General features: G+C 56.9%; 2 protein-coding genes across 2 annotated transcripts; one reads left to right on the forward strand and one right to left on the reverse strand.

Annotated features, from left to right (window-relative positions):
- Positions 1-2,115: 2,115 nt before the first annotated feature.
- GDF7 (growth differentiation factor 7) lies at positions 2,116-14,322 on the reverse strand. Its single transcript, XM_032353207.1, has 2 exons — positions 13,867-14,322; positions 2,116-11,071 (listed from the first exon to the last, which is right to left on the reverse strand). Exons 1-2 carry the CDS (start codon positions 14,264-14,266, stop codon positions 10,098-10,100), a joined length of 1,374 nt encoding a protein of 457 aa, XP_032209098.1. The 5' UTR covers positions 14,267-14,322; the 3' UTR covers positions 2,116-10,097.
- A 13,249-nt stretch (positions 14,323-27,571) lies between these two features.
- On the forward strand, positions 27,572-56,842 carry HS1BP3 (HCLS1 binding protein 3). The gene is made up of 7 exons (XM_032353208.1): positions 27,572-27,676; positions 32,374-32,539; positions 35,947-36,154; positions 38,194-38,413; positions 49,688-49,848; positions 50,654-50,768; positions 55,273-56,842. The coding sequence occupies exons 1-7, from the start codon at positions 27,645-27,647 to the stop codon at positions 55,529-55,531; spliced, it is 1,161 nt and encodes a 386-aa protein (XP_032209099.1). The 5' UTR covers positions 27,572-27,644; the 3' UTR covers positions 55,532-56,842.
- Positions 56,843-69,429: the final 12,587 nt, after the last annotated feature.

Genomic DNA, 69,429 nt, shown 5'->3' on the forward strand with positions numbered 1-69,429 from the left:
CTTTCCGCAGCTGAGCCAGCACAGCCGGGCCAGCTAGACTCCGGGACGTTGGCTTTCTGGCACTGGGGACTACAGAAAGCAAAGTCCCCACACTTTGTGGCCGTTCCCGTCCCCTCCAAATGCAACTGTTACTTCCATTCCTCCATGGTCAGAAAGCCTCTGGAGTTTGAGTCTTAGCAACTACCAAATATGTGGTTGTTATTTGTTGAGCGCTAGCCCAGCGCAGCACCCCAAGTGGGAATTACAGCAACAATACACGAGACCGGGCCGGGGAAAGAGAGCGTTTTCATTTTGGATCGCATTCCTCAGACATTCTGGCAATGGGGCCTGTGCTGACCTCCCTACGTTGGGACAGACTTCCTTGCTGGGTTAGTCTATGGGAAAATTCCTCTTCCCTGGGAGGAGAATGTGACCCCCTGACTGGGCGTCCATTACAGCCAGGGGTGCGGGTGCACCTGCAGGGCCTGCCTCCTCACAGAGGGACTAGAATCCCATCTCCGCAAATCCACCCTGCTCCGGCTCCACACCACAGCTGGGCTTCCTCCTGCTGGCCACTGCCGTAGGGCGCGCACCTGCATGCGATTAGGACTGGCAGACGCCCATGGCCTCGCAGTCCGGGGCTGCACGCTGGTGACACGTTGCAACGGACGAGTTCCTCCCCAGATCCCTCCTCCTTCCGCACCGCACAGAGTGTGGGATTCCCAGCGTTGGAGGAGCACAACCGCCACGCGGGGGGCTGGGTGGGGGAGGGGGACGCCGCCCTCTGCAGGGCAACAGGTGGCACGCGTCCGGCTTGGCTGCTGAGCACCGAGCAGGCACTGGACACGCAGTGTGGATCGGGCACACCAGGACCCACAGGAGGGAGAGCAACCAGCAGGCGGCAACCCCGTCCCTGGAGAACCTTGACACTCGGTTCTCATCAGTGTTCGGGAACAGGGTAAAAGTCTAAATGCTACCCCCCCGACTTTCCACTCTCCCCATAACTCCCCCTTATCGGCAAACTAGGTATCCCCTCACCAGGGAATGCCGGGGTAGGCCACGTGGAGACCGAGAAATAGGAAAACGAAGAACCGACGCAGGGTCCGTATAAACGATCACGATAAGACTTCACACTTTTCAACGGCAGAGTCTCAGATCTTATACTTGAATGCACCTACCACGTGAGTTAGTTGAAAGGTGAACGTGATTTTCTCCCAAAGAAAAAGACTCCCTTGTTTAGTAGGGATGAAATTAAGAAGCAAAAGGGGAGCAGACTTTCGAGATCTACCTTTCCCCAGAGAGAGACAATCATGACCACGGGGACTGGCATTAACCCCGGGGTAGGAACAGCCCTATTCCAGTGGACGTGTGCCCTGCAGGAAGGGGGGCTCCCCCTGGCCACGTCCCTATCCCAGAAGAGGTAATTCCGGTAACAAGCCATTCCTGAAAGCAAGGCCCTGTCACCTTCCCCATATGGCTGCTCTATCACTAATCCTCTCCCAGAAGTATACAAGGAACAGATAAAATAGCTTTCTCCTTCCTGTGTTGTAGGGCAAAGTCATGAGTGACTGGTCCTCTCCTGCCCAGGTACTGAAGGATGCCGGCTGGTGCCACAGAGCACAGATCTTCCTACTCGTCTGAACAGTACTGAGAAAAAGCGGCCGGATGTGCTGTCAGAATTTGTTGGTTTCCCTAAAATACATACCTGGCCTTGCAGAGGAAGCTGCCACAGCTGGGCATTACTATGGTTGTGGTTGTGGAGGCCTCCCTGTGCAGCCTCAGAATGGGGGCGCTCGGGCTTCCTGCAGTGAGACAGATCCTGCAGGGGCCTGCTGTGTATAGAGCAAAACCTTTCCACTGGGACTGTGCCTGCCTTGTCAACGCTCACCTGCGACACATGGCGGCGCCCAACCTCCAAAGAGAAAATGCTTCCTGCGGCGTGTCTACCTCTTCACCCCCGAGCCCAAGCTTGGGTACCTTCCCATGCAGTGGCTTCACGCGGTGCGGGCCGCGCTGTGTCCCACAGAGCCACACCAGTGACAAAGAATCAAGGCACATGAGAGCCTGCTCTGTTTCAAGGGAGAACAGTGGGCACGACGTCCGACAGGCCCGGAGTTGTCCTAACGCCCGAAGTACGGAGCAGGGGAAGCAGAGCTCCCGAGAACGGCGGAATAACAAGGCAAAACACAGTTCTCTGAAGACCAACCACCAGCAGCTCCACTGATAAAATATTTAATCAACTTGTCTGTACAAAATATTAAAATGGTTAAGGAAGAGCATACAAGAGCATGTTTAAGAAATTTATATACTGCTGTATAACTGTCGAGAAAAATAGAGATTGCTGTTTTACAGTTCATTTACATTCCGATATGTACAATCTATTTAAACTTGAGAATACGTATACACAGTGGGTTTGTGCCTGACCTCGAGCTCCCTGCCAGCCGGCCTGGGCGAGGGCAGCGTTCACAACATGAGCTCCTGCTGCCGCAGCCGCCCAGAGGAGCAGGGGGAGATGGCCGGGTCTCGGAGCCTCCCAGCCTCGGAGCCCTGCTCTGGCCAAACCAGAGCAGGAAGACATTCCAGCTTGCATTCAGTGAGTTTACAATTCTCACCACTTTCCCCATCTTTCTCCTGAGGCGAGCCGAGAAATAGTGGATATCCTTGCAAAATGAAAGGGACTTCGCACCCCCCCCCCACCAATAATACATCCTGTCTTCAGCTGCGGAGGGAGTGTGCGTATTGAGCTGTGAGGGCGCTCCTGTCACTTCGAGTTTTGCCCGTTTCCTCAGAACCACAGTACTGGCGGCAGAGTCCAGGTGCTGGCTAAGAGGCAGGGCACCTGTCGTGTCAGGTGCTGCTGCCCACACAGACAGAGGCACGCTGCGAGCCAGGTGCCCGGGTTCAGCAGCAACCTCTTGATATATACATACATATATATATATATTTTAAAGTTTTCCAAACTGTTCAGAATCCTCTATTCTCACCCACTGAATGGCAAACTGAAGTCAGCATGCTAATCCTTGTTTTAAAAAAAAAAAAATGCATTAACTTTTGGGGGGCAAAATGCTTCCAGCTGAAAGACCTAAAGTGTCTCAGTTATGATTCTTTGTCACAGAAAACACAGAAGCTGTTTACACTACCGTAAACAGTGGACTACAAAAAAAAAAAAAAAAAAAAAAACAAAAACCCAAACAACCACCATGACAACAGAACAGCAGTTACCGTAAGGAAGCTTATGTTCGGACTGTGACTTATCCGAGGTGGAGACAGCCAGAGGAGCTCTCTGAAAGCTCCGCTTTCCAGAGTGTCTGTTGCCTGGCTTGGAACCCTCCAGGATTTCCCAGCCAGGAAATACATTCTTGCTTTCTCCCTGAACATGTATCATCATTTTCTAAACAGCATGCTGCATGGCTGGCTTTCCTCGGACTCTGATAGGCCCTGACCTGGAAATCTAAATTGTAGAGAAAAAGAAGCCCTCCTTGCGGGTGCACGGAGCCCTCCAGCCAGGCTGCTCATCCCAAGGCGCGCTGCTGCTGTCGGGAGCCCAGGGGGAAGCCTCAGGACTCCTCGGATGCATGTGTCATCTTCTGCCCCCGGCAGCCTCCAGCCACTCGGACAGAAACACGCAGACCGGGGAAGGCTTCCCCTGCACATTGTCAGACTTGCCTTTCAGACTCGCTCGGCTGACGAGTGCAGGCAAGGGCTGCCCACAAGTGCGGTGTGCGACAGGCCTGGCTTGTTGGGTAAGAGAGCCGCGGGTTGTGTACCCAGCCACCGGGCCACCAAGCCCCCTCCCGTGCTGCAGCCCGGGGTGGGGGGCCCTCAGGGGCCGTTTAGCCTGGGTGCCCCAGATGGGTTTGGGGTCCCCGCCAGTTCAGCAACACTCTGATGAATAAGCCTTACAGGGCCTCTGGTTTCTGTCAACCACACAGACACCCCTCAGCCCCAGAAGCTTCAGACAAGGTTCTAGATTCCTGCCGCCAAGTGTCTGAGCAGGATGTGGGCTCAGCACAGGCATCTCACCCCAGCCCTCGGCTCCCGTCACAGGAGCTGGGTGTGGTCACTGCCATGGCCGGCGGGTCAGACGGAGCAGCGCGGAGAGGATTTTTGCAAAGAAGACCAGTCCCCCTCCTGCACGGCCCAATCAGCTGCCCCCGCACCACGCTCCTGTTCACCAACAGCTCGAAAGATGGTGGAAGAGAATAGAAATGCAGAAACCAAGCAGCTGGCCACCTCCTGGAAGGGCTGTGCTACCCAGCCGCAAGGTGCCTAGGACACGACCATCAGAAGCTTGTCCTTGTTTTTCTAAACAACTTGTTTCAGCTTCCTACCACTGACTTAGAAAAAGGAGAGTGTCCGCACTAGAGCTCTGACCTCGTGGGCCCATCTGGAATGAAGAGCTTCTAACCTTGGGGGAGAAAGTGTCTTCTAGGCCAGCATTGCAAAGCGGTCCTGCCCACAGACTCACCTGACTACAGAAACACCCCTTTGCAGAAGTCTCCGTGCACACGGCAGCCCTCTCGCCAATGTCAGGACATGTGAAGCGGGAGACACCAGCCCCTTCCTCTGCACACACGCACACCCACCCCTGCCGGAGGGGCCTGAGGACTGCTCCCCGGAGACAGGCACGGGCAGGAGCAAGCAGACCATCGCCCACCAGTCGTGCCGCTCAGGGGGCGCGCTTGCACTTTTCAACAACTCTAAGCACAACTAGAAACACGGACCAGCTTTCCTTGTGACCTCACACTCTGACTCCACCCTTCCCTGGGTTGCTCGGCGGCGGAACGGGCGGTGGCCACGTGAAGTACCCCCCAACTCAGCCAAGTCCCCGGCCGGTTTCAGGCATGGCCCCCGTGCTGGCAGCTCTGGGGTAGGGGAAGAAGAAGCCCGGCTCTGGTGATGCCCTGTGCTCACGCCTCATGAGATACCCCTGAACAATAACCAGAGCCCTCTCGGCACGCATCAAGCCCTCAGTTGCCCCCACTGATTTACTAAGCCAACTTCCCGCCCTCTTCCTACAGCTGCCGCGTGGACAGGTGACTCCACATAAGGGACGTGTGGCCTTCCTGACAAGAGCAGGCTTTTTCTCACCTTCAGCCCCATTGGGATGTAACTATTTAACAGACGAAAAATCCAGAAATGACACAAAAAGAAGAAGAAGCTTGCTCCAGCCTAAACGGCCAGAGGGCTCTACGCGTAAAGGACAGAGCTGCCTGAAAATTAGAAATAACCTCTTTTCGATGCCTCCTGTTCCTTAATGTTAAACTCTACCACCATTTTTCACAAAATGGTGAGAAGCAGCAGCTCTTATGGTGGCCAGCCCTGGGTCGCTCCTCCAGCAAGAAGGACCAGACATGGGTTTAGCAGGAAGGGGGTTTGGGGAACCGTGGCCACCTGCTGGGGCCTGTCCCCCCTTACACAGCCCTGCTTGCCTGGTGTGGGGACTCTGGGACAGTCCCAGATCTCTGCCAGGCTCCCAATAGGACCAGGGCTTGCTTGCTCCCGCTGCTCCTACAGAGGCACCAGCAGCAGGTGGCAGCCATCCCAGGATTTGGTCCAGAACATTCTACCCCACCCCCACCCCCACCATGTGAGCCTGGGGGAGCTCCAGCCAGGTTGGTGGAGCTCCTCACTTGGAACACAGGAAAGATCATGGCTTTGGTGAGCTGAGCCCTACCCCTGAGATCTTGGCTTCCCCTGCACCTGCCGTGACCCAGGTTGAAATCAAAGGCACATCTATGAGGCACCAAAAGAGACCAGGAATGTAATCGACACACACCCGTACACTAGGCAGGAGCTGTGATACTTGTGAGAAGTGCCTCTAGGGTGGGGAAGGGACACTTTCCAGGAACAGCCACATCTGCTCTGCCTTTAAACTATGTCAGTGCGCTTTTGGACCAACTAGAACCCTAGAACTATGGGACTGGAGAGCTTCTCGTTTTACAGGAACAAAAATGGAAGCCCTGGGTACAGAGGTGGCCGCCCACCACTGTCCCAGACCTCTCAGGAGGCGGAGCTCTAGCCCCCAAGTGACCCCGCAGCAGGCGGGCAGCAGGCCACAGCGTGGAGTGGTCCCCTCCGGGGTACGCAGAATCCCCAGACACACCAGTGCTGCTCAGACCCGCCTCAGAGGGAGCTAGTTCCCTCCCTTCTCACTCCCAACATCTTGCAACTGCCGGGCTCGCTTGTCAGCTGTCTCTCTTCCCTTCCCAATCCAGACACTGGAGGGGACCACTCAGGTCTTTCCCTGCCAATGACAGAAGGCTGCTTTCCAGACCCTCGGTCCTCCCAGCCCACTGGGCACCTGCTTGGGGCTTCCTGGCTCAGGACCACTGAGAGCCCTGCTTTCTGAGCCTGGGGAGGCTTCTCCAACCCCACCGACATGCTCTCAGGGGATCGGCGAGGCCCCCCATGATGTCTGTGTCCCACAGATGGCTGTAGCTCTGCTTCTTCCTCTCACCCCATTTGCTGGACACTAGATTCGAGCAAAGCGAGAGTCTGCCTTTTTCTGTGCACAAGCTCCTCCTGGAAAGAATTCAATTTTCCTCCCCGCTTTAAGAAGAGAATCGGTCTACAGTCCCAGGTTATTTTCTGCTACGAGTTTCAATAAAATTACAAACAGGATAAATGACTTGTAGGATTTGAGTTACGCTCTGATTACAGCCACAGGGTGGTCCGTACTCCCTTTAGCACTGACAGTGAGGTCCCCACTCCCGCTGACACTTCCAGGAGACTGTCAGGGAGCAGTCACTGCTCTGGGCTTGGCGGATTTGACTGGACATCACACAATCCACAGCTCCTCTCTTCCCCCACGCCACGGTGGTACCAAAATGGTGGAAAACTAGGCTGAAGGGGAGTCTGTGCATGAGGAATGGGCAGAGCTCCAGCTGAGACAACAGAGCCTGCCACCCTCTCGGGAGAACCCGACCCTGCTGCTTGGAAAGCCAGAATTCAAGGCGAGCCTTTGGGCATCAGTGGCTGCAGGTGTCCGCCACTGGAAATGTCTCCCCCGATACAGAAGCCTGGTTCCAGCCGCAGTGACCGGACTGTCTTTGTGTTTAGCAGACCCAGCGCCAACCCACGTGGGCTCCAGCTGGCCTGCCCTGTGCTCCCCAAGCAGGGACGCCCACCCTATTCTCTATCAGGAAGGAGCGGTTCATATGGTCTCAACTAGAAGCGCGCGTCTCCCCCAACAGAATGGAAAATTCGCGGGTCTTGAGGAAGAATTCTGTGGTGGCCCCAGACCCAGGGGAACCTGAGTTGGGAAGGGGGCACTGCTTTCGCCCACAGTGCTGACACATTGAATCCCTGCTTGCGAGCAGACAGCTCTCCCATGGGTGGGGACTGGGGCTTCTAGCTGAGGGACTCAGCCCCGCACCCCCTTGCCTAGAAGATACAGCCAGTGGAGGGCCGACCGTGCCAGCAGAATCCTTCTCCAAATCATGGCAAAGCAGCTCAGACCACATCATAGCAGCAAAAACACGTCTGCCTCTACATGTGGTGGCCCTTCTGTCATTTCTGCAAAGTGTTACACATCTTCTCCATTCACCTACTTTTAACTTTGAGATGCCAGAAGCCGGAGCAGAGTGGTGGCAGGCACAGGTGGTCCCTGGAGGGTGACAGGCAGCTCCAGAGCAGTTCCTGGAGACATCACTTCTAGTCAGTCACCAAGGACACACTGAGGGAATCCGAGATCATCAGAGGAACTGTCACTGCCCAAGGACATCCCCCCCCAACATGCAGGCAGGACTCCAGATGCAGGAAGACCCCTACTTCCTACACCACTTACAACACATCTTGGTAGAAAGAGGTCATCAGGGGAAGAAGGAAAAGAAAAAAAAAAAAACAGTGAAAATGGACATATTTTTCCTGCCACAAAAAGCTCAGGCTAAATCAAAACAGGTCCTCTCAAAAACCTTGTTTTTCCCAGTCGCTAAAAAAGAATCAGAATGTTTCCTTTTGTCCAAGATATTAAATAACCTAGAATTTCTTCAAAGTATAGCTAGTTTTTTCATTAACTCCCTTTCTAAAACTTCAAATACTACAACCTTTAATATTTTAGTGTCATTCTTTTTTGTTCTTTGCAATGACAGAGCAATCGCCATGCAATTATTACAGTTTAGGAATGTGAAGCTTCTCTGGCAAAATCCATAAATGTAAATGGACCACCGGTCACTGAAACTGGGAGGAAGCGTACCATAGCTGCCACCTCAGAAATTTTGTTTGCGTGTTTTGACCTAAAGAGACTTTCCTTTCTCATTATTTATAGCGACTCAGATAACCACAGCATATAAATTCACATTGTAAATGTATTTTCTTTTCCTCTGGGGGAATTTTATAGGATAGCACGGACTCAGGTGGGGCCCTTAAATAAATTAGCTATATCTAAATGTTTAGTATTCCTCTCTCTTGAATGTTTGATCACTGAGAATTAAAATTCGTATGACTCATCTGGACAGTAGCATCCAAGACAAGGGTAAAACGGACCCCAAAGGCAACAGACCACACAACCTTCAAGAGGAGGACGGGGTGGGGACATGCAGGGGTTTTCATAGAAGTCCTCAGAGTCCCAGACAGGTGGAATCCAAATTGTTTCTTCTCCCTGTGTCAACCACTCACACAAGGCCACAAAGGACTCCCAAGTAGAGATGAACCAAATAAAACAATGTAGCCTGTCGTGTTCTAGCTTCCCTGTGCAAGGACAGGTAGTTGTACCATCAATGAGACAAAGACAGGACTGGGGGAGACGCTTCCACCTCTGTCCTCCCCCACTGCGCAAAGGCCCCGCCCTTCTCAAGGGGCCACAGCCAAGCCCTAATGCCCCTCTACTGCTGCAGAAGTTGGGGGGCGGGGGGTTTCCTCCTGCTCTGAACCACTGGGTTGTGCGGAGCTGAAATCTCACAAAAGCACTTTTGTGTAGCTTCACTTCCCGTTACTATCACACTGCCAAAACCTACAGCAACAACACAGCGAAAGCGTGTAAAAGCCAACACAGACTTGATAGCTAAACGCAAGCACATGTTGGCCCATTCTGAGTACACCATTTGGAGAGGGTTGCGCCTACCTGGCAGAAAAGCCTGAGTCTTCCGCGGAAGCCTGCCCCAGGACGCCTCCCCCGCCTCTTTCCAAGCCCTAAGAGCCTCTTTCCCAGCTCCTTAGCAAAACCTCCTGGCGGGTCTCTAGGAAAAGCACGGCTGCCTGCCTTTCCCCATTCACAGCCACTGCACTAAGCCTCCTCCTCAGCACCCCCCAAGGCACCCCTACACACTGAGCTGCCCAGCCTAGGAGCTTCAGAACCTGGCACATACCATCCCACCCCTAAGTTTGTATCGGTTCAGACTGGCAGTTTATAACCTCCCCTCCACTTCACTTTCCCCTAAAAGACAAACATTTCTTTCCACATTCTAGATCATTCCCAATTGGAACTGATTTTTTTTTAAAAGGGTAGTGCTGACCTTTGCAAGGATCTGGGTAGTTCCACCATGAATTCTTTTGGACAAATGTTCCCTTTCAAAACCCAAGGCGCCTGTTAGAGTTTTTCAATTAAAGAAAAAACATGCCTTTTGCACCGGTTCCTTCCCAGAGTAAATGACCTCCCTGCAACACAAAACCTTCAGAAAGGGCATGACAACCGTTCTGACTGTCCTAGGTGCAACACCAAGCACCCAGCCACCCAGTCCAAAGTTCCCCCACACTCAGCCACAAACAAAAAGGGGTGAGATTAAACCTACTCCCGTACTCCCATTAATTCACCCATTCTAGAACCCCCAATTCCCTAACTCATTTCTACCCACATTTAGGGCCTGTTACTGTAACATTAACACAAACACCATCCTCCCTCCGAAAGGGGATAGCGGATGCGATGGTGCCTTTGCTGAGTACGCATTCGGCTTGGCAGGGTCAGGTCGTCTCTTCCCAGGGCTTTGGTGCTGCCCAAGATAAATGTGTGCATGAGTGAACGAGTGTGTGGGTGTGAGTGTGAACGCGCGCTCCCCCTCCATTGTGCGGGCGCGGGGCCAGAGTCTGATGCGCACCCACGCTTGGCGACGGACCCCGACCGCAGCAGGGGGTCCTCGGTGGCGCGGCTGCCCCCTCCCTGGCCGGGCCTGGCCCGCAGGCTACCTGCAGCCGCACGCCTCCACCACCATGTCCTCGTACTGCTTGTAGACCACGTTGTTGGCCGCGTCGATGTAGAGGATGCTGATAGGGCTGAGGCGCGCGGGCACGCAGCAGGAGGCCGGCGCCGCGTCGGGAGCCATGGAGTTGAGCAGCGTCTGAATGATGGCGTGGTTGGTGGGCTCAAGGTGTGAGCGCAGCGGGAAGTCGCAAACGCCCTCGCAGTGGTACGCCTCGTAGTCCAGCGGCGCGATGATCCAGTCGTCCCAGCCCAGCTCCTTGAAGTCCACGTGCAGCGGCCTGCGGCTACAGCGGCTCCGACCCCTTCGCCCGTGGCCCCGACCCGCACCCCCGCCGCTGCCCTGCGCCGCTCGCGCCCCGGCCAGCGCCGTCCGTCGCCGCCTGCGACCGCCGATGACCGCCGTGGGCGACCCAGTGCCGGGTCCCGGGTCAAGAGGCTGCTCCGCTGGCTCCGCTGCCAGCGCGGCCCCGAGCGCGCGGGCCTGGGCGCGGATCTCCCGGAATAGGCTCCCCTTCCTCTGCGTGCGGGAGGAGACGACAAGCAGAGCGCGCTCTTCCGCCGCTGCGCGGCCCCTGTCCCGTGAACCGAAGCCCAGCAGCCGCAGTGCCAGCGGGCCCTGCGAGGGACCGGCCACTGAGCGCAGCAAGAGACAGAACGCACGGGTGGCACGCGGCTCCTGGCGGTGGCGCCGCACGGCGTCTGCCACGTCGAACACCTCCCAGCGCGCTACGGCCAAGGGCTCGGCGGCCCGCGAGTGCAGCAGGCGGGGCGCTCGGGCGGCCCCGGGGCAGGTAGACAGCAGCAACAGCAGCGGCGGGGGAGTGGCGCCGCCAGGGCCCAGCTCCGGGGACTCGTGGCGCAGGACGCGCAGCTCGGCTCCCACCACCTCGTCGGTGTCGGGAAGGCTGGATACGTCGAACAGGAAGCTTTGGCCGGTCTCGGCTGGCGATTCGTCTGCAGGAGTCGGGCAGAGACAGAAAGAGAGCGCGGTGAGAGTCGAGAGCGAAGCCCGCACTCCGGGCCTCCGAAGTGCACCATAGCCCACTGCCCGGGATGCGGGAGCGAGCCCGCCGGAGACGGCGCCGGCCGCCCAGTCTCGGCCCAGTCAGAAAGCTGCCAGCCTGGCCCAGAATAAAGGGAGCCTTCGCCCTGACTATCGATTATCGGGACCGGGGCTTCGGTTCATCGAGCCAAAGTTCTGGCACCGCGACAACCCAGGAGCCTTCACTTACCGCTTATCGCCAAGCCCGGGGAGGGAACCACACCCCTACACCCGATGCAACTACAGGTCCGCTGCCTGACCCAGAGCCTCAGGTTTACCGGGCCTAGATCGGAAGCCAGACTTTTCGGGCGGGTGGCCGAAAGAAGGCCGAGTGGGCGCATCAGAAGCCCTGCGCCCCTTCCAAGGCCCGGAGGCCGGGCCGAGGCCCCGCGCTGTTCTGGGACTGCTCTTTATTGCCCCGCTGATGCCCCAGGACAGCCCGGAAGTCCCGGCTGTGCGAAAACGGAAAATTCGGGTCCCCTGACAGCTCTGCTCCTTGCGCTACCTCGCTTCCCCAGCCCAGCCTGGACACTCCTGCCGGCCACGATCGCCCGTGCGGGCTGGGCCTTGCATGGAAGTCGTCCGGAGGGGAAGGACACAGCGGAGCTGCGGACTGTCTAGCGCATCCAGCTTCCTGGCTATGCTGAAGGGGAACTAAGGCCCACATAGGGAGCGGCGGGCTCGGCCCAAGGGCTCCCACCAGGGAGCGCGGCTGCTCGAGATGGGAGCAGCCCTGGCTTAGCTTCTCCCGGCTTTCCACGACCTCCGATGGAGGAGGCAAGGTGGCAAAGGAGTCTAGGATCCCTCTCCCAAGGGTCTGGGGCATCCCAGGACTGCCTTCCTCGCTGCAGTGAGGGCAGCTGCTCCAGGAGGTCTTGCCTCCAGGACCCACCGATGCCTTCGCAAACATATTCTTTCCCTCCGTTATGACTTATCTCTGAGTTTGGGGGTTTTATTTCGGTCTTGGGCACTTTTTTTCTTTTTTGGGCTCAGGAAAAAAAAAAAGTTGAAATTCCACGGAGCAGCAGATAAGGAGCTCCCTTTGAAGAAGGTCATATGGTTTCATTTTGCCCCAAACTCGGAGAGACTGTGCAGACTGCCCCCACCACTGGAGATCTGCTCACCGACCACTGCTGCGGGGCCCTCGCCTCCGGAGCTCTGAAGTCTGGGCTCTGCCGGTGGCTTCTGGGGACCTCAAGTAGCCCTGCTCCAAGTTGAACCTCAGAGTGGAGAGGGAGGGAGGCACAAAGTCCTGGGCAAGTGCATCGGCTTCACTGCCACTGCTTTCCCCCAAGGCTCCCTGGAACACTTTTCCTGAGCCTCCCCTGCAGCATCTCCCCTCCCCCCTTTACAAGGTGCAGCTGCTGCATCCCCTCCTTCCAGAAGGAGGAAAGAGGGATGCCCTCAGAGCCTTGCCAGTCAAGAAAAGACTGAGCTCAGGCTGAGGCTAAGGGTCGGCCTAACTGTATCTAAGAAAGCAACTAGTGCCTCTGCCCACTCAGTGTCCTGCACACCCATTTGTCCTGTATCCCTGGGGGCTCATAAGGCAGCCTCAGGGCTGGGGCCTTCTGTGGCCCTGTATACCAGGGCTCCAGCTTTGTAGGGGTACTGCGGCATCCAGTCCTGGGGGCACACCAGGCCTTCAGAGAATGCCTGAGAGTTCGCACTGCACTGTAGAGCCATCTGGGCCCAAGATATCCGGCACCCAAAATAAAGCCGTCTCTGTGTGTAGACGCCTGTGTGTGTGTGTTGGAGGAGATGTGTGATCGGTTACTGCACCACCTCCACCTGCCTTCCCAGGTTAGGGTGTGCAGTGTGGGCCTGTCTGCTACTTCCTTTCCAGCCCTAGTCCCCTTTTTTCCCCTCCTGCCTTCTATGCTGGGTCTCTGGCTGGATAGAATTAAGGCCAACATTACTTGCATTTCCGCCTGAAATTAGTTAAATTTTCCCTATCTGTCTGCTTTAATGACTTCAATAGAGATTAATAAAATCCAGATGATGCACAGCAACCACCACAGTCATACCCATGTCCTACCTTTGAAGGACCCAGGGCAGAGTAAGGTGGGGTGCTTGCTCCCGGCCAGGCCTGGCTTCCGGCTGGGGCTCCGTCCTCTCCACCTCACAGGGCTGGTGGCGTCCTCCACCTCTGGCTGTCCCAGCGGCCCAGCACAGGGCACAGGCCACCATAGCCATGCACCTCCCCCTTGACAGATCCTGCCCAGAGATGACCTCTGTGTACCTGGTGATGCCACCAGCCTCTCCGGGGTCATGTACTTAGCCTTCCTCCTTCCCTTATTCCCCTGAGTTCCCCCCCAATTTGTGCGGCCCCAGGAGACTAGAAGCTGCAGAGTTGGCTGCACTGAAAGCCGCTGCCGCCGCCACCACCATCACGGCGCCGTCCCTCTCGGCCCAGGCCCCTTCTTGCTTCGGATCCTGCCTCCTCGAGGGGACCCGCCGGCCGGCAGGGCCAGGACAATCCGGCGGAGGGACTAGCTCAGCCCTCTGGGGCCCAAGCCCTGAGAGCTTGCCGTGCCTCTCGCCACAGTCCAGCGGGTTCGGGTGCGTGGGCCTCGGCGGAGTTTCCACCACCTGAGGCTAGGACGTGAGGGGGCCGCGCCCCGAAGGGTCTGGAGCTGGGGCTCGGCTCCGGCGGTGGCCTCCGCCTAGGAGCTGGCAGGACGGACGGGCGCAGTAGAGGCGTCAGTACCTTGGTTCGCCTGGTCTGCGAAGCCGGTGATGGTGTCCGCGCGGCCGTGGCGGCCAGAGCCCGAGGTGGAGGCGGCGGCCGCCCCGGCCGGAGCCCTCCCGGCCAGGTTCCGGTAAAGCGACATCATGAACTGGTGCGGCACCACCGAGCCGTTCCTGAAGCCGGAGCCGGCGGCCCGGCGCCCAGCGCGGGCTCCGGGAGCTGCGGCGGCCGGGGCAGCGGAGACACCCGCAGCCGGGGCGAGGGTCCGTCCGCCGCCGCCGCCGCCGCCGCCGCCCCCCGGACTCCCGACCGGCCCTGCCCCCGCCGCTCGCAGCACGGCGGCCGCTTCGAGCCCGTCGCGGGGGCGGCAGGCGCTCAGCAGCCAGAGGCACAGCGCGGCGGCTGCGCTCAGGTCCATGGGCTCCGTGGGCCAGGCGGGCCGGCGGCGCGGGCTCCGTGGCTCCGGGAAGTCCCCCGGCGCCTTTTGAACATAGTGTTTAATAATGGGGGAAGTGTGCGCAGCAAGTCGCGGCCCCCCCTCTTCTCCCACCCCACCCCCGCCCAACGCCCGGAGCAGCGCCCCCTGCTGAACACTGGAGTGGCAGCGCCGCGCCCCCGGCTCCGGCCTAACGCAGAGTCCGGGACAGGAGCCTCCTCCCCGCGCCACGGCGCTTCGCCCCACTCTCGTCTAGCAAGTGCTACCCGCCCGAGGCTCCCGCCACGACCCGAGGCCCCGCCTCACCTCCCCGCGGCGGTGCGACTCCCGCCGCCCGCGCCCCAGCCAAACGCGCTCTCCCGAGTTAGGGGCTCCGAGGCATCGCGCGCACCCGCCCAGCTTCGTGCCCACTCCCCTGCGAAGCAGCTGCACCCGCCCCCTGCCCGCTCCGGTTCTCTGAGTGCCCGAGACGCCAGAGGTGGGGTCGTGGAAGGGCGCGGCCCCGCCGGTCACTGCCGGGACCTCCGGGCCAGGACGCACAGCGAGGCCATAGGGCGTAAAGAGGCCACAGGGGCGCTCAGGGCTGCCACAAAGGCGCGTTTTTCGTCTCCGGTTGGAAGGTTGCCCAGCCTGCCACAGCCTCCGAATACGGGAGCGCGCGATCGGAGCAGGGGAGGGGACCCGGAGGGAAAAGAGGGCTAGTGGCTGGAAGGGCAGGCCGGAAAGACAGATGGACGTGGACCGACAGTCGGAAAGCCAGGGTTTGGACGGAGAACTTGTGCTTAAGCTGGAGCAAGATCTCAAAGGAGCGCGGGAATACGGAGGCAGAGCCGGGATGAGGAGACGACCCCTGCGCGGGAGCAGCGCCCCGAGTTCATTCGTGCGTCGAAAGTGATGACCTTCCGCCCGCATTCTGGGGGGGGGGCGGCCAACGGAAACGGGCTACCTGGTATGTTGGGGCGCGCGGCCAGAAGCCTGGAAGGCGGGCGGCCGGGATCCCCAGGGTGGTACCGCAGGACGAGGTTCTGGGTGATGGGTGGAGGGCACGCCCAGCGGCCACGGCGGCGGCCCCCCGGAGCGCACTCGGATCGCTTAGGGAGGTGGCTGCCCGGTACTGCTCGTTTCAGCTCCACCGCAGCCCGGCACACGTCAGTGCGGGAACGTGCGGCGGATGCATGAGGTAGATGGAGGGCCCGAGCCACGCGGACCCTCGAAGCTGCGCAGGTGCGTTCTTTATCCTTTAAATTTTTTATTTGCTACCGAACTTGAAATCTAGACGGGGTCAGTGCGTCATGGCCACTTGGAGTGACGAGCGTCAACACGATGCCACAGGACCCAAAGTCGAGGGAGTCCCGAGTCTCTTCGCGTTGCGCCACACTGGCCCTGGGAAGAAGCTCCGCGCAGGGAGCTCCCGGCCGACTCCAGTCCAGGCTCGGAGCTCCCCTGCAGGGAGGTCCCGAACCAGTCATCGCCGTGCGGGCCACCGCACATACGCGGTGGCTGCTCATCCGGGCACTTTGGTCCACTCACCACCACCGGGGACAGGGACGTGTGGGGGCAGGTAGAAAGGTCTGGCGGGGGGGCTACTCTCCCAGGACCGCAGTTCCCTCGGGTGAGCAGAGAAGAAAGAGCGGAGTTTATTCTCTCTGGGGAGTTGTGGTTGGGAAGGGCGGGGGGGTGGGGGGCTGGAAAGACAAGGGCTGCATTAACCCACCCTGCTTTGGGGACTGAGGATGGGGTGCCAGCCACAAGGCCTTGGCCCCAGGTCTCCCTCTCTGGGTGGTGCTGGTACAAAGGGCCCCACAGAAATCTAAGCAGGCTGTCTCCAGAGGGTGCCCCCAGAGACACTGGCCCTTTGACCTCTTAACAGCAAGGACAGAATGGAAAGGTGCCTGCGTAGATAAGGCACAGCCTGTGCCTATGATTCCCCTGCCCTGCGGCTGTCTTTGGGCTTAGGAATTAGTTTTGGGGTGAAACCCCTGCATTCTTGCTGCCCCAGCGGGAGCAGGCCACTTAACTCCTTGGAGACCAAATTTCCTCATCTGTAAAATGGGCCAATTCTCACGTCAGGGCGTTGGTGTGTGGCCAGGATAACAGGCTGGCACAGATGAGGCTCAGTAGCGTTTCCCCCCTTCCGCCCCCCCCCTCCCCCGCAGCGGGTCTGTTCTGGGGCCCAAGGGTGATGATGGCCCAGAGAGGAGCTGCTCGTAGGCACCAGAAAGGCTCTGTAAAAGACTGCCCACCAGCTGTTTTTGCTTGAGCCGGGACTTAACCACTCCCACCTGTGTTTCTTGTCTGTAAAGTGACGTCATCATTCATTCCTTGGTCATTTATCCATCCCCCAATTCATTCTTCTTTCCAGTAAATACTTACTGCCAGTAGCTTTCTGTGTGATGCTGGTCCAGTAATGCCCAGGACAGATGCACAGGAAACCAGGGCTGGGGGGAGGGGGGGTCGACCAGCAGGACACCCTAAAGCTGAGGCCAGAGGGGATGGGGGCACAGGGATGCCTGGATCCTGTCCTTCCCCTGAAATCCTGACAGTAATGCTTTGCTCTTGGACTGCTGGGCACCGTGTCAGCTGCTCAACCTACCTCATGTCATTCCCACCACTGCTATGTCCTGTGAAGGAGGGATGGTTTGTCCCATCTCCTAGACAAAACTTTGTCTATTCAACACCTTGGGCAGGTGGCAGAGCCTGGAGTCTCTGTTTTTGCCCGATCCTTGGCTGCTCTCAGGAGGCATGCATGTGAAGGTCTTGGTCTCTAATACCCTCCCCAACCCTGCGGGCCAGGCAGAGTGCCCTGCCTTGCCTCTCTAGCTCTCTGGGAAATTCTCAGCAGAGAATGAACTCTCTGGTCTGGTCCAGGTGAAGACCACGGCAGTATCACCCTGGGGACTCCTTTCTGCCCCTTCTGCCAGCTAGGATCTCACAACATCTGCCGTGGAACACAGCCTGTCATCCCTGACTTCAGGGCCTGCCCACGGTCCCAGAAGCCACAGAGCTCAGAACAGAACACGGGTTCCCAGGAGCGTCTGCTTCAGCTGCTAGGTTCACAAGATGTGACCTGGTGGCCTCGTGGGTTAGGCCCACACACCTGGTGCCTGACGAGATCTTTGTCTCTGGATGCACTGGGACCCAGGACTGCCCTCCCACAGGAGAGAGAAATGTGGGGCCAGTCCTCCAGCCCTCCTAATCCTCCAGCCCTGACTCTCCGTCTCTGTGAGGATGAGGCCTCTGGGGGAACAGGCAGCCCTGGGTGGGCAGGCTGGCCCAGGCTGTGCTTGGCGTCTCCTCCTAGGGGATGCGGGGGGCCTTTGGGAGGTGGGCTGGGCAGAGGGAGCTCGCACTCCCTGCCTGGAGACCAGAAGTCGTGTTCTTCCTGAAGGGAAACTTCCGGAAGGGAGTTTCCTCCATCCTTTTTGTTGCCCCAAAAGTCACTGGGAAGCCAGGGATGAGGCCCTGAGGCCAGTGCGGAAGTTGCAAGAAGGCTGCCGAAAACTGGGGACACTTCTCACTTCCCCTCTTCACCAGTCTACTGAGAGACTGGCTGCAAAGGGGGAAGAGGGGTAAAAGCAGCCCGGTGCGGGGGGTGGGTGTCACTGACTGGGGTGGGCAGGAAGGGTCCCCACCTTCTCACTTCCAGGCCCTTCCCGTGGAGAGCAGAGCTGTCTGCTTTCCCAGAGCACTGGGGCTCAGTGCAGGTCACAGAATCCCAGAACCCAAAGGAGCATTTTGAATTATTTGGGCCAAAGTTCCATACCATACCTGAATCATAACAGTTTGCCCCCAGGCTGAGCTTGTGTACCTGCAGAGATGGAAAGTCCGCCAGGGCGCGCAGCCTTCTGAGAGCTCTTGAGTGTGAGCCAGTGCTCCACACTGCACCTGGGACGGCCACAGCCTCTCAAAAAGGCACCTTTACTGACGGGAGGTCACATGACATCTGCAGCACCAGGCCGGGCGTGCTGTGTTGACGCCCCGGAGGAAGTTACATTTGACCCTCGAACGAGGCAAGGGTTGGCACCCCTCACTGCCCCCCGAACCCTGTACAGTCAAAAATCTGAATATAGCTTCTGACTCCCTCACAACTGAACTACTAATAGCATACGACCGACCAGGAGCCTAGCTCATAACATGAACGGGTCCATTTTTGTTAGCATACCTTTGGTATATTACACGTCTCATGTACTGTGTTCTCAGAGTAAGCTAGAAAAAAGCAAATGTTACTGAGAAAATCTTAAGGGAGAGAAAACACATTTACAGTACTGTCCTGTGTTTATAGAGATAAATCCATGTCAAAGTGGACCCATTCAGTTCAAACCCTTGTGGCTCAAGGGTCCACGGCTGTCCTGGATTCTGCCAGCTAGAGCCACCTCGGGGCGACCATCAAGTGCCAGGAATTGCCCGGGCCCCAGTGTCAGCCCTCTCAGCCTCAAACAAGTGTCTCCTGCCACACCAGACACCAGGCCTCCCTGTCTGATGACAGGAGCACGGGAGGTCCCCCAAAGACGGCCTGCTCCATGGCTTCCGCTGTCCACAAAGAGGCCCAGTCTCTGGGAAGGGAAGCCTTCGGTGCTCGGTTCTGTGTCCTTGAACCATCCCTGATGGCGGGTCCCTTCTGTGATCCTGTGCCTTTGCTGTTTGTGCAGCTCAGCTGGTGTGCCTCAGGCACCCTGTAGATGAGGCTGATGAGTGCTCAGCCTCCACCCTGCCCACAGCAGCCAAGCAGTGTTCTGGAAGGGTTCTGGGTCCCTCCAGCCAAGCCTATTCTGCAAGATGAAACAGAGGCCCCCTGGCCATGACTGGTTGATGTTCCAAACCCAGAGCCTAACCTCCGGCTGCCTGCTCCTCAGCTCCTCCTGGCAAATGCACAGTGAGGGTGACGATCAAATGGCCACTGTGGATCCAGCTGCAAGAGGTAGAGAGCGTGTGAGGGTGTGGCGCCGTGCCAGGGACCCAGCCAGGAGTCTGGACCCTCCATGGCCTCTGGCCTTTGCAGCTCAGAGCTGGAGAGAGGGTTCGTGGTGAAGAGGCAGGGCCCGGGGTGAGCCTGGGTTTCCGCCCCTGAGGACAGTCTCCCTGGGAGGGTGTGAAGGGAAGATGGTGTCCACGGCCCACGGAGGGAGCCACCTACCATTGCATCCGGGCTTCTGGTCTCCGCAGCAGTCCTCTCCTCCAGGAAGACCCGGGCTGGGGCTGCCTGAGCTGCAGGTGTGGGAAGACTCCAGCAGGGCCCTGGCTCCGCCCACTGCCTGATGCCCCCGCCTGGGCTTCCTCAGGCTCCCAGGAATTTCCCATGCTCAACCCAGGGCTGCCTCTCCCCAGGTTACCGGGCAACAGCTCTGGCATCCACACCAGGTCGGCTGCAGCCTGGCCCTGGGACCACCTGCTCGACCTGCCCCCTGGGCCCCAAGCTACTGAGTGGGGGAGGGGAGGCGACAGAAAAGAAAAGGGCGGGTGGCTTCTTTCCTGGAAGTTCCTACCGAGCCCTCTCAGAGCCCTTCCTTCCCCTTGGGACAAATAGTGAAGGGCTGGTGGACACTGCCATCTGCTGGTCACTGGTTATAACAGCATCACTGTGTGGCTGAACACCCTCCCTCTCACACTTAAAAAGACCAGGACCAACCGGACAGTCTGGGGAAAGATTTGGGAGCCCTGGCACCGGGTTTAACCAGGTGAGTGTTTCTGCACCTGCAGTTAAACCAGGTTACCTGGAGCTGTAAGGTGTCCTGGGAGATGAGGGGACAAGCACTGTGGGCCTCCACTGAGGTCAGAAAAGAAAGTACGTATGGGGTCATGAGAAAGACCTGGCTTCCAAACCACCTTTGCAAAGCACTAGCTTTATGACCTTGGTTAAGTTACTGAGCCTGTAGTCCTCCATGTCCTCACCTTTAAACAGAGATGGGGTTCCCTCTTGTCAGGGTGTGCCAAAGTGTGCAGGGCATAAATTTAGTAGGTAAAGTCACTGTCTTTGAGACATTTCCCTTCTGTCGGCTTGTTGTCTTGTGAGTATCAGTAGTCTGAATGTTCTGGAGATTATCTTGAGGACCTTTGTAGACACATAAGATTAAAAAATAATAAAACTCCTTTTGGAATAAAAAACAGGTACTTTTAGAATATTCAATGATTTAGAATGCCCAATCCTTTAATCTTGGTCAAACAGGAGCCTGGAGTTTCTGTTCCAGACATACAATGAATTACGGACGATACTGTTTTCGTCTGGGAAGATGGGGGCTGGCATGGGTCAGGAGCAGAGGTGGAGGAGCCAGGTGTGTCCCCCAATCTGGGATGTGAGACCTTGCCACTGCCCCCGAGGATGAGGACATTGGGGCTAAAAAGTGTCCTGATTCCCACAGCAGAGTGTCCAGGGAGGTTGACCTGGGGACCCAGTGTCATCAGGTTGGGTGGCCTCTCTCAGGTCTTCTGGCCCCACATGGCAAAGGCATCTGTGATATCTGTCTGCAAGAGACAGTCTCGGAGGCTGCCGTGAAGTGGAGGAAGCTGGCTACAAAATTGGGAACTTGGCCTGAGGCCATGGCCACCCCCATGTGCTCCCCACTTTCCTAGACAGCTGCTCCACCTCAAAGTAATACCTTAATTTAAGGCAACACCCCAGCTGGGTTCTGTCCCAGACTTCCTTCCTGGGTTAGATAAAGAGTTGGAGGACTCTAATTAAATTGCTTATCCTGACTGCTGGGGACACAAATCTGAGAGTTAGGAAAACACTGGGTGTCAGAATCAAAATCCCAAAAGCCACCAGCAAATCATGGCAAATTAAAACAGGGAGATGCCATTTCTTCTTTACTTCTCTGGTTTTACTAATAAAACCCGCTATTGGTAAGAAGTGGACAAGTGGACATTCTGCAGATCCTTGGCAGGAATGGAAAGTCATAGATTTTTCCAAGAGCAATGTGGCAGCATCAACATTTGAAAGAAGGAAATGCTTTGACTCAGCACTCTTGTAGGAATTTAAGTTATTATGGGTTATGTTATGGGTTAAGTTATGTTATGGGTTAAGTTATCTTTACTTGTGTTATAAGTAAAGATAAATATACAAGCATCTTTAAAATCGAGGAAATCGTGAAAACTGGAAATTACCAAAATGGCTTTTAATAGGGTCATAATAAAATAAATTATGACACACCCTCACATGGACTGCTCTTCTGTTACAAGACCGAGGTAGATGTTGGTGTGTAGCATGGAAAGGTGCCTGCAGTATATCATACTGAAATGCCCAGTGGACAGAGTAGAGGAAGAGGAAGGAGCCTCTATCCACACAAAGTTCAGGCTGTGTGGATCAGTGTGTGTCTGCCCAGCTGTCATGTGTCAGTCACTGTCCCATCCACTCTCTGTACCCCAGCCCTCTCCCGTCCTCGGGGCTCTATCTCACTTCTTTTTGCTCCATCTAAAAACAGGTGCACATTGTTTACATCATAAAACAATAAATCTGCCTTGGAAAGCTTCATTATTACATGTCAGTATAAAGGGATTCCTGCATAGAACTTGAAGATTAATTGACAGATCAAGACAACAGAATAGGAAGTCCAGATCACAATGTTTGTGAATAATAGTGTTTGTGAGTATTTAGGGTAGAACATAGTCACAATTCCGGTGGAAGAAAAGACAAACTGTTCCAAAAAACTTGCCAAAGAATCATACTGGTGACTTGACTGAGTATTTAGGGGGAAAAATGACCTTTTTCTTCAGACATAAACCAAAATGAATTCTCATTGAATCAAAGAATTGGTTGTGGAAAATATATTTGGAGAAAATTTGTGACTATTCATATAGTGTGGGGTAGGGAATGCTTCTTTAAGTATCATTCCATGGTAAAAACCACCAACAGGAATGTCCAGGGTTGGAACTACATAAAAATCTTAAATCTGCAAGTAAAAATATTCAAAACAACAGAACTGACCCTTGGAAAACGATTCAACTCAACATCACCCGTCACGGGAGACAGTGGCATCACGAGCCCTCTGGCTGATCACCTGTGTTGAACCATGAGAAATCACTAGGAAAATCCCAGTCGAGGAGCAGCCTGCAGGATTGGTGCGGACCCCATAAAGACGTCAGCCTCACAGAAGACAGAAAAGCCTGGGAACTGTAGAATGAAGGAGACGAAATGCACATGACAGTTCAATATGATGCATGACCGTCGGCTCGAGTCTTGATTGGGAGGAGAGGGGAGCTGTTGTGAAGAAAAACCATTACTGGGACAAGTGGGCAGGCTGGAATATGAGCAAAAGTTAGGTAAGAGTAATGTGTCCATGTCCCATTTCCCGAGTACGAGCACTGCATCGTGGTTAGTCAGGACAAGGCTCCACACTGTGCATCTAAGAAAGCACTTGCTAAAGGGTTTAGTGCGAAATGTCATGGCATCTGCGAGGAAAACAACAGAGAAAGGAGAAGGCACACGGTCACGGTCGTGCGAACAACTGTGCATCTCCTCAGCAGGGGCACCCTCACTCCCCGCTCCTTCTCCGGGACTGAAGGACTCGGCCACCCTCTGAGCAGAGGCTCAGTCCTCCCTGGGACTTGTGGTGACTGAAGAGAGCTAGCTGCCTCACCACTAGACCCCGCCTGGGGTGGCCCACAATGGACAGCTGGTCTGGTCAGTGTGGGGGTATCAACTCCTGCCTCCTCCTCTCAAATCAGGAGGGTCTGGGAGGGTCACTGGAGCTCCCTCGCCCCGGGCTGGTCTCTGCTGTGACCGTGGCACTCAGTGCCCTCCGTCCAGCCCGGCATCCTCCCCTGGCCATCTGCGGGTTCCCTCTCCAAAACCCAGTGTGAGCCCAGGTGAAGTGCGTATGCGGGATATGAACCTGGCCACTTCTCTGTGAGTTTGAAACTTTCTCAAAATAAAAACTTAGGGGAAAAATAAGTTAAAGACAAATGGGATAATACGTATCAGAAAAGGGTAGGATCTTTCATTTATAAAGCATTCTTACAAATCAGTAAGAAAAAGACAAACAGCCCAACTTTCAACATGCTCAAAGGAAATAAACAGGATCGCTAGAAAGAAAATTCTGAGACCAACAAACTGGTGGAAACATGCTTAAGCTCACTAGGAGTCAAATACTTGTCCTTCAAATCAGGAACTATCACTTTGCGCTTACCATATTTGAGAGGATTTAAGGAAATGAACCCAGGGCTGGCACAGGTTTGGGGAGGAGCTCTATGCCAAGCCTCCTGGGGGAATGCTTGGTGGCGGTTCTCACTGAAAGTTCTGTGTCCCTGTGCCTGTGCTCAAGTTCTCCGGAAGTTTCCGCAGTCCCATTCCTTTAGCATCCAAACAGGAAGCCTGGCTTTGCCGGCCCCCACGGAGTCGGGGGATGTCCTGGAGGAGCATCACAGAGAAGAACAGAATCAAGGCAGCCACCGAACACTACCATCCCGGCGGGGTTCCTCCTCTACAGATGGGGGCCCACCTGTCTCTCCCAAGCTCGCAAGTTGCCCACAGGCAACTCCTCAGAAATATCTATTACTTTTTAATGCAAAAGGATTAAGCTCTTGGTCTTCCTGCCTTTCTCCCCATCTCCTGAGATCCTCCTTCACTCAACAAAGGACACGGACACACACCAAAGTGTTTTCTGACACTCAACAAAGTGTTTTACCCCTTTTCTCCCAAGCAGCCTCCCGGTGGATCTGGCTCAAACAGCTCGCTAGCATCAAACGGTCACCCATCCATATCCCACCACGCACCCCACCTTTCCATCAAATGTCCGTAGCTTACGGACTGGAAAAGTTAAGTTTCATACATCAGCACAAAGCATCCTAGGTAAAGATTTAAGACGATGTTTTGGGAGGTAACAGTGAAAAATGCTTACAGGGTGATAAATGAAAAAGCAAGTTATAAAACAGTACATCCCCAAAGATTTTGTATTGTTTAAAGATGTGTGTGTGTGTGTGTGTGCGTGTGTGTGTGTGTGTGTGTGTGGAACAAACTGCCAAGAGAGCAGGAACAACAAGATGTTCACAGTTCTTATGTCTGGTATGGAATGAGCGGTGAATTTTAGGTCATTTTTGCACTATCCGTATTTTCTGTATTTGTTCTGTAATGAGGATGAATTAGAGCTATATGACAGTTCTAGAAGCAGAGGATCTTCTAGAATCACGCTTCTGGAGAAGGATGCCTCACTCACCACCCTACAGTCATGTCCATCCTGAGGCCCACCCTGACTTGGGCCTCAGCTTCCTACAAGAATATTGTCCCTCACACCCCAGACCCCGTCCTGAAGTACTCTTACCCTTTGTTCTTTCTGTGAGTCCACTCGCTTCTTCTTCAGGATAAATGTCAACTCTTGGACTCGCACTCAAGGACCCCCAAGGGCAGGTCCCCTGTGGTGCATGCAGCCTCCTGATCCCACCCCCCACCCCTCCGCACCCCTGCACGCTCCCCCCCACCACCCAGCCGCAGGACACTGCGCTCTCTGGAAGCATGCTGGCTTTGCAATGCTGGCCATGACATACTCATCATCTCTCCCTCCTCCTCCTCTTCCTCCTCCTCCTTAAGCACCTCTAAGCTGTACTGAACAGTTTTTAGTTCCAGCCTTCTGTAAGTGCTTTACAGCTGTACCAACTAGGAAGCCGTTGCCGAAAACCCCACTTAGAGTGGTCTAAGCACTTGTGTGAGAAGTCTTGACACCTCTCAGGAAAGAATCTAGGGCTTGTACGATAGTTCATGAGCCATCGGATCCCCGGCCTCTTCCATCCCTAATGGGTAGGCCTCAAATTCTTGCTTGTGCTTCACAGCCCCAAGATGGCTGCTGCCTCTCCAACATCTCATCTCCTTTCCAAGCAGAAGACCGGGAAAAAATAAAGAGTTTTCTCCTCGCAAGGTAAATCAACTTCAGGAACTTCAGGATATGGGGCCAGAAATTGTCACATGCGCCCTCCTAACTGCAAAGGAGGCTGGGAGTATGAGTGTTTCACCCTCCCTGCCTCCAGGGCGTGAAAGTTAACAAGGAAGGGGATTGTGAATGGCTTTAGGGTAGCTAATCCACAGTGCTTACCAGACATTTCCTCTCATCCCTGTCATACTGAATCTCCAGCAGTGTGTGAATTAAAGGTTGCCATTACATTCACCTCACCAATAAGAAAACCCAAAGCTCAGAGACGACATTCATGTTTTTCATGACCCAGGTCTGGCCCCACCTCTTCCCAGAAGAATTCCTTGAATGCCCCAGACGCAGACAGAGTTAGCTGGATGCCCTTCCCTGTGCATCTGGGGTCTGCATCCCTGTTGACATCTCCAACCACTCCTGAGCAATGTGTGAGCCCCACCAAGGAAATCTGTGTCTTCTGCATCCTCCAAGCCTGGCCGGGTGGCAGGCCCAGAACCGTGGCTGGGAGCGTTTGCTGAGTAACCGGGGAGGTGGTGGCCCTGCTCCACATGGAATGCCTACACAGCTAGAGTCCTAGAGCATCACTTTGGAGGACAGAGACAAACCAGCAGATCCCCAGGAGAACCGTCCCAGCAGAAACAAGGGCAACATTAGTGCACCGTGTGGCCAGAGCTCAGATCAGACTCCCTGCGGGCCGTGGACGGCACTGCCCCTGGGGCCCAGCGACTTCCCTGGGGTGGAGGGAAGCCGATGCCTGGAGCATTCCTCCAGGGCGGTGCAAAGGGAAACTGTAAGATCCTCGGCAATGTGGTTTGCATTACTGCGGCTTCAGCCATGGAAGGGGCTCCCTGAGTCAGGCAGGAAGCAGAAAATATCAGATTTAGATCCCACATTCCGTGCATTGTATACAATTATCCACTGGAGCCACATAGGGGCAAGCAGGACCCACGGAGACAGAAAGTGGGATTGCTCTCAGGGACCAGGTCGCTCTATCATGGGGAGCCGGTCGTGTTCTTGGCAGGGCCCAGGAGCCCCAAAGTCCCCAGCGCTGTGCACTCGGGAGCCCCCGGGGCCAGGGGTGAGTTTCATTTGCCTGCAAGGCCTGGGTGACAGGCAAGCTACCAGCTGCGGCAACAGTGGGGAGTCCCCTTCTCCGCAGCCCTGCACCTGTGCTTGGTGTCTAAGTGCTTCCCTAGATCCTCCCCGGCGGTCTCCACAGGCTCAATGAGGGCTCAGCCCCAAGTGACTTCAGCAGCTTCTGACCCAGGACCCTGACATCTGGGGCTCGGGGTGTGTGCGTGTGTGTGTCATTAGGAAGGAAGGGCACCTGGAGAGACGGGTCTGCACATGGAGAAGGAGGGCGAGTGTTAGCAGTTCTGGGAGAGGGAGAAGATTGTCTCCTTAACCAAACTTTAGGCTCCTCTGATCCCTCATCCGCAGTCAGCCTTGACCTTGATTCCACTCTCCCCCTGCAATCTGCATGGATGGCCCAGTCTTAGCAAGAATCCTCTTAAGCAAGCTGAGAGATGATTGTCCACCCCACACCCACCCCCAGGGGAATCTGATCCCCCTCCACATCTGATCAAGGTCTCCATCCCCACCTTTGATGTCTAAGCCCTAGCCTGCCTTCAGCAAGAATCCTGCTAGGTTGGTTGAGCAAGAACCACCGCCCCTTGCTGTCTGTCTCCTCCAGACCCCTGGCCACCTGTCACCACGTGCCCTGGCTGGACCGAGCTAGGCCTGACCCCACTGCTGTGACAGTCCAGAGCCCATTGCAGTGGTCTCCGGAAATCTTCCGTGGGGCTTTAACAAGAGTCTGAACGATATACGGTATCTCTTTATCAGGGGAGAGGAAAGAAACTTTGGGAAGCTTTTGTTGAGAAGACCCTGTCGGTCTCTTTCAGAAGGGCTGTTGGGAGGCCTCCGGAATCGTCAGCTGCTGCTTCTTCGGACAGCGCCCCGCAAACCGGTCTAACGGATCTTGTTTGCTGGGGTATAGGTTATCTCCTTCGACCCTCCTCTGAGCATCTCCAGGGCCATGACCACTGGCTGCGCTGCTTCCCAACACTCTCCCCAAGGCAGGGAAGCCAAGTAATCTGCCGTCTTACTCTGGACACTCTGCTAGGAGAGAACCAGGCGCTGTCGCTGCCAGGACAACTGGCGCAGACCAGGCCTTGCGGTTCCCAGCAAGCCTCGGTTTATCTTTCGGTGCCTCCTGGCCACGGGGTTGGCCCAGGACCCTGGTCCGGAGATGGGGGCGTCGTGGGGGGCAGGGGGCGTGGCCAGGCTGGACCCAGGCCTCCGACAGCGCCCACCCTGCGCAGCGCAGTAGGTCCCAAGCATCAGGAAGGCCGCAAATTCACGGCGGCCGCTGGCCGAGCCCGGTGGCCACCAGGGGGCGGGCGGGGGCCGGGGCCGGAGCCGGGGCGGGCCGAGCGCGCGGGGCGGGGACGCGGCGTCGCCGTCGCCCGCGGGTCCCGTGACCGTGCGCCCCGCCCGGAGCCGCCGCGGTCATGCAGTCCCCGGCAGTGCTCGTCACCTCCAGGTGAGCCAGACCCCCGGTGCCCGGCGCCGCGTCGACTCCGGGTGCGCGCGAACGAGCCGGATGCGCCCCAGTCCGCGGAGCAGGCGGAGGCGTTCCGGCCGGTGGGCCCGCGGCCCGGCCTCGCCAGCGCCCCGGCAGGTCGTCTGGAGTCGGCCCCCCAGCCGCCCGGCAGGAGAAGTGGGCGCATTGAGTGTCCCCGTTTTACAGATGGGGAAAACTGAGGCCCTTAAGAGGGTAACGAACTCGCTCCGGACCCAGTGGAAAGCCGGGATTGGCTGGTCCCGTAGGCGGGCGGAGAGGGGGTTTTCTCTCCCCTTTGCCGACGTGCGTTCACCTCTTTTTAGCCCGAAAATATAGTTTATGCCTCCTGTCAGCGCTCACTGTGTGCCAGGCCCCGTGCACGGCACTGGGGATCGGCCCGGCCCCTTAGGGGACACGGAATGAACCCAGGCCTGCGGGGGCCAGAAGCTAAGGGGGAGGGGGCAGTAGGTTCAGGTTGCCATGGGAGCGCAGCACAAGGGCGGAACCCAGGCTTTCAGGAGGGGGCGAAGGAGGCCAAGTCCCAAGGAAGAGTAGGAGTTAACCGGGTGAGGGGGAAAGAAGCGGTGGCAGCTGCTGCAGGAGGTGAGAAAATTGCAAGTTACAGCAGATGCCTGGGAGGCAGAAGGTGCCGTGGGGGCCCCGCCTGAGCCAGACCTGGAGGACCTGTGCAAGGTGGATCCTGGGAAGGAGACATGTGCTTTGACTCTGTTATAGAGTGACTCACTTAAGGTATTTCCGCAGATGCCACTGTCCTTCCCCCTACCCAGGATCTTGGTCTAAGATGCCAGTTTCTTGCAGAAATGGATGTATTTGTTTCCCAGTCCAATGGTTCTTTTTCCCGCTGTCATCTGAACTCCCCTGTGACTTTAGGTCTAGAAAAATGTGATTCTGTAAGTGAACCCTGATGCCAGAACCTGCTTGGTGTCCCTTGCATGACCCAGTGAGGTCACAGGCTGTGTCTTCATTGGCACAAGTGTACCTGGGGTTCCCTAAGTCACCTCTCCCTGAGCCTGTTTCATTCTCTACAAAAAGAAGTTTTGAGATTGGCAGGTATGAATCGTGCCGGCGGCAGACTCCCCTCTTGGCCCATGCAGATGGGGTGCGACTTCCCCGCCCAGTGCTTCGGAAGGGGATGGGTGGCTTCCCTCCCTGCACCCCGCCTGCAGGGCCTGTCACAGTCACGGGTGCCCAGCAGGTGGCGCTCACTCCTTCCCGCTGGCAGGCACCGACAGACCCAAACCGCTGCCCAAGCCTCTGCCGGAAAGGGGGTCCAGATGCTTGAAACCAGCCACCAAGCAGGTTTCCAGCGCAGCCCCCCACTGCTCTTCGCCGCTGGCATTCACACCTGCGTTTGTCCAGCAGCTCCTGGCCCGGTGCCTGCTCTGTGCCAAGGCCTGGTTCAGGTCTAGGGTACAGCAGTGAACCTAATGAAGCCCATCTTGTGGAGCTTTAGTGGGGACAGCTGGACAGTAGGTAAATAGATGGTGTGTCAGGGACAATAAATGGTATGAAGGAAAATTAAACAGGAGGGGAAAAGAGACAGGAGTGAGTGCTGTTTCGTCCAGGAGTGTCGTTCTGACAGAGTGGCAGTTGGGCAGATCCAGACAGGCTCCCCGAGGCAGGGAGCCATGAGGATGTCTTGTACAAGACTGTACCGAGCAGAGAGGACAGCAGAGTCAATGTCCTGGGGCAGGGCACCAGCAAGGAGACCAGCGTGGCGTGGGCCTGGGGGAGTGTTGGGTGAGGCAGTGAAGAGCTGTGGGTTTGGGAGTAGGTGGGTGGGGGGGGTAGTGCAGGGGTGGAGGGAGAGAGAAGGGACAGGGAAGACTTGCAGAAGTGTGCCTTGAAAGGCGATGGCCTCAAGTAGGAGCCAACCAGTGTGTCCCCAGAGGTGGGGGAGGTGGGTGCAGGCCGGTTGTGAGGCAGAAGCTTGGGGATCTCTCTGATCGCTGCCGTTCTCAGTGAAATAAGAAGTAGGGCTGTCAGGGGAGAACAGCATCGGGGGTCCATCGGGGGTTAGAGGAGCGACGCGGCTTAGACCCCACACCTTGCTGCCCAGTGGATGGTCCCAGGGGCAGCAGAGTAACGTCAGCATCACCGGGGAGCTGGCTGGAAAGCGGATTCTCAGGTCACATCCCCGAACTGCTGAGTCCAGACCTGTGCATTGACGGCTTCCGCGGGTGCACCTGAGGTTCCAGAAGCTTGGTCTAGGGCTCAGCCGACTGAACTACACCCATGAGGCAAATCACACCCACCTCTTGCTTTTGTACATAAAGTTGGTGTATCGTCCTGGCTGCTGCCATGGCACATGGCCGAGTTGAGTGGTTATGACAGAGGTCATAGAACCACAAAGCCTGAAATGTTTATTGTCTGGTCTTTTATGGCAAAAGTTTGCCTGGGGTCCAGAGGTGTGCGAGAGTGAGTGAGCCAGGCTCAGGTGCATCGGTTACCTGCAGGAGTTGTCAACGTGAGCTGGGGGGTCCCCCTCCCCGGGGCTTCTGATGCAGTGGCCTGAACTTCCCAGGTGGCACCAATGTGGCGGGGACCACGGTTGGAGAAGCCCAATCTAGACCAAGGGAGGGGTGCCAGGCCCAGGCTGCGGCTTGTAGGTTGTGGCTGTGAACTCCAGGTGGGACCAGGTGGCATGTCTGAGCGTTTGTCCCCGTCCCGGGCAGCTGCTGGGCACTGGTACAAAGGAGGCAGAGAACTGGAGAATTCGGGACTGCGGTGGGGGGCGGGGGGCGGGGGTAGGCAGGAGAGCTGGGGCCTGCAGCAGTGATTCCTACCCTGGGGCCTCCCAGCCCAGGAGGCGTGGCAGGAGCAGGAGGTACAGTGGCAGCAGTGGGATCGTGGGCTGAAGGTCGTGGTGTGGTCCAGTGCAGGGGACCGAGAGGGAGAGTGTGAACCCGGCGTTAGGAGGTGCCTGCCGGTGGGCTTCTGCACACCTGCTTTTCTCGGCCGAGAGGCCCCCTCCTCTGCACTTCCGCCCACCTGTGCTTCGTTGCCTTAATGATCCTCGTCCTGCCTCCCTCCAGCCTGGAAGAGGCAGCTCGTGGGCTCTGGGGCAGCGGCCTGGGTGTGAACGCTGGCTCCGGCTCTGACCAGCGGAGACCCAAGCAGGTGACACCCTTGTGCCTTGTTCCCGCTCTGTATAAATGGGTCCCAGCAGTTGTGTCCCCTGTAAGGCTGCGAGAGCAGGAATGACCTCGGTGAGGTCCTGAGAGCCCACAGCAGTGCCGGCTGCTCCCAGGCTCACTTGTCATGGGCTCTGCGCTCCCTTGCGTGTCCCAGGAACACGCGTGCACACCGTGTGCTAAGCCGGGAGCAGCACCGGCTCGCTCCGCGGAAGGCCGAGAATGCTCATTCGGTCCCTGGCCCAAGGAAAGGAGGGCTGATGCGTGAGGTGTGTTTTTCCATCTCACAGACGTACGTTTGGTGTCACCTGGGCGTCCCTCAGTCGTCAGTGCTTGTAACAGCCAGCCCTGTGTCCCACGAAAATGCTCATGTGTGTGCGGAGGTCTGCAGGCTCCCTAAGTGTGTGTGCACTTCACACGCAGGCGGGTGGCACTTGTCCTCCTTGGGGGGGCAGATGGCATCCCTGTGGTGACCATGTCGCATGCCTGTGTAGTGGTGGGAGAAATCCACACCGAAGGAGTCCTGGGGGACAGAGTGTTTTTTGTTTTTTTAAAAGATTTTATTTATTTATTTGACAGACAGAGATCACAAGCAGGCAGAGAGGCAGATAGAGAGAGAGGGGGAGGCAGGCTTCCCGCTGAGCAGAGAGTCTGATGCGGGGCTCGATCCCAGGACTCCAGAATCATGACCTGGGCCGAAGGCAGAGGCTTTAACCCACTGAGCCACCCAGGCGCCCCGGACAGAGTGTTTTTGAAGTCCTGCTCAGCCCATTGTAGGTCTGCACCTCGAGAATAAGGGGTCCTGCCTGGGTGTGTGTGACGTGTGTTTGTACGCGTGGGTCCGCATTGCCCTCTTTCAGACAGCGAGCGTGCAGTTGCCGTAACGTCTCATGACCTGTTTGCCCCCCGTACACATCTGTGTCGCGGTGACCGGTTCTCCAGCAGCTACGCTGTTTTGCTGGGCACCCTCTCAAAGCCTCACGCCGCAGCCTTCTCAGGGCCTCGCGGGGCCCCATGGCTCCTGAGAACCCTGCATCCAGGGCCCTTTCCATCCTCCCTGCCCTGGGCAGATTCCTTTGTAGCCCTCCTGCCCTCAGGTTTGCTGAAGAAACAGGTCTCTGCCCTGGTTCCCGGCGGAGTGTCCATCTTTCCCTGAGCACCGAGAGCCCCAGATGCCATCCCGCCAAATCCTGCAGGTGCCTGAGTGTGCGGAGCTCACCTCCCCGCTGGTGATTTTCCACTAGCCCTGTCTCTTCTGCTCCCGCTTGTTTTCCTGCTGGGGACGGCCCTTGATCTGCACGCAGCCCGAAGGCAGCGCCCACACGTGGGGCTTGGGAAGCCAGGCCTTATGGGGGCCGGTGTGTGGCGGGGCAGGTGGCCCGAAGCAGTGACCATGGAGGACCGCTTGTGGAGTGGCCTCCTGCCAGGCCAGCAAGAGGACCCTGAGGCCCCGTCCGCGTGTCGCTCCAGAAGCCTGCCGACTTAAACCTGAGCTTCCTCTGCCTTCTCTCCTTCCGGCAGGCGAGTTCAGAATGTGCACACGGGCCTCGACCTGACCGTGCCTCAGCACCAGGAGGTGCGGGGCAAAATGCTGTCCGGCCACGTGGAGTACCAGATCCTGGTGGTCACCCGGCTGGCCGCGTTCAAGTCAGCCAAGCACAGGCCTGAGGATGTCGTCCAGTTTTTGGTGAGCGGGGGGTTGGGGAGGGGGTTTCCAGGGGGGCCAGGGGCCCGGTGATACGCCTGCCACCACCTCATGAGCAGCAGCATCGAGCGGGCGCATCTCTAGCCAGCACTTGCTTGGGCCAGAGAGTGCCAGAAGGTGCCAGGCGGGGAGGGTGTGAGGGTCTCCCAGGCAGAGGGCCCATGCTAAGCGGAGACTAGCCACAGGGCGGGGGGCGGGGGGGTTGCGTGCAGTGGAGTATCAGCCTGGGGACGCAGAGACAGCAGACAGGGTCCCAGTCACAGTCACAGGGGGCGTACGGGGAGCCTGGCTTGTCCTACAGCCAGGGAGGAGTTGTAAGTAGGGGAGTGACTCACTGGCCCCTCCGGTGGGGAAGGCTGATGGATTGGGAGGAACCGGGCAGGGGCAGGGCCCAGTGATGAGGCCAGTGGTGCTCCAGGGAGGGCTGGAGGCAGGCCAGCAGTGAGGGGGCGGCGGCGATGTGTGAAATACCTCCAAGGTAATGTGCATATCATCTGCACCAGCAGAAGTTAAGGAGCAGAGGGGCGGGTCTCAGGGGGTTGTGTGGAGTGTCGGGTCGGTCAGAAGGACACAAGAGGACCAATCCATGGGCCGGAGCCAGGGACCGGTCAGGCCCAGGAGGCAGGTTTGGGAAGGGTCAGCTTAGAAGTGATGTTGAAAGTCTGGGAGTGGACGAGGTTGCCCAGAGAATGGACATGGAGGACGGAGGGAAGGGGCTTAGGAGGGAACCCCGAGACCCAGCAGCCCCGGGATGGTCACGGAGAGGGAGGAGGCTCTGGGGCCGAGGGAGAAGGGGGCATCCTGGAGTCACAGGAGCTAAGGGAAGAGAGAGCCTTGAAATAAAGGCAAAATGAACGAGAGCCCTGTGGTGTAGACAGGATCAGTAGCTACAGGTTTGCTCATGGTTCGTTCTGAACGTCCTGGCAGCCGAGACAGAAAGGGAAACAGTGAGTGACCTGGCTGTGGTGCTCTAGTAGCAGAGACGTCACCTTCTCAGAGTTAAAAATGCATGGCCCAGTCTGTCTTTGCGGGAGATGGAACACATGGAAGCATCCAGAGGACGGTATCTTTCATGTGCTACTTGGACTTCCGGTGAGAGGCAAGGTCTAAGGTTAGGTGGTGCTTCTGGTTCTGCTTGGCTCTGAGTGGTGGGGGTTTGCTGCTCCTGATGTCTGGTCTGACCCCCTCCCCATGGAGCTCAACACACACCCCAGCACCCCGCCCCCCGGCCCTGTTATCCGGGGTGGGAGCTGAAGAGCAAATCTGAGGTCCAGTCTCTGGGCGTAACAGAGAGGCAGCGTGTGGGGAGCAGGGAGCAGTGTCCTCTGCTGTGCCGTGGGCCAGTCTCATGTGGGACGCTGTGCGCGAGGACAGCTTGACCCCTTCGTGCATCACACCAGCGCCGCTTTCCTCTGGCCAGTAACTCCCACACCCTGTGTAGGGGGCATGTGCAGGCCTGGGTGGTCATTCCGGCGGGTGCCTCTCAGGCAGTCTGAACTCCTGTGAGGGCAGAGGAGAGGGAGAGTGCTTTACCCACCTCCGCCGCCATGAATTCTGGGGTTGCAACCCAAAGCCTGAAAATCTCTGAAGTTCCATGATTTAGCTGCAAAAAGAAAAAACGCATTTGCCTTCTATTTCTGAAAAGGATACCCATGCTTTAATGTAAAAATGAGTTTAATTGCTAATCAGGAAGTAAACCAATCCCCAGAGAGGGGCACTGGGTATGCTTGCCGCTGAGCGGATGCCCCGTGTGCTGGTGGCACAGGCCCACAGGCTTCCCTCGGGGACTCTGGGGAGCAGCGCTGTCTACCCTGCGCGTGGGCGCACCAGGCAGAGAATCCTCTGCACTCCCTGCGTCTCTCCGAGCCTCCTCATGCTGCTGTCCGGGTAGCTACTTGAAAAGCCCTGGCTTTGGAACACTGATGCATGTGGGTCCTGGATGGGGTGACACCCCTGACTTAGAACTTCTGGCCCCCCGCAGGCTTAGTGCTCTGGAGACTAGCAACTTCCAGGACAAGGGTCCCTGTGAGTCCGTGGGCTCTGCCCGCATGGAGCTGTCCAGCCAGCAGAGGGCGCTCAACCCTTAGGGTTAGAGCTTCCTGGCCGGGGCTCCGTCCCTGCCAGCTGCAGTCACCAGTTCTCAGGACCCTGGGGCTGGCTTGGAGCCTGCATCCCTTAGGTGAAAAGGATCCTCTTACCTTTCCTTGAGGGCTGTTCTTAGGAAAGCTCCAGAGCCAGGCTCTTGTGTTGACAGCCGCAGGCTGCAGTCCCCTGTCCCACTCCCCAGTGTGTGGGGGTTGGGGGTGCTGGGGATCTAGATTCTGCCCCTGCCACCTGCCGGCATCTGAATCCCTGATAGGCTGGGGCATCTGGGGAGAGTTCAAGGTGTCCAGGGCTGCATGGTGTGACACTGCTGTGCCCCGGGGTTCCCAGGTCTTGTCCATCAGCCACACCAGCATTTCCAGCCTTGGCTTAGGAGTAGAAGTGGGACTGTCCCCATTTGTACACTCCGTGCTCCCTCAGAGGAGCTGGGGGGACAGGTCTCGCATACAGGGAGAGCACAGAGTCCAAGCCGAGTGAGGACACTGGGCGGCTGGTGGGGTGTGTGCCTGGGTGCCGGGGGCCGGGAGAGCCCACAGTGGGTGACATGGTCTACAGCAATTCCTACCTCCCACCGTGCTTCAGCCGCTCACGCCACAAGAGGCCCGGGCCACGTGGGGCAGAGACCATGCTGGGGTGGCCTCACACAGAGCAAACTCAGCCGGGGACGGGGTGCTGTCTCAGGGTGATTCCGGGGCATGGGACCTCTTCCGGCCTGCTTCCCTGAGGTTCCATGATGCTGGGGGTCCTAGCCAACAGCAGCCCCGAGAAACAGCCTTGCTGTATCTGGTTCTCCCCATGAACACTGAGGACCGTCCCCACTAGGAGGCTGCTGTTCCTGCGCAGGAGAATGACCAAGAAATTATGCTTAAAAGAGGCAGATCATGTTGTTGTAGGAAGACGACCTCACTGCCACCCAGACCATGAGGTCACCCCACTAACATGCTGCGGGCTCGGAATGGAGGCAGGCAGCCCCCGCGGTCACCTGTGGGCCAGGCCGGGGTCCCTGTGTCACATGTCTCTACCTGGACCTGTGACAGCACGTGGGATCCCCCTTGACAGCATCTCCCCTCTGGCTACGAAGACTTTCATAATTTAGCCTCGCATGGATTAGGGGGTGTTGGGAGCGGAGCCTAAGGCACGGCGTGGGGGGAGGGTCAGAGGGAGCGAGGCATGCCCCAGGCACCTGCCTGTCCCCTGGAAGCTGTCCCCCAGGGCCGGGCCCCCAGGCTGTCTGGGTGGGATTGGGGGGAGAACATTGAGGAAGCACATGGCTCCTCTCATTCCAGGTCTCCAAAAAGTACAGTGAGATCGAGGAGTTCTACCAGAAACTGAGCAACCGCTATCCCACGGCCAGCCTTCCCCCGCTCCCCAGGAAGGTCCTGTTCGTTGGGGAGTCCGACATCCGGGAAAGAAGAGCCGTGTTCAATGAGATTCTGCGCTGTGTCTCGAAGGATGCCGACTTGGCTGGAAGCCCAGAGCTGCTAGAATTCTTAGGTACCTGGGGCTCTGTCCCAAACCTCTGAGGTCTCCGTTGGCCCAGAATTAGGCCTCACTCCCCTGGCTGGGCCAGAGCAGGGCCACCGCTGCTGGTAGGAGAAGACTGCTGCCCAGGGCTCCCACGGGAGCCGCCAGACGGGGCCCCCACGGGGCCTTCTCTGTAGTCTGACCCCACCGGTGCCCATCCTGGCCGTCCCCAGAGCCTCCCAGCCCATACGTACACATGCCCCACTTTGCCTCCTGCCAGCCAGGCCTGCAGACCTGGCACCCGGGGACACCTCCCTGGGCTGGTGCCCGCCGGTGATCTTGCTAGGTATGGCAGCAGGCCAAGGCTCGGCCGGTACTGGGCCAGTCCTGGGGACCTCAGACCCTCACAGGCTCCACCCCCCTTTCGGTTTCCTCAGCTGTCACATAGGAGGGTGCCAGGTGACATAGAATTCCACGAGCTCCCGCCTGGGAAGCGCATTCGACGAGCTTGCTCTCTAGGACGGCTGACGTGTACCCCCACTCAGCACACCCCCGCATCCAGGCCTGCACAGAGGCCCCAAGGTGGAAATGAGCACTTGTGTGCCCCTGGGTGGGGAGGGGTCCCCCTCCAGAGGTGCTGGCTCTCCCCCCAACCCCGACTTTCTCCCCTCTTTGGACCATTCCGTTTAACTTTTCTTCCCAATGACTGTGGTCTCCAAGCTTCGCAAGGCAGATGGGAGTTTTTCAGCAGACAACAGCAAATAAGCCAAAAAATTTTTAAAGGGGTGAAGAATAAAAAAAGCAAAGCTGGTGAATGCACAGAGGCTGGGGATGGGCGAGGCTGCAGAGCCCGGGCTTCTTCCCTCCTTTTCCAGCCCCCACACGCACCTGTGGGCCCCGAGTGGTTCACTGCGAGATCACAGCCTGCTTGCCTCCCAGTGGGCTGTGTTGCCTGTGATACGGGCACCCCAGCTGATCCCGTCATTGGAAGAAACTCCGGATCTCCTGGCCCCTCTGTTACAGAGACTGGGCGGGGTACAGTGGTCTGACTCTCCCAGCCCTTCTGTGCCTCCATTTCCTTATCTATAGAGCGGAGGTGTGAACAGGATCTCTCCTGCGGATTTTTACAATAGTTCAATGAGTCCATACCTACAAAAATGCTTTTTACGTGATGCCTATCACACGGAATTGAAATTTTGAGTGATAGTTCCACATTTGTTCTAATAACAAGCATAACATCGGGCAGCCTATCGTTAGTATTTAGATCTACATAACGCAGTCGCACATACTGCTTTGGTGTATCCCAGGCATGCTATAGGTTCTCTACCTAAGGGTGGTATTTTTTTTTTTAAGGAACTGCTTTCAACGGTCTGTTACTCAGTAACTATCTGGATAGAGGTGAACAAGTAAAGTAAACCCATGTTTCTCAACCTGTCCTTGGGGAAGGGCTAGATTTGTATTCCCGATCTGTCACGGACAGATACTTTCACAAATACAGAGTCACATGTCTGGGTGTCGTGACAATGTCAAGCTGCTGTGGAAGCTTCCAGATGCTTGCTCTCCCTTTCTGTGCTTACCACATCATGGATTTCCATCTGCGGACCATGCTTTGAGAAGTGCTGATGTAAGCCAGTTTGTAATGAAACTGTTACAGTTTGTTCTGGAATCTTCCATGAGCTCACTGTGCGCCCCATTGGGTTCATAGTCCAAGTGCCCAGACCCTTGGAGCAGGTCTTCATTTATGGTTGGATTGCCAGAGCTCCCTGATAAGCCCCAGAAATGCATACGGGCTGGCTTTCTCTGCCCTTAGCCCGTGGACATAGGCTTGGCTATTGCCGTGTTGTCAACTTGTCAAGGCTCGTGCCTATAGCTACTCCACTGCAGGCTTCGCTGCAGGCTCTAGGCTTGGAGCCCCAGCTGCCCGCTGTCTACCCAGACCCAGCAGCCTGTCCCAGCATGCTGTAGGAAGCCCCCAGCTCAGGTCCTGGCACAAGGACTTGGGTGTGGGGCAAGACCGCCTCGTCCCCTGGCACTGGGTGTCAGGTGCCTTCCTCCCACTCCTTCCACAGGCACCAGATCCCCAGGGGCTGCAGACCTTACCAGCAGGGATGTCTCTGTCCTGGATACACACAGCCAGGCCCAGGAAGACGGTGAGGCTTTCGACTTCTTCGAGCAGCAGGACCGAGCAGAGCCTGAGGCTCTGCCCATCCCAGGCCAGAAGGGCGAGGAAGCGGGAAAATCCTCCGAGGAAGAAGAGGAGGAGGCACTGGATCCCCTGGGCATCATGCGGTAGGTGTCCGCATCCGGGGTAGGGCCTCCTTCTGGCCTGCCCCCAGCTCTCTGGGGAGGGCTTCTCTCTCTCCATCCTTGGAGTCTGAGAACGCCTGTCTCCCTGGTCATCACTCCCTGTGGCCTGGTGTGCTCGGGCTGGGCTCAGAGGGCAGAGCCTCCCTGGCCAGAGGGCAGGCCCTGGGTCCCAGCCCTGTACTGGGTCCCCGCAGGGCTGCCCCCCCCCCCCACCCCCGTACAGCTCAGCAGCCCAGGAGCCCTGGGCTCTCCACCTGGCTCATCAATGACAGCCTGGCGCTTGTGGCGGGTGATTGGATCCCCCGGGCCCTGTTGCACTGTCCTTAAAGCGGGGGTGTTGACCTGGGCCCTGACTCCCCACAAGGCAGTTGTAAGGCCCGTGAATCACATGGATGGAGGGGACGGATAGCCTCTAAGGAGCCAGCTGTGGGTGATGGAGAAGGTGGCGCGAGCCCCGCCCCCCGCCAGTCAGCTGAGTTCCTTTACGTGCGCGGACACGCACACAGGGGCGCACACACAGGTGCCCTGGCTGGGGAGGAAGGGGTGAGCCAGGTATGGTCTCAGTGGTCCCTCGGCTGTCATCCGCTGCCGCCTTCTTTCCTGAGCCCCTGATGCCTTTGCGAATCAGGACGCTGCTCCCGAGCCCCCGCTGCGTGGCCGCCCTGTGCTGGGGGCAGGGGTCCGGGTGGGAGAGACGTCTGTTCCTGAGGCCCGTCCAGTGGGCACAGGCCGCGGTGTCTGAGCGGGACCTCCCAAACAAGACAGGCTCGGCCGCCCCAGGCCCTCACCCCCTCTCAGCCCGAACAAGAAACCGGGTGGGAAGCTATGTTTCTGAGCATCTCCCACACGCCGAGCGTGCTGCCCGCGCTCCATGGCCTGTGTCCCACGGACACCCTGCCTGCGAGGAGGTGATGTTCTCCCACGTCACAGGTGAAAGGAAAGCCTGCAGAGGCCGAGTGCCCGGCCCGAGGTCAGTCAGCTGGTAAATAATCGTACTGGGATTCCGGTCTAGGTCAGGGTTCTGGACGCTGCTTGGCCTTGATCCTGGCTCAGCTGTTTCCCAGCAGTGTGGCCCTTCAGTTTCTGTGGTGCATCGGGTCATGGTAGCCCCTCTCCACAGGGCCCGGGTGGAGGCCGAGTTCACGCGAGTGCCAGCACTGGCTCCTCTCACGGCTGCAGCTTGCCGCCCCACGCCCTCCCCCGAATCAGACTGTAGACCCAGAGTGACCGTCCCTCTGTCCTGATGAGAGATCAAAGTTCAGTCACTCTACCAGGGACGCCCGCCTCGCAGGTCCTATTCCAGGAATCAGGGAGGGGCAAGTTCAGCGTAAAGGACAGGAAAGTCGCAGTCCAGAAGGCTCTGCCCACCGCCCACCAGCCTTCCTGGCCCGGGGGAGTCGGCGGGTGTGAGGGAACAGGCAGGTGGAGGTGTGGCTGCACGGTCCCCTGTAACCAGCCTAGGGGAGATGAGGAGTCCCGCTCTGGAGACCCGGGCCCAGAGCCAGAAGTGCAGGCTTGGGGTCTGGTCCCCCTAGCCCTCCACGGCCACCCTGACCCAGACGGGGTGTCAGCGGCCCTGGGGGAGAGGCAGCGAGGTTATGTGGGGAGCAGTCTGTAGGAGCCACTTCTTAGTAGCCTCACACAACCTGCAGGGCCTTCTTGGGCTTATTTTGGTCAGGATGAGGCTTTGTTTGAACTCAGGCTCCCTGTTGTTCAGAGGAACCACACGTAAAGCCAGACCAGGATTTCAGTGGTTTGTGCCAGCTTTTGGCTGAGGGTCATGCTTAGCAAAGCGGCTCCTTTTTTGGGTAGGAAAATGCTGTTTGGGGTTGGCAAGGGCCGCCTTGAATTTCCTACTTATTCCAGTAGCAGATAGTCAAGGGACATGTCTGGGACCACCCACCCCCGGCACTGTCACCAGCTCTGGGGGCCTCATTCTCGAATGCCGCGAGAACGTAGCACCTGCCCAGGGCCCCAGAGGCTTAAGACCTTCTGCTGGTTTTTCCTGTAATGACGGAACACTCTCTGTGTTAATGACGGGTGTGACAGTGGTCAGTTCTGTCACTCTCGTCAGGGAGAATAACCCCTAAGGTCTTTTGAGAGCTTATGAAATGCCAGAAAGTGATTTCCAATCCTGTGACTGGACATTTCTCTTCTATTTCTGCTTTTGTTTTTTTTTAGAGGTCATGACACACCACATTGCTCTCAGAACCTGTGTGAGTTGGTGTGCTCCAGGAAGTGTGTGTGTGTGTGTGTGTGTGTGTGTGTGTGGAAGCTGAAGTCTTGAAGTGTGGAGACAAACTTCACAAAGTAGCTCCTCCAAATTCACGCAGCCCCATTTGGCAGGCCGTGACTCAGTGGCGCCCCCTTGACTGTCCCTTGATTCCAGTCATTCTGCAAAGTGGGAGGAGGGCAGGGTCCTGGGATTACCCTCTTTCACAGACGGGAAAGTCCAGGACAGTTGAGTAGGGACTTGGCTGAGCCTTGGGTGTGGCCCCCCTGCCGCCGCCCCCCTCCCCCCGCACCGCGGCCACACTCCCAGATGTGTCCCCCTACCCCCACCCCAGCACTCCTGTGGGCCTGGCTTTCCTGAGCTGCCTCATTTCCAGGCGACAGGCATCTGTCCTTCCTACCGTGGGCCTGGTGGGGCGCTGTTGCTCCATGGCAGGGCTGCTGGGGGGGCGGTGGGGGCGGGGGTGCGGGTTGCCAGCACAAAGCCCCGTGCCCAGAAGGCCTGGCTTTTCTTTGTCTCTTAAACCTGGTTTTGATTAGGGGGAAAGAGTTGCTGCACCAACACCGAGTGCTCCAAGACAGAAAGCGCTCTCCGTGGGCCCGTCCTGGCCATGCTGCTCCCCTGCTCGCGGGGGGTTTGAGCGTCCTGGTCTAGGCGTGACCCACAGATCTGTACGCCGAGCACACAAGCCTTGCACGCTGTGCTCTTCTCTCCGTGTCCTGTCACGGTCCCCTCTCCATCCCACAGAGTTGTCGGGTCTCACTCTCGGTGTTAGAGACTTTGCACCTCTGAGAAAGATGGAGTTCTGCCGTCTAGTTCTGCCTTCTGCTGGAAATACCTCATTGGGAACGTCTTTAATCGGAACTCCGATGATACACGACTGGTACAGACAATTGAAAACACAGCGAAAGCCTTTTGCCCTGAAGGTCTGTGCTTCTGGATGTCCGTTTCTCAAACCCAAAATGGGATTGCGTTGTGTGCACCATTCCACGGTTTGCTTGTTCTCAGCTTGTATTGGGTCTTCTTTCCAGATCAGTACATCGACTTCTACATTCGTAACTGGGCTGGTCCGCCGGGTCGATGGCCTGTAAGTGGCATTGCCAGGCCTGCCTGGGGGCACTGTGGTGTTTTCCGAAAGTTTTTGCTATTACAGGCGGTGAGGAACTTGACCCTGTGGGGAGCTTTTCCCCCCGGATAACTGCCCTAGAGCCAGGTCCTGGGCTCTTCTGCCCAGGGGCCTTGGTTGTGCCCCTCCAGGGAAGCATTCTTTAGGGACCCAGTCCCTCTCTTTTGGGAAGGTCTCTCTGCCTACTCGCGAGGCTCCTGCCTCCCACCTCTTCCCCCAGTGCTCAGGGAGTCCCCTCTTTAGCCCCCAGTCCCAGAGGACCCTTAGGGACATCGGCACCTTTAGGGACAGGCTGGTTCCTGCGTGGACATGCCTTCCCTCAAGGCTGGGTTCCTGCTCTCTGCTCACAGGAGTGGGGCCAGTGCCCAGTGGCCTGTGCACGGCCTCCAGCAGGGAAGCTGGACCTTTTTTTGGAGCATGAATCATGCGTTTTGTCACAATTGTTTATACAAATGTTGCGTTATCTTCACAAAAGAATCCTACGCATCTTAGTATAAAAATGTCTTACCCGACGTTTGGGTAACATCACTGATCTGGGATGACCCTGGGGTTTTGGAAACCCCGCAGCACACTGCCAGAGGTACCCCTAGACTTGCTCCCATTGGGAGACTGATTTATTTCTGCCCCAGCTTTATTGAGAACTGGTCGGCATACGGCATTGTGTGAGTCTGAGGTGTTCTGTGTGATTTAATGCACATACATACGGTGAAGTAGTGACCGTGGTGAGGTTAGCGGCCGCCGCCATCGATGCCACACAAAAGTACAGTTTCTGAGATTCAGAAGCACCGTGTCCCCCAGGTAGGCCATGGCGGGGTGTGCGGGGAGTTGCGCAGGGCGGCTCCTCGCCCACCCCACTCACGTGGGTAGCAGGCCCGCTGGGAGCCCTGAACACCCTGCAGCTCGCGAGAAGCCCCTCGGACTGGGGCTTTAAGGAATTCTCTAGGTGATCCACGGGGAAAGTCCCGCTTGAGGAGCCCCAGAAGCCAAAGTTGATGAGGGCCTTGGGTATGGCAGAGGGAACTGAGACAGGAGCAGCAGGTCCACTGGCCACGGGGCTTCCACAGGGCTTCCAGGAGGGTGGTCCCAGGCAGCCTTGGGGGGGCCCCCTCCGGCTCTCTGGCTTCGCTCCCCTGCCACCTGCCACCTACTAGGGGGCGGTTCTCCCAGTCACAGTGGGGCCGTGCAGTCAGCCCTGGCCTGGCCTGGGACCAAAATCAATGAGGACTACAGGGGGCACGGTGACAGCTGTCCTACCAGTCACAGTCACATCCCCCATTAGGGCAGCCACGCGTGCTCTACTGACCAGATCTCCTCATCCATGTTAGCGCAGAAAGTCTGGCCTGAATGAATGGTGTGACACTGCTGTATACTTTTTTTTTCTTTTTTAAGGTGACATTTTGAAGATTTATTTATCTGTCAGAGAGAGAGTGCGCGTGTGCACAAGCAGAGAGGGAAAGCAGGCTCCTCCCTGAGCAAGGAGCCGGATGTGGGACTCAATCCGGGAGTCCGGGATCATGGCCCGAGCCGCAGGCAGACGCTCACCTGACTGGGCCACCCAGGCATCTGCTTTCCACTCTTTTAATTTAGTAGCAAGAACTTCAGTTCAGGAGAAATCTCATACAGAGCCCCAGTGTGTATCAAACAGCCCGAGGGAGAATTGACCTGGTTGGGACAGGAGTAGGGACTGGACATCTGCCTCCTAGGCCTCAGCTCACCTCTCCCGTGGCCCTGCGTGGCTCTGTGGAAGGCCAGGCCCCTTAGAGCATGGTTTAAAGCCACTGGGATAGCTGGGTGTGTGGTCAGCCCGGAGCAGAATGACAGGCCAGCAGGCCCAGGTTGAGATCCCCAAGGGCATGGGGCAGGTCATTGAACCTCTTCATGCCTCAGTTTCTCTCTTTATAAACGAAAGACAAAGTGCAGTCCCGGTGGTTGATAAAGTGAGACGTAGTATAGGAAATGTCCTTTGTGTAATGTTATCCCTATGTGAGGTCAGCTCTGCTCTGAAGAAGCCGTGGGCTGTTTGAACTAGAGACAGCCTGCCCACTTCCTGCAGCTCCCAGCACCCAGTGCAACCTGCCGGACTTGCCGCAGCCTGGGTGGGACTGAATGGTCACTTGACTCCCTGGGGAAGGACTCTTGGAGGTCATGCCTGCCATTCCCCTGCCTCAAGCTGCCCCCAAGGGACAGCATTAGAATGACAGACTTTCACCTGAGGGACTGGAGGCAAAGCCAGTGTCTTTGTGGTTATTACTCGGAAACCTGCCCGAGACCACCCAGTTCTGCACCATGGACCTCTGGGATGGACTTTGCCTGTTCCCCCCACCAGGCTGAGAGCCCCCTATGCCAGGATGCCAGCTTCCTGGCCCTCGCCCATGCGTTCTCCAGCTTGGGCGATGGGGGTGATGGGTTTTCACAATCGCAGGGACTGCCAGGCCCCATGGGTCATGTGAGCATTTGGACTATCGTCGGGGATGTGGGAATAAAACCAAAATGGCCCAAGTGAGAACAGGCTAAGGCCTTGATTTGGAGCCGGCCGTGGTGAGGGAGGGGTCAGACCTGCATTTAGCAGAGACTCCAAGGCAGGCTGGGAGTAGGAACGGTTCCTAGTGGGAAAGAGGAGGCTCGGCTGTGCCCGACTGGAGGCTGTTGGCGAGGGAGGCTGCTGCCTGTGTGGCGTCCCGCACGCTCTGCGGTCGGTTCGGGGAGCGTAGTGGAGCATAGCTGGCTTTCTTTGGCTGCTGGATGAGGAGGGAAGCCGGAGTAAAGATTAGGGTAGCTGACAGTTTGTGTTGTGGTTTGATGCCCTGGGCTGGTGGCTGCAGGGTGTGAGACACGGATCTGTCTGACGTCTGCTCTGCCCATTGCCCGTTTGTATATTCAGTCCCTCAGGGGTGCGGCCAGAGCTGGGGCCTTGCTTCCCAGCAGTTGGTGGTTGGCGGCGACAGGGCCCCTGCAGCCAGACGGGCCTGGTTCGGTGGTGGTGCGGGGCACCATGCTGGGTGAGAGGCCGGGGAAAAAACGTCCGCTCGCACGAGGTGCAAAGGCAGGGGCGTCCTGGGGGGGCTGCTGATCTGTGAGCCCTCGAGTGGGGTTCAATGGCCTGGGGAGTCCAGCTCTGGCTGTTGAGAAAGATCCTTGAATGTGACCCTGGGCTTCAAAAAATGATGGGTCTTTACCTGGCAGGCCTTGTGTATTTGTCAGAGCACAGAATACAGTCGTGGGGCCGGAGCTTGATGTGAACCTAGTTGGTATCAGGCTCCTGCTGTGCCCTGCGCCGCCCTGCATGCAGGCTCCCGCTTCCAGAGCATTCCTTACTCCCATGTAACGGCTAAGGGAACAGGCCCCGAGAAGTGAACCGACTGACCCGAGGTCACACGTGGATTCCCTGCATCCCCTCCAGGGCTGCTCCCCAGGAATAGGGAGGCCAGACTCTCCCCCAGGCCTTGTGGGCTCTGGCCCCAACTTCCCCTCAGACTCCCCTCCCCCGTGTGCCTGCTGCCCAGCTCGAGGCCACTGCGCCTACACCGCGCACCTCCTTCCTTGGCATTTGCACAAGCCTCTCTGCCCGGAGCGCTGCTTTCCCGGCTCTGCTCAGCCCCCGTCCAGCGCTTCCCCGAAGCTCCCATCCGGGCAGGCAGGCACGGCTCGGGGGTGACTGCCTGTCCCCCGTGACCCACGCCCCGGTGAGGACTGGGTCATCGTGGAGGCCCCGAGGCCTGGCGCTGGTACAGACGACATTGTCCCGGAACACAGGTCACGGAATTTCATTCACGGTCACTCTGCGAGTTTCCCTCAAAGAAAGAGAAGCTGAATTTAAAATCTAAAAATGAAAAATGCTTTATTGGAAAACAGGAACATAGTACGCTTAGAAAGGAGATTGATCTCTGTCTTTGGTTACGCACCACCCTGGCTTGGAGGGTGCGTCGTGCTGTCTGTGAGTCTGGGCATCAGAAGGACCCACTGCCTTCCCTTGGGTCCAGGAGGTGCTCCCACAACTCAGTGATGCAGGTCCTGGGCAGCCGGTGGCTCTCGGTGGTCGGCCAGGGGCACAGGTGCACCTGGAAACATGGGCACAGGCCCCCTGGGTGGCCAGAGGGGAGGCTGCTGTCATGTGTCTGTCACTGCCTGAGCAGTGCCCGAGCCCCATGAGTGGGGCTGTGACTCCGACTGTCAGTGCTGTCAGCCTGGGCGCCTGCTGCCTCCCCGTGTTCGCTCCTCCCCTGCCTGTGCCACATGGCCCATTCGGGACATCTGTCTGCCAGCAGACGCACGAGGCAGGAGAGCTGGTGTCTGTCCATGCACAAACCTGCCTGCTACAGAGACTTGCTTCCACAGACTTGCACCCGTCCAGGGAGGCCCTCCCTGCACGGCCCCACCTCGTGCCCCCTGTGCCAGAGCCCGCCCAAGTTCAGGTGACCTGCCTTCTCTCCAGGAGGTCTGTCCTTTGCACACTTCTCCGTTCCGCGTCCCGCTGCCCCAGCCCTGGTGACAAGAGTCTAGTCCTATTGGCCTCCCTTCGGTGAAGAAAGGAGAGGCACCCTATATTGCGGTGGCACAGAGGGTGGGTGGCAGACGGGCATGGCGGGTGGCAGACGGGCACAGCAGAGTCGGGTGATGCATGACGCAGAGAGCTGGGTGGATGCTGTGGGGGCAGCAGCAGAGCAGGGACCGGGGCGGGTGGGGGTCGGGGCAGGGCCATAGCCTGTGTATGCAGCCCGAGTCCGTGCTCACACAGTGTGGACGAGGGGAAGACGGGCTTAGAGACTCACCTCACACAGGCCGTGCGCGACCTCGCCCTGAGGCCTGAAGTCTGGCATCATTCTAGACTCACCGCTTCTGCTCACTGATCACCTCACCGTCCACGTGTTCTAGGAGCTCTTTGCCTTCTGATGTCCCCGACCCCGTTTCCTCATCATACTGCAGTGCTTCCCCAGGCCTGGCCCTGATCTTTTCTCCATGGACCACAAGCCGTGCTGCCCTGGGGACCTGGTTCCTGATCGTGCCTGAGCCATGCCTCTGGCAGACCCCACGGATGAGGGGCTCCCTTCCTCTGCCTGAGTCCGTGTCTGTTTCACTTTGCCTCGTCCAGGAAGCCCCTAAGGCTGGGTTGGATCCTCCGCACATTCCAGAACCCTTGCCCTGTGCGGTCATGACGGGTTTATGGGCCTCTGAGTCAGCTGTGAGCTTCTGGGGCAGTGGCAGGTCTCACAGCTCAGCCCAGGAGGTGCGCGTGGGTGAGTGTGGGTCCCAGAGGGCATCCGGGGTGATCGCCAGCTGCTTACAGAGTGGCTGAGGGCGGATGAGGAGACCAGCTGACGTGACCGCCAGCTTGGGAGGAGTGAAGCCTTCCAGGCACCGTCTCTGTCTGGGACTGGTGCTGGGAACCCCGTCCGCACCCCCTCTCCGCTCTTCCTGGGGAGCAGGCAGAAATGAGTCTGGATGAGAGACGTGCTGTCCCGCGTCCATCTCCCTGTTCACGCGTCTGTGCTTCCCTCTCCCTCTTTCCTTCCTTCCTTCCCTCTGTCCTTCCATCCATCGGTCCCTCTCTTTGACCCAGTATCTGTGGAGCGTCTTCTCTGAACCAGGCACACGGGTGTGTCCCAGAGACTCGAGTTCAGGGGCCAACCGGAGCAGGACCCTGGGGCTTGGAGCGGTCAGTGCTCCCTGTTTCCGGCCTGTTCTCTGCCTCCCCTGGGGACGCTCAGGGAGGGCTGGGGAGACGGAGGGTAGCCCGGTCGGGGGTGGGGGGTGGAGTACGGACGGTGCCTGCCTGACGGGACGCCCCCGCGTGCCACAGATTGGCTTTATGTCATTTCAAGACCATGAAAGATCAGAAATGTCTCTGAGGAGAAAAACGAGATCATTCATCCCGTTTGGGAGGAAAATTGACACAGCAGGAAAGTCGGGCCGAACTTGTGTTCTCAGAACCAGAAGTAGGTGTGAGACAGGAAGTCCCAGATCTCCCCGTAGACAGACTTCATCATGCTGTCCTCTCCCGTCCTTTGTTCGCAAGACCGCTCCCATCTTTCCGCCGCTCTTCTGATTTCTGGTCTGTGGGAAGCCTCCGGCCCTCACGCTCCAGGGCTCCAGGTGAGGGCTGTCTGTTGGGTGATGGAGGCCAGCAGTGGGGCCGAGCCCACAGGCCTCAGGCTGGGCCAGTAGCTGCAGAGATTCCTCGGAGACTCCAGTGCGGCTTCCTGGGCCGGCCCTGGGGTTCTGACTCAGTAGCTCTCGGCTGGAGCCGTCTCTGTCTGGCCTGCCTCTGGCACCCACGTCCCAGGGGTCAGGAAGGCGGACCGGCTCACCCTGATCCGAGAAACAAAGAGCAGGTGTCCCTGTCAGAGCAGTCCTCCTTGGCCCTTCAGGGTGTGTGAGGTGGCATGGCGGAAGGTTCTGGAAAGCACTTGCTATGCGGACGGAGAAGGCCCAGCACAAGCAGGGCTTGGGGGTGGCACCAAAGCAGAGTCATGTGCCTAGGAGGTCTGTGACCTGAGCCTGTCTGGATTGTGCCCAGGATGGAGGAAGCAGGGTCGGGGCGCGTGGGACCTCCTGGCACACCCCTGCCCTTAGTCTCTGCTCTCCGTTTCATCCTCAGAATGTGCAGGCCTGAGCCTATTGTCCTCACCCCACCCTGGATCTCCCTGCTGCGGGGACACCACAAGGGGACAAGAGCGCAGGACTGCGAGTAGGCCTCGGCCCTGAGTGCATAGGTGTGCTCCGTCCTGGAGGTGTGACCCCGCGGCAGGGGCCTTTGCAGCTCCCACAGCTTCTTCCATCTCAGCTGAGCCTCCGATTCGACCACAGGTCGCAGCCGGACCGTGGGAATGGGCTCCTCTGAGCAGCTTGCCCTCCAGCCCCTGGGGCCGCTGGCACTCTGTCCATCTGCCGCTGGTTGGTCTGTGCCATCGAGGAAGGGCCGGCTTCTGCCGCAGGTTTCCCACACAGTGTTGCCAGCAGGAGCTCAGACGGTGACCTCCGTCTAGTGGAACTGCCCGCCAGGCAGACAGGCACCCCAGAAATTCTGTTTCCAGTAAACAGCGTCTTTTCACTATTTGCAGGAACCTTATAGTGGCTAATTTTGGTATCCACAGCAGGGACTGGATCGCCGTGTTAAAATAAATCTAAGTTTGTTTGTTTATTTATCTGCAATGTGGCTTACGTATGCAGAGCTGCAGGGTCCAAGTCGGTAAAGGCTTCTGTGCGCTCTGCATCACCACCCCCCAGGGCAGGAAACGAAGCAGGCCCATGGCCCAGAACTCTCCCTCGTGCCCTCTCCCAGTTTGCCAAAGCAGCATCTGGTCCAAGGGAGGACCTTGGCCACTGGGTGACTGAGACATCAAGGGACCTTGATGAGGGAGACAGAGCCAGTGGGGGATGCTCTGAGTAGCCGAGAAGTTTCCTGAAGGAGATGGGGCTCGCTCAATGGGACTGAAGTATTTGTTGGAGTGATGGAGGTTTCCCTTCTCAAGGCTGCTTTCTGCTTGTCCCTGGGTACCACCTGATCCCAGCCTCAGGCTGCATCCACCCCCCTTTCCAAGTGGCTCTGAAGAGCCTGGCCCTGGGAACCCTGGGGGCACTCGGCCCCTGCAGCCTCCAGAAGGAGAGCAGCTGCTCTGCCCCGTTCCCCGGGCAGGCAGGCCTGAGTCCTGGCTGGCCCGTCAGGGCGGAGAGCTGTCCGGCAGTCATCTTGTTCGGGCTGACACTGCCCTGCTCCTCCCATACATCCTGGGGCACAGGGCCCAGCAGCTTCCCATAGTAGGGTCTTACACCTCAGGGTACTGGAAAGTTCCTTCCTCACCCAAGTTCAAGCTCACCTCGCCTGCATGGCTCTGACCAGGCCATCTGCGCCCGCTGGCCGGGCTCTCGTGAAAACTGAGCTGTGTCTGTGATTCTGTAGCTCTAAGAAGTCCAAGAAACGCCCTGAAGCGGCTGTGAAGCCCAAACCCTCACCGCGACTCACCATTTTTGATGAGGAGGTGGACCCTGATGAGGGGCTCTTCAGCTCAAGCTCGAAGCTCTCCCCACAGCGCCCCACAGAGGACGTGCCCCTCCAGGACCGTAAGTAGAGCCTCCAGGCCTTCCCTCTACTCTGGGTGTCTGCTCCATGACCCAGCCAGACTCTTACAAGTGGCTTGGACCCACCACACGTGAGCACAGTGGAGATCTTCCGTTGTCCTGTTTCGACGTGGTTCATGCTCAGCTTACGGAGATTTTCTGCTGGAGAGATAGTCATGTGCTTTGTGTCCCCATAGCCTGGAACCTTCCAGGACTATATGTTTGTTCTAATCACCCTGGGGAAGTGGGGTTGGCATCTTTATCATTCCAGTGGGCACTGATGTGGGCACTGTCTGGGAGGGGGATGCAACTACCCAGGTGTGCCGTGGCTCTATGATAGATTCTCTGTGACCTGAGTAGACCCCACTGGAGGGTCCTGGGCAGAGTCGGAAAGAGGAGAGCTGAGTGGCCTTGGGACTCCTCTACTTGTCCCGAGATCTGACCTTTCGTCACCTGGGTCCTCGTTCAGGATGGACAAACGCTGTCCCCCATTAACCCAGCACTTGGTGACCACCCACGGAGGCCCAGGCTCTGTGCCGAGCCCGAGAACACATTGATGAGAAAGTCCCAGCCTCACGGCTCTGAGGACATGTCTTGGCAGTTTCAGCATCGCCTTTGAGTGCTGTCCCTTGCCCTCTTGCTGTCCCCTTCCGGGCCTCTTCCTCCAGTTCTCTGCTCTGCCTTGTCCCTTGCTCACTGTCTCCTAGCTAGGCCAGGAGGCTGGACGAGGCTGTTCCCACCTGTGCCCCCAGCTGCTGAGGACAGGCCAGGACATCCTTTGACCACTCTGCCCCTGCCTTCTCCACAGCCCTGAAGTTGTTTGAAGACCCTGACCTCGGCGGTGCCGTCCCTCTAGGTGACCCCTTGCTACTGCCTGCTGCCCGTGAGAGCGGAGTGCCTGTGTCCCACGCAGAGCTGTTCAGGTACCACCTGTCCCTCGGGCGCTCCTCCGCCAGCCCTCAGAGCAGCCTGGGCAGAGCCAGGGACCCGTCCCTGTGTGGGAGCATCTCACCGGCTTCGTCCACCAAGGGAGGGCGTCTTGGCCCATCAGAGGCAGGAGCCTGTGGGTGGGCGCTGACCAGGAGGCAGCGGCGGGGATTGGGGCAGGGGTGGGGATGGGCCACAGGCCGGGTTGCTCTGCGAGTTCCAGAAAGAACTTCGTGAATACGACTCTTTGCCTTCCCCCACTCACGCTTTCATAATTTATGTGGAGAATAATTAGATTATATAATCACAAGAGCAAGTATAACTGGCATAAATACATTTAGGAACAACCATTAAAATGGGTTCTTGGTAGCACACAGCCCTCCCCGGGGAGAAAACCGCAGGTGTGCTGGACCGCGGCCGGTCCCAGGAGGGTCCCAGGGGCAGGCTTTCTAGGGGAGGGCGAGGCATGGTCTGTTGCGCAGAGGTGGGTGGACGGCACGTGTGCACGGGGGCTCCGGCTTCAGGGTGCTGGCTGTGGTCTGTGTGCCACACCCTACACACGGCCTGATTTCATCTTCACAGCGGCCCCCACCTAGATGCGAGCTCCCCCAGGACAGAGCCGGGTTTGGAACCCAGTCCCCCGGTCTGTGTCCAGTCCTTCCTGCACCTTCCAGGACCCTCGAAGCACGTAGAGGAGGAGAGGCTTGGAGATCTGCCTCCTGCCCTGGGCCAGCTGCTTCCGCGTGTGCTGGCTGCGCTCTTGCATGCTTGGTACTGTGTGTGTCCGCTGCGTCACCCACATCCCCAGAACGCGGCTGTGCTCAGTGGTTTACAGGAGGCTGAGCTGTGTCTTCCCAGGAACATAGTGCTAAGACGCTGTCCTCTGCGCCGTTAGCAGCCTCGGGCTATTAGCCCTGTCAGTGCCCGAGTCACAGCGAATGCATCTTGTCTTCACATCTCCCCATGGCCCCGACATCTGTTCGCTGTCATCTGTGTCCTCGCCCCTGACCGCCCCAGCAGGCTGGGAGAAGCTGGGGTGGCAAAACCTTGAGAGGAGAAACTGAGGCACGAGGAAGCAGACTAGTAGAGTCAGTCCCAGGGAGGGCGTCAGGGCCCTGCCGAGTGTGCCCTACTTGGGGAGACTGCCATCTCCAGGACTCGGTGTGTCCCAGGAAGGCCATTCTGTGGGGCCTTTCTTGGCACAGTCTTTCCTGAGTCTGTGATGCCAGCACTTCCCAACCCACGTTCTTCAGGGCTCCGGTGTCCCTTCAAGGAGTTCTGTGGCCAGACGGCTGGGGCAGTACCAGTGTTCAGCACGGCTCTGGGCGTGACTAGGAAATAGCATGTAGCATTGCAGGTTTCCGCTGGTCTCTGGGGCCCTTTTCCTTTGTCACGCCTGTTGGCATCCCCCAGAGCCCTCTGAGAATTACTGGGGAATGGGTGTCCGTGGCCCGGCCTTCACTCTGCCACACGGCTGGTGAGAATGAACTCACGTTCTGAGAGCAGGAGCCGAGTCGTACTCTTTGTGCCAGCTCCACGACTATCCAGGCAGCGATCGGGGTTCCTGACGATAAAAAGCTTCCTAATCCTCATCCATTCGCTGATGCTGTCACCCGCCTGTTGATGGTATTGTGGTCATCAACGAGCCTGAAGCCCCCCAGAGCACTCTGCCCCACAGGTGTGGGGGTCTCCCAAGCTCAGTAACCCCCTGCTGTGCAGCCAGGCCAGTAGTCGGCCTGTCCCCTGTGAGGACCTGGGGAGGTCGAGTGGGACTGGGGTCTTCAGAGCTCCGCGCTGCCTCTCTTTGGGAGCTGGGCCTTGCGTTCGTGAGACCCAGTTCCAGCCATGACTCAGGGAGCCTGGGTAGAAATAGAGTTCATGGAAAGGGGTGCCCCTGGACCCCAAGCGTGATGGTCCCACCTGCCACGACAGCAGCTGCTGATGAGTTCCCAACAGGGTTTGCCCCAGCTGCATAAATCCGGGCTGCTCACACGGGCTCTTAGCTGCTGCTGCTTCCTAAAGGCCACTGCTCGAGGATAATTCAGTCCCCCTGAGCTGTCCCGGGGCTCCAGCCCAGGTGGAGGCTGCAGGAGGAGCCCGCACCTGCCCCAGGGCCTCGGGGAGCCGGGCCACAGCTGAGCTGAGGTGGCCAGGAGCAGCCGGTCTTGTCGCACTTTGGGGATTGCCTCAAACCCAAGACAGCTACCTCTCCGAAGGCCTGGCTTGGGCTGGGCCCTCTCGGGCTGGGCTGGAGGGACAGCTCTGCCATCCTCAGAGGCTCTGACTCCTCCCTTTGGGGTCTCTGCCCCACCGCAGGGGGTGACCCCAGAGCTCCTCTGGCAGCTGGTACTTGGCAGGCCGCCCCTCCAGGGGCGTGGGCACGCCACGCTCCAGCAGACTGCTTCCTAGCCCGGTTGATGTCTGAGCTGGACCCCATTGACATGGGGAGACTGAGGACCAGGGAAGGAACATGACGAAGTGGACCGAGGCCACTGGTGAAGGCACAGCGGGAGGGAAATGGAGCCATGTCCCAGGAGCCATGTCCTGTGCTTCCAGGCCCACAGCGGCTCTGCAGGCCTTGCTGGGTGATGCCGGCGTTTTCATCTCGCAGTTGGGGACTCCGGGGTCTTCTGCCTCTAGCACCTGAGCCCTCTCTCCCCTGTCCCCAGCATGGCAGATGCGGCCTGCTGAGATACCCTTAGACCCTTGGCCCAAGTATGGGCAGCACTGGTCCAGATGTCTCTGCTGGTCGCTGGTTTAAGAAGCATATAAAGGGCCAGGCATCCTCTTTTAGGAATTCAAAAATTGGCCCTTGGATTTCAAAGGGAGCTTTCCGTGTGACTCTGTGAAAGCCCCCAGGATAGTGTTACCAGACTCCCCACTGTTCCCCAACCCTGGGTCTCCTGCTGTCTCCCGGTTCCAGACTAGACTGGCCGGCATGCAGCTTCTCCCAGAGGGCAGGACGGAGGCTGCTGCACGCCTGAGAGTGTGAAGCCAGGAACGCATGTGTCCGCCTTGTGCCTGAGAGCATGAAAGCCCTGATCGGGCCATTTTCCTTAGCATCTTCTGGAAGCTAGAGCATCCCTGAAATGACCTCATCCAGCTCCTCCCTGATGTGGATACTGAGGCCCAGGGAGGGGAAGGACCCTGCCAGGGGTCACTTATTTTGCAGTTCTTTCAATTACTGTGTCCAGATGGGACTGCTGTCTGTCAAAGGACAGAAGATTGGACAGGAGGTGTCCTGAAGCCTGACCCAGAGAGAATTTCCTGAGGATGCAGGTGTGTGGAGTTTTTCACAGAATCCCAAGAGAAGCTCCTCCCTCAGGGGAGGAGTCTGAATCAGGGGGTCTGGATTAGGTCCTCAGAGGCAACATGTCCAGTAGGTGTCACCTGAAGGGCCTCAGGGGGCCTGTGGCCTCAGCAGAAAGACCCTCAATCCTGGAGAAATTCCAGTCTGAAAGGGCTTCGTTGCATTGGTGCCCCAGGAAGGCACACACACCTGAGAGACCCAGGCACCCCCAGGCCAAGTCCTGTTCCTTTACAAGCTGGCCGTGAGCTCCAGACAAGGCCCTTTATCTCTTTGTACCTCAGTTTTCATATTTCCTGTCTGTGAAATGAGATTACGACCTGCTCCCAGACAGCGTCTAGTTACCATTCAGTGAATTAATGAACGTGGAAATGCCCGGCCTCAGTAGGCATTCAGCACGGTGTGCCTCGGGTGGCTGGGTGCTGGGATGGATTGAAAGGGTCTTGCATTGTGCATCTGGTTTCCACGAATTGAGTTCCTCCGCCAGCAATGGGCAGCAGATGCTCGCTTAGGCAAAGAGGGCAGAGGCAGGTTGTGGCCTCTGGGATACCTGGTACCTGGGGCAGGTCCTGTGTGACCGTCTCACTGCCACAGGCTGGAGTCCCACCCAGCGATGGGCTGTTGGGTCCAGGACCGAGGCCCCGGCCCTCAGTGGGCCCACAGTGGGCACTGTGGATGGGTGGCACCACCCACCATGGTCAGATCCCCTCATCAAGTCTTTCTTGGGCTGAACTTGGTGCAGACGAGGGCTCGGCTCCTGAAGTCAGACGCCCTGGTCCAGACCCAGGCAACGTCACACGTGGTCGTCTCACAGGTAGCTTGGCCTCCTGAGGCTACAGTGTCCCACCTGTGGGGTGGAGCTCCGCCGTACCCCCAAGGGGTTTGGGGTAGATCAAGGTACTGTGTATGTCCGCAGTGCTTGTTACAGAGCAGGAACTCGGCGTCTGGCAGCTGTTATTCTTCTTGGGAGGTTGAAGGACAAGTCCCCTAAAGGACCATCATCTAGCAGGGGACCCCCTGAAAAGCAGAGGCCACTAAGGGGCTGCAAGGAAGGCAGAGGCTGTCCCCCAGCTCCTGTGGAAAGGCTGGGTGGGGCAGGGTCCATTGCCCTGCCCAGAGCAGGGTGCCCTTGCCTCAGGCACTTGCTCCCTCTGCAGGAGGTCACATTCAGAGCTTCCCCTCTGGTTCCCTAGAGTTGAAGAGGACTTGGACCAGATTCTGAACCTGGGGGCTGAACCCACAGCCAAGCCCCAGCCCAAGCCCAAGCCACCAGTGGCCGCTAAGCCAGCACTTCCCCGAAAGCCAGCCGTGCCCCACCCAGCGGGCCCGCCAGAGGCGGTAGCGGCGCCACGGAAGCCGCAGCAGCAGATTCAAGCCATGGACGAAATGGACATCCTCCAGTACATCCGGGACCACGATGCGCCGAGCCAGGCCACCCCCAGCCTCTTCTGACCCTCGCACCCCTGGACTGGCCCTGGGCTGGCAGAGCCTCTCGCCAAAGGGATGTGCACCGAGGGAGGCACCGTGCCCCGCGGGACCAGGACCTCTGCTGCCAGGGGAGGGGGTAGACGCCCAGGTCATAGGACCCTGTACTACCTTGGTATTTTGTTTTGTTTTATTTGCCTGTGGGGTCAGAGAACCCTGCAGGGCACAGAAAGAGGGATTCCCCACAGCAACTGGGGTCAGATGGTCTCAGCCACGTGGGTGTGGAGGGGGAGCGTGTGGGGTGCCTTGCTAGCCAGGAGCTCGACCCCTTGGATGAAGCTGAGGCCGCGGAGCCCCAGGGTGCCTTACTCAGGGCGGGGAAACTTGGTGTCCATCGATGTCTGCTGCAGGGTAGGGAGGGTCTGCAAGCCTGGGAGAAGGAGTGGAGTCCCTGGGCAGTGTGGCTCCTGGGGACCTGCAGACTCCAACAGGGTCCCCGGGGGACAGATGCAGAGTGGGTGCCCGGGAGAGCCTGGTTGGGTGGCGTGTTCCTGTGCAGCCTCTGGTCCCCAGGGGCTAAGCGGAGTGCTTTCCCATGTGTCCAACTCGAGGGAGACATGAGGCCCAGTGCCTGTCTCTTTTGGGTGTGGACGGCCTGACAAGCCCCTGGTCTTCCTCCCTCCTTTCCCAGGGAATGCCATGGCCAGTGTCCACCCTTGCAGCTCTGAGCAGAGGGGTCATGGCACCCTCCAGAACACTGCCTGGCCTGAGGCTGGGGCATCCCTCCTACTCGCGGTGGGCCTAGGCAGCATACTCTTAGCTGCTGCTTCAAGTACTTTGTCCAGCGGTGGGTGCTGCCAGGCCTCCCCTGTCCCCCAGATCTGGACATGCTCACCAGCCTCTAGGCAGCGGGGACCGCCTCTCCGGGGAGAAGGAGCCCTGTGCCAGAGCAGGGCCAGTGCCTTAGACTTGCCCCCCGCCCCCACACCCCTGCACACGGGGCGGGCATGGTGCAGTGCTCAGGAAATTCAGTGAACGGTGTTGAATAGAGCAAAGAGTATCTTTTTTTAAAATATATTCTTCATGTTCCGAACTAGTTTTTATTGAGACGGTTTTTAATGAAATGCAACCCCTGTTGTCCCTTGGCTTCTCCCGCTTAATGGAGACCCCAGAAGGGGGTTTGGAGGTGGGACCCCAGAAGCTTTCTTGATCGGGACCACCGGCCAGCCCTGAGGGAGGCTCCAGACCAGGCCGATTGTTGCCCACCGTCCGTCTCTAGTGCCCTGCTCCTGCCCCGTGTCCAGACCTGTGACCCTGCGGGGCACTCCCTCTGCTCTGTCCTGTGTCTGTTGCACCCCGGCACCTGCGGCAGCTATCAGGTCTGAGGAGGCTGCCCTCCCCCAGCCTGGGCCAGAGGGACAGGAGGGAAGTAGGCATTCATGAGGTCTGAGGGCTGCATACCTTCTCCTCTGCCTTCCCGGGGCTTCCAGGTCTTCGTCCCCGGGGCAGCGGCTGCCGGCTGCCGGCTGCGGGGCTCCTCGTGCCTGCCATCCACTTCCCTTTCACTGCCAGGCCTCGCGCCCCCACCCTGCAAGGCCTCCGAAGGAGAGAGTGCTGAGGGGAGGGCTGTCTCTCCGCTTTCCCTCCTGTGCCAGCTCCCCACCCGCTGCCCCTACTCAGCAGCTATGACACGGGCGGAGGGCACAGCCGGCAGGTGCCCAGAAGGGGTGGCAGAGGGAACCTACCGTTCTGGGGTGGGGTCACCCACTGCAGGCCGGCCTCCTCCCTGGAGGCCTGGTGCTGCCTAGACACCAGAGTGAAGACCGGCATATCCCCCAATAATGGCACTCGACTGCGGCTGGTTCTCCTCCGTGGATCTGTGATCTGCTGGTGAATTGATGACGCCCGGTGATCCAATAAAGGTCACATCAGTGACTCACTCCAGCATTTGTTGATGGTGGTTTCTCTGCACCCAGTCTGGCAGGGAACGCTGGGGAGGGCAGGGGAGCATCTTGTTGGCCACGGGCTTGGCAGGGGCTGCTGCCCTGGAAGGACCCTGGGGTCCGCCACGGCTCTGCCCAGGCTCCCAGGCTGCTGCTCACAGGGCGATTTGAGGCCAGAGGGAGGATTCCACTGTGTATGCAAACTGGGGCCGAGGGGCCAGAGGCCCAGGCTCCGCAGGGATCACTGCATCAGTAACTGGCCAGCCAGGACCCTTGGAAATAGTCTGGAAAGAGGACCCTTAGCATCTCTTCACAGTGGGGACTGGCCTAGGCTTGGACTGGTTTTCGGCTCTTTAAGCTCCAACGTGAAGTACATCCTTACACACTCCCGTCCTGGCCTGCTTCCCCGCCGCTGGAGCTCAGATTCTGAGACACTGCTCTGTGCCTGGGCCCCAGAGGTCCTGGCCAGGTGTTTGTGCAGACTGACAGCCACTGGGGAACTAGAAATGAGTCCCCAGGAGCCAGTGAAGCCCCAAGCTGGGGTGGGCTGTGGGCCAGCATCGGCCTCCTCCCCCTGCTTGGCTTTGGCTCTCGTCTCCAGGCTTCACTTGGGGTCTTGGCTCCCAAGGACAGACAGTTGGACTCTTCTGAGAAGGGCCCTGCAGCCAGAAGCCTGCCGCCGAGTGCTTACCACACGAAGAAAACTGAGAGGTGGAATTCAGGGGCAATAGCCTTTGTTTTGAGGCCTCCATGAGCTCTGTGGACGGGACGTACCCTCCGTGGCGGGGGTCCCCCTCCCCCCTCAGCATGGTTCTCCCCGGAAGGCAGGAACTCCAGTTCTGCTGGGAAGTCCCCATCCTAGCACCCATCGGGCTAGTCTGTGCAGTGGGGTTCGCTGGGGAGCGCCTGCTCTTCCGAGCTCTGGCATAACCGTGTTCACGTCCGTGCAATGGGCAGGAACATCCCCGCTCCTCCACGAGCTCGAGTCCTCACACTGCATGCAGACAAGACAGCAGACATCCAGCCACTTTCCAGGGCGCTCTGGCCTCGGTGCCCGCTTCCCCTCCCCGCCGTCCGGGCATGGCGTTGGCGCTCTGTGCAGAGATCAAACACCCAGCATCAGGCTTTAGTTTGCCTCCACCCCTGGAATCTCCGGGGAGGCCTGGTGTGGGCAGTTAGGCCCAGTCACCCAGATCCCTGACCGTCCGGCTGAGCATATCCTGGGGAGAAAAGCTGTGCGGCTGCCATCCCTGGATGCTGGTGCTGCTGGGCTCTGATGGCTGCCCAGAGCAGGCCTGGTCAACCCCCAGAGCCTTTTTGAGTGGCTGCCCTTTCAGTGTCAAGTGTCAAGTTTCGGAGGGAACAATTCAGTATAAATCCTGATCACTCCAGACCGTTCCCTGGCAGCACCCTGAGGCCTCACAGCAGGGATCGCTGACTGAAGGAGCCTTGGAGAAACCGGCCATTGGGCTCTGGGCATGGAAGGTTCGGGTCCAGCTGGGCTGTGTGACATCCCTTCCCCTACAGCCCACAGTGCCAAGTGAAGAGACTTCCCTGGGCTCTCGTGAAGGGGCCAGCAGGACTGTGACGTCCTGTTCGTGCTGGAGGAATTTCCGTGGGGTGGTCACCCCGGCCCAGATGAGCTGAACCCTGATGGGAAGCGGCCGGCTGTCGGTGGGTGGTCAGAAGGCGCCGGCGGGCTCAGCTCGGCCTGGCGTCCAGCCTGGGCACTGAGCCCTGATTGCCAGGTGCTGAGCTATGTCCACCGTGGAGAATGGAGCGACTTGGGGAGCATAACCTGGAGGGCTGGTACTGACCCCTCTCCCGGCTGACCTCGGCTCCAGTCCTCCGTGGCTCCGGCCACGGGTGAGAGCTGAGGGATTTCATTCCCTGAGTCACACTTAGGATAAAAGCACAGTTCTGGAGCGGGGACTGGGGGCTGAGCGCGGCCTGGGTAAGCGGGAATCCCTGCGGACGACTCTCAGAGGCACCGATGCTTCTCTGCCAACGCAGCAGGTAGCAGCAGCCTCTAACCGGGCTTTTTAGTGCAGCTGAGTTAGCTCCCCGCAGCCCGGCAGCCCTGCTGGCCGGTCATTCCCTGGATCCGGGGCGAGACAGAGGGAGGCCAGGACCAGAGGGAGGCACAACCCTGGGGCTAGGGGCACACAGGGAGCGAGAGGTGCCGTGAATATTTCCTGAGTGCCTTTCCCAAGCATGGCAGAGGTCGCAGCAATAGAGAAACCCCGGCCGTCAAAGCTGAATCTGCCGTGCGCTGTGCGGAGTGCCCAGTTTCAGTCCCGATCTTCGGGCTCCTGCCCACACAGCAGACGCAGCTGAGGGAGGCACCCCCTCCCCGGCAGCCTCTCGCCCGTCTTCCCTCCCCTCCGACACCACCGCACAGCGCTGCGCATGACCTGAGCCCAGCCTCCCGTCGGCTGTAACAAAGTAGCACGACTGGGTGACGTTAAACAACAGGAATTTATCGTCTCCCCAATCTGGAGCCCAGAAATCCCGAAATCAAGGTGTTGGCAGAGCCACACGCTCTCCGGAGGCTCTGGGGGGATCCTTCCCTGCGTCTTCTGGCTTCTGGCGGTGGCGGTGACTCCTCGTGTAGCTGCGGCACTCCCGTCTCGTCTTCCTGGGGCCATCGCTTCTGTGTCTTCTCTGGGTTCGCGTCCAAATTCTCTCTTCTTGTAAGAACACCGGTCATTGGGTTAGGACCCAACAGGACTCATTTTACCTCAATTCCACCTGCAAAGACCTGACCTCCAAGTTCCCATTCACAGGTCCAGGTAGACACAAATGTCGGGAGGAGGCAGCTCTACCCAGTGTAGTCACTAAGGGCCTGGGACCTGCCAGAAGACTGACTGGATAGCAGAAGTGATGATTTCTGTGCCTCCAGCATCTGCTCCAGGGCCTGGCGAAGACCTTCTCCGAGGGCCCGCTAGGTGCCATCTGGGACTTACCATCAAGCTGCCGCTGGGAGTGGACCCAGCCTTTGTCATCACTTGTGACCAAAGGTTAGTATGTGACTTGTGGAGCTCCAGGCCCTGACCCACGTGGCCAAGGGGTGGCCTAACACCCTCTGCCCCCGGGCTGTCATGCCTCCTCTTCCCCAGGCAATGGCAGGCCCAGAATGGGTCTCAGTTACTTCCTGTCCTGAGCCATGGGCTTTTAGGAGTCCGCTGAGGCAGGCAGCGTCCCATTCTGTCCTGTCCCGTCCTGTCCCATGCAAGCGATGGCCTCTGTGGCCTCTGTGGGGGCTCCGTGAGTGTGGCAGCAGTGCCCTGTCTGCATTGGGGAGGGAGCCAGGAAAGAAGTGTCTTCGTTGGCCTCCCGCCATGTGCCAGGTCAGCATTCTCTCGTTGGCAGCTGCCACCTGAAAGGTCAAAACCTCTTCCTCCGAAGTTGCATCTCTTTATTGAATAGGGAAACTTCAAAACTTCCTTTAAAAATGACTCTTTGACCAAAATGGCCTTCAACAGACGAATGGATAAGGCAGATGTGGTCCATATACACTATGGAGTATTATGCCTCCATCAGAAAGGATGAATACCCAACTTTTGTAGCAACATGGATGGGACTGGAAGAGATTATGCTGAGTGAAATAAGTCAAGCAGAGAGAGTTAATTATCATATGGTTTCACTTATTTGTGGAGCATAACAAATAGCATGGAAGAGAAGGGGAGATGGAGAGGAGAAGGGAGTTGAGGGAAATTGGAAGGGGAGGTGAACCCTGAGAGACTATGGACTCTGAGAAACAATCAGGGTTTTGGAGGGGAGTGGGGTGGGAGGTCGGGGTACCAGGTGGTGGGTATTAAGGAGGGCACAGATTGCATGGAGCACTGGGTTTGGTGCATAAACAATTAATTCTGTTATGCTGAAAAGAAACTTTTTTAAACAATGACTCTTTGGAGCAACCTGTGGTACATCATGGAGGGTCAGCAGCGGTCGGAGCGGTCCCGGCTAACGGGGGGCCATGTCTCCCTTTCTAGAGGGACACACTGTGCTGGAGGAGGCCTTTCCCGGTAGGGCCGCTGCAGAACCCTGGCTCAGGAGGGGCTCGATGGCTTTCCCAGGCTCCCGGCCGCTTGGGCTGCCCTCCCACCAGCAACCTGTCATCTCACTGGGCATCTGAGGAAGCCGGAAAAGGCTCTGACAGAGCTGGTGGGGAGAACCAGCCTCCAGAGTGGGACAGCTGCTTGGCCCACTCCCCGGGTGCCTGAGGGGGCCTCCCCTGTTGTCTCCAGTGGCTTCTCTTCCTTGATGAGATCTCTCTCGGCTTCTCCATATGTGTGGTTCTGCTTCTCCTTTCAGTTTAATAGCCACTTTGCTGATTTCCCCCCAGCAAGGGCTGTTGGTCCCACAAAGTGATCCTTCTAGATTAGACCACAGAACAGCTGACTTTTTGTCTCCCTGTTTCTCAGACCATCAGGAGCAGCAGAGAGGCTCTGCTTGACCTGCCAGGGGCCCGAGGGCCTCGCTTTACTCCCTGATGGTCTGGGATCCTCATCAGGCTCATCTGGTTTTATGGGTGGCCCTCGGACAGGAACCCAGGTCCCCGCGACCATAAAATCCACGGGCACGGGAACAAAAAACGCTTCAGCACCACAGTGAGAGTCTGGCAGTTTTTTCAAAGGTGAACATGAATTTAGCATATGACCCAGCCATTCTGTTTCTACGAACACACCCGAAGGGAGAGGGAACCGCATGTCCTCACAACGCATTGAACACAAATGTGCACAGCAGCTCGGTTCGCCATGGCCAAGAAGTGGAAACCACCACCAAGCCCACAAGCGGGTGATGGGAAAGAAAATGTGGGCTCGCCACGCCGCGCGGTGTTACTCAGCAGTAAACAAGAGGGAAGTGCTGCCGCCCGCACGACGTGGACCGATCTCAGAAACGTCATGCGGAGTGGAAGGTGCCAGACTCGGAGAGACCACGGAGCACAGCGTTCTGTTCCCAGGACGTTTCCTCAAGAGGCCGCCCTGCAGAGATGGAAAGGAGATGGTCCTCGCCTCCGGCTGGGGGTCGGAACGAGCAGGGACTGCAGAAGGACGGAGGATGCTCCGGGGGTTTGTTGCGATAACCGCACCATTCTGCAAATCCGCTGAAATTCTTCTACTGCACCTTTAAAATGGGTGAATTTTAAATTCAATTATAGTGTTCAATTATATCTCAATGAAGCGGTTTTACAGATTAATGACTGAATGAAACAGGCGAGCCGACCCACGGGCCGCAGCGTGCTGCGGCTGAAGGGCTGGGTCAGTCTTTGCTCTCCGGCGGCTGGCTGTGTGGCCCCAGGCCTCTTACCCACCCTCTCTGTGCCTCAGTGTTCTTACCTATAAAATGGGGATGATAATCTTCAGTAGGGTAGTTACAGGAGAAAATGAGTTACTGTTTGTACCGTTTCTATGATCAGGACCTGATGCCTGGTACATGCTCCGCAGGCAGAACCGAAGCGTGTCGTGATTCCATTGTTTGCTGCACTGTCTGCAATTCTAGGGTCCGCGTGCTCCTTCTCTTCATCAGGAAGATGAAGCCGATGGGGCTTGCTGTATGAGGGTGGCTGGTGGTAAGAGGCTGTGGCGTTCTCTGCCAGCGTCTCGGCTTCTCTGGGCTGCTGTTGGCCCCTCTGCCGCACGGGGCTACGCAGCCTGCTCAGCCACCGCACGTGGGGTGGGGGTCATGGGAGGGGGCGTCATCGGAGGGCAGATGTGCCATCTGAGACCCACAAGGGGGCCTGGTGGCTGGGGGCTCTGGGATGTGACCAGCGTCCTAGATCTGGATGGACCATGGAGGGTGACCAGAGGGAGGGCAGATGGAACGTGCTGGAAACAAACCTCTGGAGAAGACGTCATTCTGATGAGCGTTATTAGTAGCAGTTGCAAAGCCATGCAGCAGGGAGCTTGTCCCAGCACACCCCGAACCCCAAACCAAGTACGGCTTTCCCAGCACCATGGAGACAAGGAAATAAACACATGGCTTCCCTCTCCTGGCCCTTGACCTTTTGTACGGAGCCACTGGCTAGGCGGGGCTGGGGAAGGAAGCGGGGGTGGAGAGAAGTTTCTGGCTGCTTGTGGCCTGCCCAGACTGTGAAGAGGGCCTGGACATGATGCCCCTTCCTCTTTATGCCTCAGGCCTCTTCCAACCTCCTCGTCTCCCAGGACGGGCATCGGGGTTCCTGCATTCCCCTTTGGAGGAAGCTACACCCACAAAGACACACACACATGTTCATGGCTCCATCATTCAGAACACACCCAACCGAAGGACGGAACCCACGTCTCCCCGAGCCGGTCAGCAGATAACCAGCAAGGACACCCATAAACAGTGCAATACTGCTCAGCAAAGAAGAGAAAAATGCTAACGAAGATGACGGCATGGCGTCCTCAGAAACAGGCGACGTGAAGAAACCTAGACCCCCAAACTGCAAACGGGGCGATTCCTCTTAGATGAAATTCTAGAAAAGGCAAAATTATTGTGACAGGAAGCAGATCAGTGGTTGCCGGGGGCTGGAGCTGGGTAAGGGCGCCTGAGGAAATTTTCTGAGGTGATGGAAACGCTCTAAAATTTGAGCATGGCTATAAACAAAATGCATTAAATTGTACGCTTAAAATAGGGGAATTTTACTGTATGTAAATCACACACCCATAAAGCTGCTGGAAAAGGAACCACAGTGCAGAAGTAAATGTCCTCTTGGGCCTTCCGTCCCATAGTCCTGCTCCTCGGTATTTACCCAAGTGGATGAAAAACTCAGAGCCACACAAAAACCTGCACACCTATGTTTATAGCAGCTTTATTCACAATTTCCAAAACGTGGGAGTATCCAAGTAACCAAGACGTCCTTCGGTAGGCGAACAGATAAACACACAGTGATCTATCCAGACAATGGAACGTTACTCAGCACAAAAAAGAAATGAATCATCGAGGTATGAGAAGACCTTCCTTCCAAAGAGGAGCCTGAAAAGCCTGCGAAAGAAGCTTTAAAAGAGGCTCCACACCCTCTCCTCCCAACAATGGGACCTTCTACAAGAGGCACAGCTATGGCGACGGTAGCCAGATCAGGCTGAGGGAGAGGAGGGATGAACAGAGGGAGCCTGAGGGACGTTGAGGGCAGTGAGACTACGCCGTGAAACCGTAAGGATGGATACGTGTCATTCCACATTCGTGCAAACGCACAGAACATACACCTCCAAGAATGACCCCTGATGTAAAACCCTGGGCTCTGGTGAGATGACGTGTCTACGCAGGTTCATCGTTTACAACAAATGTACCACTCTGCGGGGGGGGGGGGGGGTGGTCATGGGAGAGGCTGGGTATGCGGGCAGAGGGGACATAGGAACTCTCTGTACTTCCTATTTAATTCTGCTGTGAGCCACAAATTGCTGTAAAGTATAAAGTCGATTTAAAAAAAGGAACCACGAGTTGAGGCTCATTCACCCCGAAGATGCCCGGTGCTCCGAGAGGTCAGCCCTGCTGCCCGGGGCTGCTCTCCACCTCCAGTGACACCCCCCGCAGCCTCCAGGGATTTCTGGTCCAGCAGATGGGCAAACCTAAGGGAAGGAGCTGGAGCGCCGCCCCTCCCCGCCCCATGAAGTGGAGGACCTGCCCCAGAGTCCCCTAGGAGAAATGAGGGCTCAAAACCCGGCCAGCCTGGAAGCCTCAGGAGTTAACTGGCCTTGGTTCCTTGAAAGCTTATCTCTCTTCTGTATGATTTCCATTCCTCCCTGTAGCTGTCCTGGACAAGCAGGTGGAGAGGATTTACGGCAAGACGGCTCAGTGCCTTTCGGAGGTGGGCGAGCTCCCCTGAGCCAATCATGGAGCAGCACAGCCAGCTTTTCCTTCTTCTGTCTTCTTGTGGAATGAAGCTGAGGGGCTTCAGTGCTAGGAAAACGTGCTAGGGGCTCTCCCAAAGGCCTCATCGAGCTCCAGGGGCTTGGACTACATGGGCCTCAAGAGAATGAGCTTTGGGGCACCTGGGAGACTCAGTTGGGCATCTGCCTGCAGCTCAGGTCATGATCCTGGGGTCACTGCTCTGGTTGGGGGGAGTCTGCGTCTCTCTCTGCCCCTCCCCATGCTTGTGCTCTCTCTCCCTCTCAAATAAATACATAAAACCATAGAGAGAGAGAGAGAATGAGCCTTCCTGGGAGGAAACTCAGTGGTCCATCAGGACCCGAGGTGCGGGCTCTGAAGTCTCAGTCCTGCCGAAGGCCTCCATCACCTCTCCCTTTGGGTCAGAAAGCGCATGGGCCTTTGCTCACTGGGCTCAAGGAAGTCCTGTTGTGTGGTTCTCAAGGGGCAGAGAGCCAAAGACTGCCCACAGGGCACTGCAGCAGGCAGGGATGCTGCTGTGGGGCTGGGCCAGGCCTCCGAGTCCCCGGAGAGTCACCTGCTGTGGCGTCGGACACAGGTGTTTTGTCCCATGGTCAGCCCCACGTGAACACGCTTTGTGGCTACGTTCGAGGAGGTTTACGTGGGGTACCTCGTTTCCCCTTAATGGAAGCCCAAGGTGTTATTTATGCTACTACGTGAGAGGCAGCTCCTGCTGACGTTCCTGCCTGTTCCTGAAGGACATTTTCTCTTGGCGTTGGTGTTTGGGCTCAGCTTGAGGAAGAGGCCCTTAGACCTGAGGCTTAAGGGTCCCAAGTTCAGAGAGAAGAGAGGAGGAAGCCCAGAGCCTAAATCCAAGAAGTGGGTCCCCAGGCTCATGTGGAGATCAGAACAGACGTGCTGTAAAAATGATGCAGCCCTTGGCCAGTCCCCAGGCCTGCCTCTCCCCCTTCTCACGCTGGGACCCCATCCCACCGACCACTCACCTCAGAAATGTCCCACTCTCTGGAGGGGCTTATTAGCTCATTGTGATTATTCTGGTTCTTCGATGAACATGCATTTCCTCATGTTTTTCTAGGTCTTTTCAAGTTAATTTCGATCATTTATATTTTTCTAGAAAGTTGTCCAGATGTCAAATACATATCACACTCTTTTATAACTTTAAACATTGTCTTCATATTGTTGGCTAATGTGCAATCTTCATTTCTAGGGTTGTTTTTTTTTTTATTTTTTATTGTCTCTCTCTCTCTCTCTCTCTCTCTTTTTTTTTAAGATTTTATTTATTTGTCAGAGAGAGAGAGAGCTCTAGGAGGGGGAGCGGCAGGCAGAGGGAGAAGCAGGCTCCCCACTGAGTAGGGAGTCTGAGGGGGGCTCAATCCCAGGACCCTGGGATCATGACCTGAGCTAAAGGGAGACACTTAACCGACTGAGCCACCCGGGCACCCCTTTATTCTCTTTTTTTAACTGGTTATATTTGTCAGGAATGTATTCAATTCATCTTTTTTAAAAATTGAGTTTTGTTTTTAAAGATCTATTTTACTTCTTTTCCATCTAATTCATTAACTTCCGCTTTAACTTGATCCTTTTCTCTTTTAGGGTTTTTTTTTTTTTTTTAGAAGCACATTTCTAATTTACTTCCCCTTTTTTGTTGTTACTTTTAAAAATAGGTAAGGCTACAGAATTTTCTATGGCACAGTTTGGGTCACCTCCCACAGATTTCATAATTTTCTCATTTTCATTAATTTTTTAGAAGTCTAACTCGGAAGTTTTTATTTCCTGTTTAATAGTGAGGAGCTGTTTTAAATACTAGTAGTGTTGACATGTTGGTGCTATTGCTTCCAAGGTTTTACCACTATTATTATTATTTTTATCCTTCTGTGATTCATTTCTAGTCTTATTGCATTATGGTCTGGGAAAGGGGATCCATATGATTTCTGCTTTCTATAATTTTAAAATCTTCCTTTACAGCCTAGCACCTAAGTAACTTCTATAAGTGTTAAGTGGAAATTTTAAAATATATATTCTGTGGGGTGCCTCGGTGGCTCAGTGGGTTAAAGCCTCTGCCTTCGGCTCAGGTCATGATCCCAGGGTCCTGGGATTGAGCCCCGAGTTGGGCTGTCTGTTCAGCAGGGAGCCTGCTTCCCCACCTCTCTCTCTGCCTGCCTCTCTGCCTACTTGTGATCTCTGTCTGTCAAATAAATTTTAAAAATTAAAAAAAAAAATAGAACTATCCTACAACCCAGCAATTGCACTACTAGGTATTTACCCAAAGGATACAAAAATTTGAAGGGGCACGTGTACCCTGATATGTACGGCAGCATTATCAACAACAGCCAAATTGTGGAAAGAGCCCAAATGTCCATGGACTAATAACGGATAAAGATGTGAGATGCACACATGCGCACACACGCACAATGAAATATTACTCAGCCATCAAAAAGAATGAAATCTTGCCATTTGCAACAATGTGGATGGAGCTAGAGTGTATTAGGCTAAGTGAAATAAGTCATCATATGAAATAAGTTATCATATGATCTCACTCATATATGGAATTTAAGAAACAAAACATAGGGAAAGAGGATTAAAAAAAGAGGGGGAGACTCTTATCTATAGACAACAAACAGAGGTTGCTGGAGGGGATGTAGGAAGGGGATGGGCTAGTTGGGTGATGGGTATTAAGGAGAGCACTTGTGATGAGTCCTGGGTGTTGTATGTAAGTGATGAATCACTGAATTCTACTCCTGAAACCAATATTACACCAGATGTTAAGTACCTAGAATTCAAATAAAAAATTGAAAAAATATATACCAGAGTTTAAACAAAATAATGGGGTACTAGTACGAGGATAGACATATAGTTCGATGGAATGGACTGAGTGTCCAAAAATAAATGTGTACATCTAAATGGTCAATTGATTTTTGACAAAGGTGCCAGGAGCATTGAATGCAGAAAGAATAGTCTTTTCAACAAATGGTGCCAGAGAGGGTATCTAAATGCAAATGAACACACTTGGATCATGCCTCACATCATATACAAAAATTGTCTCCAAATGGATCAAAGACCTAAATTAATATAGAAGCTAAATCTGTAAAATCCTTAGAAAAAAAAACACAGGGGTAGATTTTCATGACCTTGGATTTGGCAATGGATTCTTGGATATGCCCCAAAAAACACAAGCAGCAAAAGAAAAAATAAATTTAATGTCATCAAAATCAAAGGAGATTGTGCTTCAAAGGACATCAGCAAGGGAATAGAACATCTACTCAGAGAATGGGAGAAAGTACTTGTAAACCATATATGTGATAACAATCTGGTATCCAGAATGCATAATGAGCTCTGATAGCTCAACAATAAAATAAAACATAATTTAAAAGATGCCCAGAGGACTTTGACAAGCATTTCTCCAAAGAAGATACACAAATGGCACATGAAAATATGCTCAACACCAGTAGTCATCAGGAAAATGAGAATCTGAACCACAATGAGATACCATTTCACACTCACTAGAACGGCTTTAATTTAAACAAATTGGAAAAATAACAAGTTTGTGAGGCTGTGGAGATATTGGAATCCTCACACACCGCTGGTGGGAATATAAAATGGTACAGCTGCTGAGGAAAAAAATTGGTGGTTCCCTCAAAAAGTTCAACAAAAAATTATCAGAAGATCTAGCAATTCCACTCACAGTATATGCCCCCACAGAATTCAAAACAGGTGTTCAAACAAAACTCGCACAGGAATATTCATGGTAGAGGTACTCAGTTGGTAGAGCACATGACTCTTGATCTCAGGGTTGTGAGTTCAAGCCTCATGTTGGGCGTGGAGCATACTTAAAAATAAATAAAAATTTAAAGAGTATTCACGGTAGCCCCATTCATAAAATCACTCATGGATGGAAACAGCTGAAATGTCCATCAGCTGATGGGGTAATAAACAAAAGGTTGTAGATCCACACAGTGAAATATTTTTCAGCCAAAGGGCATCAGCCCATGAAGTACTGATGTGTGCTCCAACATGGGAGAACCTTGAGGACTTTATGCAGAGCAGAAGAAACCCAATACAGGAGACCGCGTACTGTATGAACCATTTATATGAAATGTCCAGAATGGGAAAATCTATAGAGACAGAAAGTGGATCCGTGTTTGCCAGGGA

The sequence above is a fragment of the Mustela erminea genome, chromosome 7 (genome assembly GCF_009829155.1).
Source record: "Mustela erminea isolate mMusErm1 chromosome 7, mMusErm1.Pri, whole genome shotgun sequence".
In the NCBI taxonomy this organism is placed as follows: Eukaryota; Metazoa; Chordata; class Mammalia; order Carnivora; family Mustelidae; genus Mustela; species Mustela erminea.

Coding starts and splice junctions, on each gene's coding strand:
- GDF7 (XM_032353207.1), bottom strand. CDS start 14,266: ATGGACCTGAGCGCAGCCGCCGCGCTGTGCCTCTGGCTGCTGAGCGCC. Junction 11,072..13,866: donor CGCAGACCAGGCGAACCAAG/GTACTGACGCCT, acceptor CGACTCCTGCAG/ACGAATCGCCAGCCGAGACC.
- HS1BP3 (XM_032353208.1), top strand. CDS start 27,645: ATGCAGTCCCCGGCAGTGCTCGTCACCTCCAG. Junction 27,677..32,373: donor GCAGTGCTCGTCACCTCCAG/GTGAGCCAGACC, acceptor TCCTTCCGGCAG/GCGAGTTCAGAATGTGCACA. Junction 50,769..55,272: donor TCCCACGCAGAGCTGTTCAG/GTACCACCTGTC, acceptor CTGGTTCCCTAG/AGTTGAAGAGGACTTGGACC.